Genomic DNA, 72,089 nt, shown 5'->3' with positions numbered 1-72,089 from the left:
CCAAATTGTAAATGATGTACTGGAAAGCAGGATTGGTATTTTGCCAAGGTTTTCTTTAGAAAAAACCCAACCCGGGTGTTCTTTTTGGGGATTTTTCAGGTAACGTTTAAAAATGAAATACATTTTCCTCTAGTAGTAATGTATCATTAACATTCAATTTGTATGGCTTTATACCACATCCCAACTATATCTGGAGCAGGCAAACGAAAACAAGTCTTTACGCAGTGGTCAGAAGTAGCGCACTACTTGTAGTGTCGCTATTGTAGCTAGCTACAAAATTTGTAGCTGTAGCAAAGCTACAAAATTCCTCTAGTTGTAGTGAAAATTTTGCTACATCTACATTTTTTTTTAGCATTTTGAGGTGAATTTTGAATGTGGGAACAGGATCAGAAAAAATCGACAATAACCTTTACTTTTGCAGGAGGTTCATAAAGACAGTATATTACTTGGAGATAGATATTATCTACATTATAAATATCTTGATATTGCAGATTCTAGATATCTGCATAATTTATTTCATTAGTATCTGAATAATTCAGATATCCAGATAACTAATTGACATATATGAATATGTTCCAACTAACAGCTACTTTTTTTAAGCTGCATCACTATTTTGGGGAGAAACATGCCTCGTTTGTTGCACTGCTGAAAAAAAAAGTGCCTCGTTTGCGTCACCCCCAGAACAAATCCTGTGGATACCCATAGTGTAAGACACACCAAAATGTCATTAATTGATGTGTAAAACACAACTTGCAGTGCAAAAATGAGCTGACTGACTGACACTGCACTGACAAAGGAATAGTGCCAGCAATAAATGGCTCAGTACATTAACAGCATTGATCATTGTCAGTATATAGGATCTCACCAGCAAGAAATTATTGTTACAAGAACGATAGCGTTTCTGAAATTACAATTATTTTCAAGATAATATTTGTTCTCAAATTTTAAAATTACAATATATTTAGAATACTTGGGTTTATATGACAGTTTCCTCAATATATTTTATAATATTGTAAAAAGTATGTATGAGTTATTGACTTTCCTGAAGAAACTACAATTTTCTTTAGTTAATTCATAGTTTTCAAATTTATGTATTTTTCCCACTTTTACAAATCCTGACATCATCATCATCATCCTTCACAGTTTCCTGCCTCTGGCTGGGTCGGCATAGAAGTCAAGACTATTCATTTTTTCCTGGACTTCCACCACTTCTCTCTTTCCACGGTGTTCCAATCTTGTCCTCTTCTCCTAACACTCTCCACTATCTGATCTTTCCACAGACATCTTGGCCTTACTTCCACTCCTTGTGCATGGTAAGCTCTTACTGGTAGTCTTTCTGCATCCATCCTCTTCATGTGTCTGAACCATCTCATCTGTGCCTGATCTATCATGTCCTGAAGCTTCACCACACCCACTGTCTGTTGGATCTCCTCATTCCTTATTCTACCCCCTCTAGTCTTCCTCAATACTCTCCTTAAAAATTTCATCTCCACTGCCTGCATCTTTCTTTTGTCTCTCTCTGTCATTGTCCAAGTCCCTGCTCCGTATGTAATTATTGGCACATAGTATGTTTTATATATTACCTTCTTGCATTTCATATTAATCTTGGAATGCTTTGATATAGTCTACCACCAACCATTTGTCCTCTTCTGTTTCTATTCTTCTACTTCCACTTCTCTCAATCATGACAATGAGGATGAATGGTTTATTTAATTATTCTTTTCTATAGTCGCTTTTTGCCACTTTCGGCTAATTGTGAGAATGAAGAAGATTGATGAGCAGTGTGGGGAATGGAGGAGCAGGAGCATTCCATTCTCCCAACGTGGCATCTTTCCTAGTTTTTGTTCTCAGTCCATTTTATGCATAGACAAGCTGATCGAGACTGGATCCGAACCACTATGTGCCTCCACTGGGTATCGAACCTGGGACCCTTTTGTAATCAAAGAGCCCCAGGTACTTTTCATTCAAAATGCTGCCTTCATATCAGTCTATTAAAAAATTAAATATTTATTCTCAAGAAAAATATGTTGATGTGAACATAAATCCTACCAAATTCTATTTGTGTATAGTTGTAATTATTAATTTGGGTAACACCTTAATTGCAATATTCATATATCAAATTTGAACTGATATGCCACTTGCATAGGTACATTATTCTCAAAAAAAAAAAAAAAAAAGATTGATTGATTTGATGTTTTAAGTCCACTTTATGCACAGTAAGGCTAATCGGGACTGGACCTACAGTTTAAAGTGGGATCCGAACCACTATGTGCCTCCACCAGGTATCGAGCCTGGGACACCTTGATTACAAGGCGAGGACACTAAACTATAATAAAAATAAGTAACTGAAGTAACACTGCTATCAAAATTATCGAATGACTGGAATCATGATAATAAAAAAACAGAATCTATTTATCAGTATTAGGGGATTTTTTAATATTCATATGGTTGTTTTTAAGTTTTTTATGCTGAAGTAGCGAAGTAGCAAGTAGCGAACACGAGTAGTGTCGCGATCTAGTTTTTGGCAAATGTAGCTGTAGCTGTAGCAAAGCTACATTTTGGAAGAGTAGCTGTAGCAAAGCTATTTTTAAAATGTAGCATTCTGATCACTGTCTTTAAGCAAGTAGTGATGCGAAACGGCTCCACCAGTGAACACGTGAGAGGAAACTGGATTGTTTGGAGCAGGAGGGGGAGGGGTGAGCAACTACACTTACCCAGGGTGGCTACAAACAAGCAGAAATGAAATTCTCTGACTTTTCCAGGTTTTCCAGGACAAAATTTACATTTTTCCCTAACAATTACAAACTAAACTAAAGCGATGTTTTTGCAAATGGAAATAATAAACTCATACAGATCAAGGTATGGATTTGTTAAGTACCAATATTATCTTCTATGAAATTGACTTAATTTCTTTATGATTTGAATTCAAACTGCAAAATAGTGAATTCGGAAAAATTATTACAATTCACAAGCTAAGGATGGATTATGGAATTTTATCATACGCAGTTAAGTTTAAAATAAAATACTTAATTATTTTTTAAGTTATGACTAAATGAGATTAGAGTGAAAAGTGATTGATTAAGAAATAAATTTTGTAATTTATCAATCTCCTTCGCCATTCTCTGTATTATATGTTGATATTTCCACTGAGGTTTGGAACCCTCTGCTTGCAAGAACAATGAGTGCGTACCAGTGGCATCTCGTGGCCTCAAATTTGGCCGGGGCTTATTTTTTAAAGAATTTAAAATATAATGACAATTCACATGAATTACAAAAAATAGGTATTTTTTTCTTCTAGACTACAAAACTGGACTTACTTTTTTGAAAGAATTTAAAATGTAATGACAAATTACATGAATTACAAAAAAACGGGTATTTATCTTCTTTTAAACTACAAAACTGGACTTATTTTTTTAAAGAATTTAAAATATAATGACAATTCACATGATTACAAAAGAAACAGGTATTGTTGTGAAACATACCTTTCTACGAACGTTGACTCCTGTTCTTCTGCTCAGCAAATTTTGTTATTAATTTTTCGTTGAAGCCCTCTATGTTTGAAATGTATTCTATCTCTATTGTAAGCAAGTGCCAAGGCATTCGGTCTGTCTTGTCCCATTGCATTTCTTAAGCAGGTTTTAATACGCTTCAATGTGCTGAAACATCGTTCAGATTCAGCTGTTGCACTGGAGTTATTAAAACTATGTTTGCCATTTTTACTGTTTCTGAAAAGGTATCCTCTAAATAATTTTAAATAAAAAATGAATGCAATCTACTGATAGAGTTTATGTTTTTCAACTCTTCACTACAATAAAGAACACGAAGTTCCCTCTTTAGTTTTCCCTCTTCTATGAAGGGATAATAAATCTGGGAAGATGCCTGTGTTTAAAGATTGTTCTCTTTCATTATGTCCTCGTAGAGCAAGTTCATGTCGACCACAGAATTTTAAGCAATCGATAATTCTATTTAATATATGCCTCTTTTTCCAGACAAATTCATGGACAGCCTATGTCCTTCATCAATTTGTGTTCCAACATCAACCCTGCCAAACTCACGCAAACATAGCGAATGAAAGCCACCAAAATACTACAGAACAATACGTGAGATCGGATGCGACGCAACGGAGCTAGCCCCGAATCAGCACTCAAATCCATTGCACTCTCCCCTCCTCTCTCTGCTAGCATGTGACCTTCGCTGTTGCGTAGGTGGGTGTAGGCCATGCCTTCCTTTGCGACGTGCCCCGGAAAACGATAATTGACATCAATGCAGCTAGGAGCGCTGTCGTATCCATTGCAACAGATGATGAATTTACGTGGGTAAAAATCGCCTTTTAAAAGACTGTGTGATAGTTATGCGTTATGGTGATTGATAATTACGTGAATACGTCCGTTTTTCTTTAGGGGCTAAGCCCCAGAAGCCCCAAGGGACGAGATGCCACTGGTGCGTACTCATTTTTCGATGCATAAAGCTACTTCTCTTTTCTCTGTAAAGCAAACAACTTAACTCTTGCATATAAGGGAAACAACTGAATTGTATAAAAGAAAGTGTCATATTTCCTTACATTATGAATGGGATTTCTGCTTCAGTACAGTATATCCAAGTGAAGTACTGTGAAACTGACAACATGCAGTTATATCATTATTGCTGACGAAAAGGGTATGTAGGTATTAGAAATTTAACGCAAGCAATTTATAGAATTGCATTGTGTAGGTACCTGACTTAACTAACCAAACATTAAAACAGGAACACACTGAAAGTTCATATACGAGGGGCATCCTGAAAAAAAGCTCCAATGGAGCCTGTACGCAGCACTAGTGGTCGGAGAGTGACAGGAAGAAGTGGCATGTAGCTGTAATCTGGTACAGTCGCAATGCAGTTGTTTCAGGACAGTTCTAGATTAAAGACAGACGATTCACAGAAGGCCAATCGAATGTGCACAAGCCCATACAGCTGAGTACAGGAGGGCCCTTTGCATCACCTCAGGTGACAGATCTTGGACCACTCCCTGTACAGCCATGGCCTTGCATGTGCCGACTTTCATATCTTTTTCATATCTTTATTCAACTGGAGAGGTTTTTGGCAGGACAATGATTTGACAGGTACACTGCGGTAGAGATAGTTCCAGTCTTTGCTGTCAGGCACATATGCCATGGGCATACAAAATTTAGTGCCATGCTATGACAAATGCCAGAACAACGGTGGTGATTATGCCGAAAATTAGGTTAGGACTCACTGTTACTAATGCAATAAATTACTACTGATATATTCTTGTTTTATTTGTGCCTAATTGGTAGGGACCGTTAATTTTTTTTTTCAAATTGGTGTTTTTTTTTTACTATTCGATGTTATTTTTCCCGAAAGTCACATTTTTAATTTAGCGCATATTCTGGCAAATACCTGAAATTATACCTTCATGGTGTTTTTAAACTACCGTTTCAAATTGTAAGTCACATGGCCTACGCCTCTTCATGAGAGTTTGATACCATGGAAGTTATTTTGGGAAAGTTTATTTACCATTCCCCGTATTTCATTTTAAGGTAAGGGTTTTAGATAATGGAATTTTACCCGTATATACTGAAGGGTGCATAATGACCATAAGGGGATACGTACCCAAAAAATTTAAATCAATCAATCTCACGTGACATATACCGATATATTATGGCACCACAAATTGGCATTATTTTTTTTTACTTGTTAGTGTTACGTTTTCCAAAAATTGTGTTTTTGTTTTAGAACATTTTTCTGCCAAATATACCAAAACTTAATACTTCCATTGTGCTTTTAAACTATTATTTTAAATTGTAGGTCACATGGTCTACGTATTTTCATGACAGTTTGATGTTACAACAGCTTCTGAGGAAGTAAAAATAAAGTGCTCCCCTGTGCTTAGCACCAAGCCATGAATGCATCTAGGGGGTTTGGATTTAGAGCCCCACACTTTCCTGATCATGGCCGAAGATGGGGGTGATTTGATCAGCACACGCTCCTGGCTACCTCCCCCCCCCAAAAAAAAAGTTTCCTCCAGGTACCCACTTGATACAACGCTGGGTGGGCGCAGGAGCAGTTTGAACAGGTGGAAAAGATCCCGGTTCTCCCCCACAGGGGATCGACCCTGGGTATCTCGTATGGTTGTCAGACATCCTAATGACTGAGCTTTATTATTTATCGCTCGACAAATGCCGATGGAGCGCACTGAGCTCGGTAATTCAAAACACATCTCGCGTAGGGTTACCAGATCGCTGTAAGGGAAATGTAGGACATGTTGTCCCAAAATGTAGGACGCAACACATTCTCAATAAATAATACATATTTCTATAGAACAGGTTAGGAAGTAGTTGAAAAATGACACTTTTCAGTTTTTAAAAAAAATATTTCCCAACGAATGTTTAAATGCAAAATTTCAAAACTTGCAATCATACTAATGAATGCACCTCTTACTGCTTGATTTAAGTGGTACTTCTCAGAGGAGACAATTTTTATCAAAATTTCAGGTTTTGTCAAACTATATATTGATGTTAGAGTGGACAGTCAAACTCATTGAAATTATAGGGACTGTAATTTAAAATGGTTTCATCTTGGGTAGGTTTTAGTTCAATAACAGGGTGTCTAGAAAAATAATAAAAGGTAAAAAAGGTAAAGTGCTCCCCTGTGCTTAGCACCATGCCATGAAGGCAGGCGTATAGGGGGTGTGGGGGTAATGCCCCACACTATCTTGATCCGGTTGTGAGTGGGGGTGATGTGATCAACATCATGCCCCTGACTGCCTTTCCACCCAGGGTTTCCCCCAGGTACCCATGTCATTCGACGCTGGGTGGGCACGTTAGAAAAGTTCCCAGATTTGAACGCGTTACCGACTGAGCCACCGCACAATAATACATCCAGAAATCTTGACTTTTTCTGAACTTTTCTAGATCCTACTTAGGTAAAGTTGGAAATTAGTAGTTAAGAAAATAAATATTTATTTAATGAAAATCCCTACCAAAGGGCAACTTAAGATGAAAACTGAAGCTGAATTTAAGAAGAAAATTACATCTGCTATTTCGTATTAATGCATCCTGAACTCTGTTTGGCAGACAAGCGAGGCTTTGGCGTCTGAACTCACAGCCAGTATAATCTTATGTGGGGCTTGTGTCAGTTGTTCCTATATGTTTATGACTATCCATTCATCCATCTTATCTTACCATCATTCATCCTCATCTTCACGATTAGCCAATGGGACAGAAAAAAGTGAAGTAAAATAAACTAAATCAACCAATCAATAGCAAAAATTCTTGACCACAAGAATAATTTATTGCCTTTTTAGTGACTTCTTGACCTACTTGTTGATTTTTTACTTTTTCTTGACTTCCAGGACTTTCTTGACTGGCAGACACCCTAAATAACTTTGTTCTCTATACCCCTGCTTTACAATCAAATTATATTGAATATTGAATAAGAATGAGCAACACCTTGTTATATCAGTATAAACCCTAAGGCATGAAATTATGCTCAGGCATTGAACAGTGACGTTATCAGAAAGTGGTCCCAAGACTTTGTTCATTAATTGCTTCCGTTTTCCCGTTTGTTTAATAGCAGAACAAACTTTATTCTTTTTGCAAAATAAATCTCACTATTGAGTTTGGAAGCGCAGTCCATGGACTTGTAATTTGCATGACTTTTTTCTGTTACATATTTTCCTAATTAATATTATGTGACGCTCAAAATGTAGGACATTTATGATTTTTTCAAATTCCTAATGGACGCCGGACATAAGGCTAAAATGTAGGGCATGTCCGGGAAAATCCGGACGTCTGGTAACCCTAATCCCACGCGACAAATACTGAAGATGCGGCTCCCGTGTGACGGTAGATATGCACTCGATCTCCTGTTAGAATCCTGCCACTTTGCTCTGTGATGCAAATTGTTTTGATAGAAGTTGAAAAAATCGTGGGAAATACATGATTTAATGTGGCCGTCGGAATTATTCCATGTATAACAAGCATTATACTTTACTCTTAAATAAAATGTTGGAAATCTTGCACGTTCTATGTACACAGATATGGCACATTTTTTTTTCTTTAAGCCTAGAAAAGACAAGAATGTTGGATTTCACGGAATTTTTCATTGTATTAGGGCATTTCTTACAAAAATCGCTAAAAACGCCAACAATTCGCAATTTATGCCAAATTCACGTTATTTAGATATTTCGAATGGGCGAAAAATGTCCAGACATCACTGCACATTCATAAACACAACTTCGAAGCAATTAACATTTTTCACGGTTTTCGCGTTTGCGAAAAAGCAAGGTCCCTACCAATTGGAAACTACGGTATTTAGTATTATAGGGACTACCTGGTTAGGTTAGGTCAAAACCCCTCGCAAACATGATTTTGTCGATCCTGAAACTAGGGCTAATACTCCTAATCTAACCTAACCAGATAGTCCGTATAATAATAAAGAACCAAAATTACTTTCTGAGCACCCCTTGTATAAATCAGTAGATGAAAAATGAAAATTTAGCAGGGCTGGCAGAGAAAAGTGAATTCTTGAAGAAAGTGATATGCTTTTATGATTGAATGATTCAAGTAAACATGATATTAAAATATTTACGTATTTATTATTAGTATTTTATTTCATAATATTGGACATTAACTTTACTCAGTGAGAGATAATGGCCCTCTCACTAGTTTAAACAGACAGGACAGAGAGTGGCGTTAATTTCATTGGAATACTAGTGTTGCAGTAAATTTGAGGTTGGGAGCATGTATTTGCCACCAATGCAGATTTAGAATTCACATTTTCGTGACATTATTCAATATATGTCCAGCTTTGCTGGATTCTTCTTGATATCTAAGAATAGTGCAATGTCATTGTAAACGTATGTTAACTTGTGCGAAACCAGTAATACGTCAGGATGATGAAAGAAAACCTTCGTAAGCACTGCTACATTAAATAAGGCGAAGTGAGCCAGAAGAGTAATAACATTCCAGCAGCATATTTGCAATCTAATGCTCTTGTTCATGCATTCAATTTTTGTTGGATGTTGCAGTTCAAAGACATGCAATAAAAATCAATTCCATACGAGTGCCATGCATGCAATTTCTGTCGCATGTTATAGTGAGATACTTTGTCGGGTGGCGATATTCAACAAAAATCGTATATATCAATGGAGCCTATTTGTTTCCATGTTCCTTTAGTTTGTCCAACAAAATGCCTTACTACGACGTCCGTCAACTATCAGACGGCACCACCCGCTCCCATCCCTTCCATCTGTTGACAGTTCTGTCCCCTTACTACTCTCATATGAACAAGAAAAAATGATAATTCAATGCATTTTCCAGATAATATTTAGAGGCTTAACACATTTTTCTGGCCCTCCGAAAATTTCTCTCTCTCTCTCTCTCCTCCTGCCATCACTGGTTTCTGGCACCATGGTTGTGTTGTGCATAAAAGGGGCCTAAAAGTTCAGGCCGAAAATTAGCAACAAGATTTCCTGTTCCCGTGTAGAGTTCCATAACGATATCTTAAAAAAGAAATTATTTAAAAAATCAACCGAGACAAAATTCCCTGACTTTTCCCGGTTTTCCAGGCCTGTCGCCACCCTGCTTACCAGCCTTCACAGTAGTGTGTACTGCTTCGCTCTGCCCACTTGATTTCCTCCCCTTCTCTGTTATATGCAGCTTTGCTCCAGAGATAATTGGGACAGGGTATAGTTGACTGAATCAAAAACCATTTAACATTTTTGTTAACATATTTTGTTGTGAAATATTTGTCCAATGGTTTGATTCTACTCATCCAGGAGGGTGTATAAGTTAATGCTGTTGCTTCGTGATCAGTTTTCAGGGTTGCATTCCCTGAGAAGACACCTTACTTTGGGGAGGCACATACTTTGGTGTATCCAACAATCAGACTACCAGGGGTGGGGTGGATGAGTAAAGAAAGACAAGTCATCTATTTAGTGACCATGATAACATGTTTCTGCAGCTAGGAAACTTGACAGATTGCAATGGTGTTACACGTGAGTGAAATTGAAAAATGTGTTTCAAGATGGTGAATGAGAAACTGAATTTCCTCATGTTGAACGCACGCTCTATACCATGCTCTCTTTTTCCACAAAACTGTCTACAATGCATTTTCAGAGTATAGAGAACTAAACTCAGTCATTGTAGATATTCCGTCGATCCGCAATTTTGCAGTAAAATTTTTAAAATTATATTTCATAGTTTAGGAGAGGGGTGGTGGTAAAATCACAAACATACATTTTGCCATAAATGTAAAGCTTTTGAGTTGCAATTTTTAGAGTTACGGTAAAAATTTACTATCCTTCGGACACCTATAACTTCTTCGTTTCGTCAATTTTTGACATTCGTGCTTACCTATCTGCTTCGCGGAACATTCCTTAAGGTGTATTGACGTTTTTTTTTCTTTTTTGATCAAAGTAATTGCAATTATTCACATTATGAGTACTTCTTTCTCGTAGTCTTGTCCCTTGCCTGAGCAATATGGCGCATACACCTTCCCACAAAATCGCGCGTCGTGCTTGTGTTTTGTTGATTTTCATTCGTTATACAGTGTTTCAACCTTTGGAACCCAAGAAATACCCGTGAACAAAGCTCACCTGAACCATTTTTTTTTTTCCGCATTGTTTTACGAAGAAAATTGTAATGTTTCGTGGTGCTATCCGTGAATGGTTTTTGGGGCTATCCGTCCTGGAATCGGTGGGCTCCGCTCCTGGGGTAATTGACCTACCGCACCCTACCCTCGCTCCACTCCGACTTTCTCTATAGAGCAGGGCATGAAATTTCAAGTTTGAAGTCAGTCGCCAGTATTTTATATTGATAAATAATAAAAATATGAGCAATTATTAAATAGAACATACCTTAGGAACTAATGTTTGTGTAGCGCTGTCGTTCTGCACTGAACTACCACTTATCAATCGCAGCTGCTGGGTCAAACTCTGACAAGGGGGGTCCATTTACAGAAACTCTGAGCAAATCATCTAGTGTCTCAGTCTTCAGAGAGTTTCTGTAAGTAGTCTTAAGTCTGTTGTGACAGCTGAAACCTCTCTCACACGAAGCTGTGCTCACTGGTAGAACAGCACAAAACGTCAAAATCTGGAGCAAATTGGAGAATCTTGCTGAACACTTCTCACTGTGAATCTTCTCTAGCGTCTGATTCAAAGTCAGAGAAGGAAACAAAAGTCTGTATTCTGCCCACTCTGCTAACAAAACATCCATCTTCTCATTATAAAGGGTCGGGTTCAAGTACATGTAGAGCTTCTTTATTTCTTCTATCCCAAACTGAAGAATATTTTCTTTGGGAGGCCAACCCAAGGTGTCGAAAACATGCAGAGATGCAATCACATCTGTTGATATAGATTGCAATCTTTCTGTGATGTACACCTTCGCATTGTTAATTAAGTTTCCTCTCACAGTCTGAAACTCTTGCTCTCCATTTTGAATTTTTGTGAGCTACACATCCCTGATCTGCCCTGAAATGGATACATGGTCCAAGAAATCTTGTTCGCTTGGTCCAACGTTAGATTCTAGGTCAGCCAAAACTGAAATACAGTGTTCAATTCTTATTTTCAGAGATTACAAATAGCTTTCATTTGCACAGTCAATCCGATTTGTGCCCGACCATATTTGCTGCACCATCAGTACCCAAGCCTACAATGTAACACTTGTTTCTGTATTTATTTGGACCTATTGCCTCATCTAAATAATCAGTTACGGCAGTGAAGTAACCAGCAGAAGTAGAGTTCGGGAGCTCTATTACTCCTAAAATGTACTCTTTGATGTGACCATCATTTGCATCCACGTATAGAAAATACACATTTGCATGATCGACTGATGATCTATCTGTGGATCCATCAATCAGAAGGCTGATGTATGTACTTTTCTTTATTTTCTCCACTAGATCTAACTTCAAAGTTTCAGCTATGAAATGAATAAATTCTCTGCATTGCTTTTCATTGCCATACTTAGGTAGAACACTCACACTTAATTTTCCTGCCAAACACAGTAGATCTACAAAGTCTTTAAATGGTTTCTCATGTTTAGCTACATAGTATGCTACATTAAATAAATTTGTAAGATGAGAAAACATCTGGTGATCCATTTTTTTAATGCATTTTGCCATCTGTGTTTCTGTCGGGCATTCTTTTGCCTTTGCACTGGCAACATTTTCACTGTGGACTTTACTTTGACTATGCTTTAAAAAGGACTCCTTTCTAAAAGGTAAAGAAAACCCATTGACCCATTTTTTATCAACGTTACTTGTAGGCACCTGTTTACAATATTTGCAAGATGCGAGATTTGTTGCTTCGTCATACAACAACCACTCAAAATGGTTTAACCACTCTTTATTAAATTTCCTTTTAACTGGAAATGACACTGAATCGCTATCACATTTCCTTTTACCACTTTTAGCACAGCTGGGAGATGAGGTAAGCTGAACACTGCTACTAGCTGATTTTGATACATCACCCGTAACGAAAAAGGATCGTATGTTTGTTTGCTTCTTCTCCATAGCAGTAATTGAACTAAATAAAACTAATTCTCTGGAACCACTTCACTCACAGGCAACTACCACCGAACCAAAAAGAACGAGGTAAACAGAACAAACGTTACTACCACGTCAACTAACGCTCACGAGTGCATTTATTGCATTCTTTGGTCAACAAGACTGGACACTGAAGCGCACGAGAGCAGTTCACAATGGTGAAAACTGAGTTTTTTCCGCGCACAAGCAAGGAGCCACGGTCTGCTCCACTCTACCCCTCAAGTCCGCGTGGTACACGATGCATATTCTGTTCGCCACATCTCACTCACCCCTCTTGCTGCCAAAATCTCAACGCGTATCTCCGTTGACAGTCGAAACATTGCCACATCTTTTCACGCTTCTTGGGTGTCAGCAGCCAGCCCTCCTCTGGCTATGGTCACTGCATTGCCCAGCAACATGTTGGGGGAGGGATGAAGACAGGCCCGTAGCGAGGAGTAGGTGAGGAGGCTGGCTACAGAAAGAGGGCACCATAGAATGTTTTTTTTTTATGGCAGCAAAAGCATCAACATCAATGTATAAAGTATGTATTTCACACACAACACACACATAATCTTATTCAAATCACAGAACTTTGCGTTTTAGAGCAGTGCAGGCTGGCACTGGAACAAGATAACTTTAAATTGTCGCAGTCATTTGTTTCAAGGGAATAATATTGTTTTTGTTTTAAAAAATGTGCCCTGCCCTGCGGAATAATTTACTTAACATCCTTCTGGAAAAGAATCGGAAAAAAAGTACCTGCAGAAGGCGAAAATCCGCGATAATAAACAATTAAAGAAAGTCGCTATGCTACATTCTCTTTCACTTATAATAAACACAAGTACGTTAAAATAATAATATTTTTGAAAATTATTCTTGAAATCGATGTAATTAAACATATTTTGGCTGACACATTTTAAAAAAGTAACATCCGTGAATTACTTTTTCAGTGTATAATAATAATGTACGTATTTAATAATTTTATTTCTGTTCAGTAGACTTTTCATAGTCTTTGTTCTTGGGCGACGTTAATAAACGTTTGTGTTATTTTTATGCAACCTCGATGATATGGATGTGCGGTGATATAAAGTTATGAAGGGACACCCAGGCCGGAACCCAGAAACTCTGGCGTCGTAGCACACTGTACTAATGACTTCACCAAGAAGGTCGGTGGAAGGTAGCATTTTGAGCAAAGAAGAAATTAAGTTATAGCTAAATATTATATATATATATATTTCATATAAGATATGATGGTGGCACCGAGGCACACAGTGCTTCGGATCCCACTTTAAACTGTAGGTGCAGTCCCGATTAACCTACTGTGCACTTAAAATGCCAAATCAATATCAATCAATTTAATATATGAACCAGCGTGTAGTGCATCTCCACTTAGTGTTGCCCACGAGACGAGACTTTGGCCTGTCTCGTCTCGTGGAAATGCTGTCTCATCTCGAAAATATTCGTTTGTCTCATGACACATGGTCAATCTCGTCTTGTCTCGAATTTTTAAAAGCCTGTCCCATCTCGTCCCATGGGCAACACTATCTCCACTGCATATCGAATTAGGGATCCAGTTTACAAGGGGATTATATTCTGTACTCTTCACAGTTACAAATGTTAACCCACTGAGAAACCAGCCGGCAACGTGGCGGATTGGTTGGCATATCGCGCTACAATGCCACGGGTTCCAGGTTCGAATCCTGACATGGGCATGGATGTTCGTGAGTGTCCATTCAATTCCATCATATCAGCACTCATCCCCATCTTCGCAAATTAGCCAAAAGTGGCACAAAAAGCGAAGTAAAATGAAGCAAATCAATTAATCAAACCAATGAGAAACCAAAGTTTTCTATTTTGGAATCTCTCTCATTGAACTGGGCCTCCTCCAGGACGTAGTGATAACGTCACTCTGAAATCAAGGGGAGCAGAATTCCTTACCCAGTGGTGGTACAATGTAGTTTGAATCCCACTTTAATCTGTAGGTTCAACCCCGATTAGACTTTTTGGCCATAAAGTGAACTTTATAAAAACAATATTTCGTTGAACTTGATATTGGTTTACATTTTTTACATGTAAGTTTGAATATGTATAATAATAATAATAATTATAATTAATAGACGTAATGAAAGCCAAAATGAACATTTTGCTACGCTTGGAAAAAAAAACCGAAAGAAAAAAGCAGTCGAACGAACCAGGGAAGAACGCCCGGCTCCCTTCTCTGTTTAAGTAGGGGGGAGAGTGGATGGTCGGACGCTTGGCAACTCTTTAACTAGCCTTTCTTTGTCCGTGCGTTCTGCACTCCAAGATTTATAGTTGTGGTTTTGCCTCCGATGGGGGACATGGAGGTCCGATTAGATGGTGTCGGCGTTGATTGGACACAGGGTTTTCAATCGGCTCGCTTTCCAAAACCATGTACGAACCTTGGATTGAGATGTTTGCGCATGTTTGACACACATTTGAAACAACAAAATTTTAGTCGCCAGCCCCAAACTTTTGGTCGCCAATGGCGACCTGGCGACCGGAAATTTCGCACCCTGCTATAGAGTCTCTGTTAAAGGCATGTTAGAAATTGGCCGGAGTCACCTGCCCCCAAATGAGCCCCAAACTTTGAAATTTGAAGAGATCTGTTTGCAGGATACGGAAAACTTATCTCAATTTCACCATGCATCCACGACATGTCATATTAGGCAAATACCCACAGCCCATTCCTTCTAACGAGTAGCTTACATTCACTCCCACATTTTGGACATTCCTTTCCTTGCGATCCAGTGTTCAATTAAATAAAAAAATCCACTGGATCTTCCACACCCGTTACTAATTTCATCATGCATCCACGACATGTCATATGTCTCTAACTTTCGTTGCAAACACAGACAGTTCGAAACACTGGATACCCAATGAACATGAACAAAACACAATCACGATGCGTGATGATGTACGAAGGTGTACATGCCATGTTCGACAATGCTACAGGAACTTATTACGGTAAGTAGTTTCTTCTGTAAAAATAAATAAATGTGTCCGAAGGATAGTAAACTAGTACCGATGGAAATGTAAGCAACAGCTTTCTTGCATCGGACGGACATTATTATAGAAAAATACATGATTTAGTGGCCAAATACATTGAAAAATACGAGAAAACACTTCTACGACCTTTCGAAATTACACAGAAACTAAATTCCGTTAAGTACTTTCTCCTGTAAATTTGAAGAAATCAGTTTCCCGGCTTTGATAGTTTTACCGAAATTGCAAAATAATTGCGAACCATTGACGCAAACCCCACGAACCATTGACGTGTGGTTAGGTTAGGCAAACACAGTTAAAATTTGGTGTCGCGGTAGTATCAGGAATATATATTTCCTTGTGAAACAAAAAAATTCGCGAAAATCGACGTTTCATTCCAAAAACTAACGCCTTATTTTCGCTTATTTTGCAATTTCTAGACGTTTCTGACAACTTTTAACTTCAGATTCGTTATTAGGAGACCTCAATTAATGAGTATGCCAAATATGAAGAAAAGCGGAGAGGGGTCCGGTCATTAAATTGTTCCAAATAAACCTTACCTATTACTTAGTCAATGTATAAAACATAGCTTGATTCACATTAATTACAAAATGTGTCCTGTCTTTTTTAAAAAATTCAAACCACGGGACATGAAAACAATAACGGTGTTTTGCACATTTTTTTCTCATAATCCTTTCGGATCCACAAGATTTTTACATTCCCTGTGAGTATTGATGGGAATAATCGAATTATTTGTATAATCGAATTTCAATTGATTCTTGGGTTTTTGGCGAAATGAATGATTTTGTGACTTTGTCGGGAAATAACGAATTTGTTCCGTCCCGACCAAAAAAATTCAGTCCCGCACACCCCTAGAAATCAAGTCTCAGGCGGCACAATCAACGCCATTGGGAATCTGAGGGATACGTGCAGCTTGTCGTGTCGCTTCGGTTCGAAAAATGTAATTGATCACTCAGGATTCACTTTTAAGTGGCACGGAGATTACACACCAAACCGACAAGCAACAGCCCCTTTATTTTTATTTTATTTTTTTAAAAAAAAGAGACTTAGACACAGAAACCAGATCGAGATAAGTCAATCTGTTAACAGAAAACGTGAAGTCAGAGATTCATTCAACTGTCAACAGATGACAATTTAAGGTCTAGTGATGAAGGAAACAGTAGTTTTGTTGATCAGCAAAGTGCTGTGAGTCAGATTCTTTTTTCTAAAACAAAAAGTGACTTACACCACTGTAACTTTAACCCGTCCAATTCACCTTGCATACGAGTATAACTACAACAGACCGAGGCGACACGATGCATGGTACCGAGAAAACAACAGTCCAGTCCAAGCGACACGTGCAATTTCTCCTGGTGAATTGGTTCAAAGGAAACTTTCAGACTACAGCGACACGTGTCTCTTGGATACCAGCATTAAAAAATAAACAACACCTTCCGAATTAAAGAGGTACGTCAAATTGTAGGTGTCGCTTGTCGCTCGGAATGAGTCGTTTTATCAATACCGTGCATTGAGTTGCCACCGCCTGTTATTTGCGCAAGCGTGACTGGTGAATGGTTTGCTTGAGATTCAATGCTTCTGCGAAATCCCGATATCGCTTGTCGCTTCAGTCTGAAAACTCCCTTGTGGTTTGAATTAAATTCGTGCAAGTGAATGTGGCATGCCATATCATAGGTTTTACCTAAATCCCTCAGGTGGAAAGGCGACGTTGAAAGCACATATATTTACTAGCATTTGTTATGTGTCATTTCATTACTTCTGCAGATTTGTTGGCAAAGATTCACTTAAGCATATTATATAATATAATAATATCACTAGTTTTATAGAATTATCCTTTCCTCACTTTTCCATTTACAAAATAATTGAATATATCTATACTTTCGTACATTTTGAGTTCGTCGTGCGTGTACATGAGATACTTGTATGTAGTATCATACAGGGTCAGGGTTGGCAAAATTTGTGTTTTTGGTAAATTTCTCGTATCGGACAAACGGATTTCGTCAAATTTACAGGAGAAATTACTTACCGAATGCAGTTTCTTTATAGTTGTGGAAGTTCGGGGAAGTGTTTTCTCGCATCATTCATTCAATTTTGCCGGTTAATCATCTTTTTTTCGATATAAATGTGTGACCGTTGCACGAGAGCTCTTGCATCCATTTACTTCCAGGTGGATGTAGCCTGTGCGTGATGACGTAATCCGGGCCAGTGTTTCCAAACATACGATTATGTAACTGGTCACACGTTTAAATACGTATGATCAGTTGAACGTGATCAACGTTTTGAAAATGACGTGTGCAGGATTCGCGGAGGTGGCCGCGGTGGCTCAGTCGGTAACGCGTCTGACTACCATACTCAAGGTCCCGGGTTCGATCCCCGGCCGGTTCAAATCCGGGAACTTTTCTAACGATGGAAGCGGCCCCGGCGCCTACCCAGCGTCGAATAACAATGGGTACCTGGGGGAAACCCTGGGGGGTAATGGCGGTCAGGGGCGTGATGCTGATCACATCATCCCCACTCACGACCGGATCAAGAAAGTGTGGGGCGTTACCCCCACACCCCCTATACGCCTTCATGGCGTGGTGCTATGCACAGGGGAGCGCTTTACCTTTTACCTTTGCAGGATTCGCGGATGCTAAATTGAACGAAAGGAGTGCTAATGGAACCGAACCTAACAGGCCTAACCTAACCTAGTAGGCATACCTCGTCCCTGTGATGGTCCGTGGGGCTGTCGTGAGTTTTTGGGCTAACGTCAATGGTTTTTGGGGCTACCCGTGCATGGTTTGTGGGAAATAAGGAACAACAGTAAGTACTCGTTAATGTAGTTAACGTAACATTCTGCATTGCGGAACATTTCTTTAGGTGAAATAATGAATTTGTAACGAAAATAATGTATATTTCTTACATTAACGAGTACTTACTGTTGTTCTTTATTTCCCTCAAACCATCCACGGGTAGCCCCAAAAACCATTGACGTTAGCCTAAAAATTCACGATAGCCCCACGGACCATCACGGGGACGAGGTATGCCTACTAGGTTAGGTTAGGCCTGTTAGGTTAGGTTCCATTAGCACTCCTTTCGTCCAATTAAGCATATACGGACAACATCGGCTTCTAGCAGCAGCAATAGCGTGTATTGTGCTCTTGTGCAGAAAGCAAATGGCGGCAGCAGCAATAGCTCGTCGGAAATAGATTTTCGTAGAAAACCACATGCATTCGCATTAAAATGGATCAAAACTTCATTCCCGAACACGTTTCCCACATTCGGACAACATCGACTTCTAGCAGCAGCAATAGCGTGTATTGTGCTCTCGTGCAGAAAGCAAATAGCGGCAGCAGCAATAGCTCGTCGGAAATAGATTTTCGTAGAAAACCACTTGCATTCGCATTAAAATGGATCAAAACTACATTCCCGAACACATTTCCGACATTCCTCCTCACCGGTAAATAATGAGCAATTGTGCCGATCGCGGATCACTCAATTTCGCTTATCTTGCACTTTCTACGCGTGGTGGGGTTGAAACATTGCATATGGACTACGGTGGTGAAACTGTGACGGCCATTTCCCGTGTTACGGAAGGGAAGAAGCAACCAAGAAAACTTACTCGATATGTCGCAAATATAGCTATTTTTGGTGAAATTAGCGAAATGTCACCTTCAGCAATGTTTGTCAATGCAGAATACGTAAGTACGAATATTGAAATGAAAAGAAGTAGGAAATTTCAGCTGTTTGTCCGATACGAGAAATTTACCGTGTTTTTTTAAAAAAGAACAAAACAAACTGTTTTTTTTGTTTAAAACATGTTTTTTTTGTTTTAAACATAGTTTTAAACATGAGTTAAAAAAACATGTTTTAAACATGTGTTTTAAACAAAAGAAAGTCAACCTTTTCACAGTAAATTATAGTTAAAGTCGTTAAAGAAAAAAATAGGGATGTGCGGGATCCCGAAGAGTCGGGACCGGGATCTGGAAAAAAAACAACGATTTTTCCGGTTCCCGAGCAGTTAGTTTTTGTACCAGAAGTGCAAAAACAAGCACATAAGATGAAAAATACATGTAGAATTCGAGATTTTCATAGCTTCGGGAAATTTCGATCATTTCCCGTCCCGAAAATTTCCCGACTTTGTCGGGAAATGGCGACTATTTCCCGTCCCGAATGTCGGGATTTAAAAAAATTCCCGTCCAGACCAAACTAATTCTGTCTCGCACACCCCCTAGAAAAAATACTCATTTTTATGAAACTACATTACTGAAGTACAGTGGCTGCAAGAACAGTTTGTATCCCTTTGGATATAATGTTTACCATACTTCAGGGAAGGGTTGTGCGGGACAGAATTTTGTGGGTCGGGACGGGAAATTCTTTAAATCCCGACATTCGAGACAGGAAAAATTCTCAATTTCACGACAAAGTCGGGAAATTTTAGGGACGGGATATGTTCGAAATTTCCCGAAGCTCTTAAAATCTCGAATTCTACACGTAATTTTCATCTTAAGTGTTTGTTTTTGCACTTCTGGTAAAAAAACTAACAATTTCCGATACTTTCCAGACATACATTTACAGAAGAAAATGTCGAGAATTGACGAATTTTTTTAAATGACCATTCTGTATTTCCCTACTGCTTGGGATCCCGAAAAGTCGGGATCGAGACGGGATTCCCCCTCCCCCCGATCCCGGTACGGACTTTTCGGGATCCCGCACACCTCTACTGCAGGGACAAAAGTAGGGGGTGATAGCCCCCTTTTTCCGCCACTGCTGAAGTAGGTTAGGATTCATATTCATCTAAATTTCAAGAAACTAAATATTATAGAATTACTATCTTCGTAGTTGAAAAATAAGGGTGAAATATTTCCTGCTGCCTGAACAGTTTATATAGGAGAAAACAACCTGCAGTGTCATATTAGATTCTCCAGATCAATTTATCTATCCAAAGTACAAAACTGTGTTACCAAAAGTAAGCGTCTGCGCTTCATTCAGTTATACAAACCAATGAATCATATCGCAAGAGAAAAAAAATTCACGTCATGATCAAAATCACGCATTGTGTATTCAGATACTTCCACCAGTCTCAAACTTACAGGACGATACGAAACAAAAGCCCGACCCTGTGGCCGAGTGGTTAGCACATCGCACTGCGACGCCAAGGGTCCCGGGTTCGAATCCCGGTCGGGCTTGGTTGTTTGTGAATGTCCATTCATCAATTTCATCATTTCATTACTCATCCCCATCTTCGCAAATTAGCTAAGAGGCACAAAACGCGAAGTAAAATAAACTAAATCAAATCAAAAGATACGAAACAAAGAACTGAGAAGTTTCGATTTCTACAGTAAAGCACGGGCCCTTCTTGTCGCACAACAGTGTTGCTACCTTGTGCATACATAGCTAGCCTGCCTAACCTAACAACGTAGGCATTTAGCCAAAATTAAAGGCAGTGTCTGCTGCCACGTTCTTTTTCTGCTGTAACCCAAAAGAGACATGCGCGTGGCAGCAGACTGTTTTATCGTGATTTCATCATACTATGTATGCAATTACGTCCGTAACACATACTGTGAAGTTTTAGCGATTAATTACACAAAAATGTTTTAAGATTAGGTCCCTTAGCATTCTTCTAATAAACCTAAATGCTCTCGTAGTTAGGTTAGGTTCTGTTAGCATTAAAATAATATAACTAAATGCTTTCTAAGAAAAAGGTTCTAAATTATCTGTACATTGATTCCCACTAGTCATATACTTGCATTTTTATCGTCTTCATCTGTTCTTAAGATTTGTAACATCCTCTTAGCAGACGAATTACGTGGCAGGAGCAAATTTGACGCTTATTCTTACTGCTGACACGCGCGTGGCAGCAGACTCAGCCAAAATTAAAAAGCTCTCTCCCGTGATGTCAGAACATAAGGTTGCTCCAGTGTTGTGCGATAAGTGAGACCCGTAATGCACGGATTAATTGACACTGATTCAATGAAAAGACAGGGTTGCCAAACAAAAGAAATATCACACACTATAAAATATCAAGTACCAAAATGTGTTTTAAACACTTCTAAAAAAAACATGTTTAAAACACATTGTTTTAAACGTTTAAAACATTTGTAAAAAAACAAAGCCGTGTGTTTTAAACGTTTAAAACAAAGTGTTTTAAACACTTTTGTTTTAAACATGCCAACCCTGTACAGGGTGTCCCACGAACGGTGCAACTGGGAATTAAGAGTGGCGTTACTTTGTAACCGAAACCTGTACATACATAAGTCATACACCAAATGTTAGCCCTGTCCAAGTAGATATTTTTAAACATAGAAACAACAAACGGGGTGCAGTGTTGCCAAATGTAAGTGAAAGTGTAAATTTATTTTTCCACAAAGCATGGAAAATTGCATGTCAAATATTCGTACGGAAATTTGGACGTCAATTTTCACCTTGGGTAGGTGGACTATTTCGCCATGTATAGTTCAGAGAAGAAAACAGATCGTTTTCGATTATAGCCAATCCTGAAATGCCTCGTAAAGGCGTACCGGTCCAAATGGATGTTTTTAAAAATATATGAGGTACAGTGGCAACACTGTTGATGTTTGAAGGCAACAAAAGGTGTATTTAGTGATGGTCTATGACATGGAAATACTGGAAACAGGAAAAAAAGAAAATGAAAATTATGGTGAAAAAAGTGTTACTTACCTACTCCTGGTAACCATGCAATGCGCGTAACAGGCAGTGTAGCTTTACAAAAGATGTTGAAAATGACAACCATTTTCCCTGAGGCATTCATCAACACGTTTTATCATGTTGGAAACAACTTTATGCAAGGTTGATTGGTTTATATTGTTAATGGCTGTGCAAATGTTTATTTTTAGATCATCAAATGTTCTTGGGTTATTAATGTAAACTGTTTGTTTCAAATAACCCCACAGAAAAAAATCTGGAGACGTCAGATCCGGGGAGCGACTGGGCCATAAGTTTTTGCTTATAATGTGATCGCCAAAAAACTCTGCCAACATGTCTAAAGTTTCATTAGACGTGTGACATGTTGCGGAGTCTTGTTAAAACCAACAATCACGTTCATCACGTTCCAACAGAGAAATAAACTGTTTGATAAGGTCACGATAAACTATTCCGTCAACTGTTGTGTTGAAAAAGAATGGACCGATTATTTTTCTCCGCGAAATCGCGCACCACACACCGATCTTTTGTGGATGAAGTGATTGTTCATGTAACAAATGGGGATTGTTACTTGACCAGTGTCGAGAATTTTGACTGTTGACATATCCATTTAAGTGGAACCATGCTTCATCCGTGAAAAAAAAAACTTATCCAAAATATCCACACCATTGTCTCTAATAAAATTTCTAAACCACTGGCAGTATCTTACACGTGCACCTTTGTCTGCTTCCTTCAGTTCTTGCACAGCCTGTACCTTATATGCACGTAGGTGCAATTGTTTTAACGCTCGGTGAGTTGTTGTTTTTGATACACCTGACTGTGCAGCAAGTTTACGAACAGATTTCCTGGGAGATTGTGATATTCTCTGCTCCACATCCTGCAGCACACCTTGTGTTAAAACTGGTGGTTGTCTGTGGTAGGGTTTGTCATTCACTGATCCTGTTTTACGAAATCTGGAAACAAGTCGATATATCGTCGAATTTTCTGGGACACTATTATTCGGATATTTCTCGCGAAACACAGTTTTTACACTAGCGTACGATTTTGAACAAAAATAATGTTCCATAATGAACACCCTCTCTTCCAAAGAGTACTTCATTTCACAAAACAATTCTAATCTTCCCCTACGAACAATGCGAAATGCACGGCTCAAACAGTTCTGAGTACACAACTAACTGATTCTTTTGTTCTCGTTCGGTGGGCGCTCTTATCGCATTGCATGGTTGCCAGGAGTAGGTAAGTAACACTTTTTTCACCATAATTTTCATTTTCTTTTTTTCCTGTTTCCAGTATTTCCATGTCATAGACCATCACTAAACACACCTTTTGTTGCCTTCAAACATCAATAGTGTTGCCACTGTACCTCATATTTTTTTTAAAACACCCATTTGAACCGGTACGCCTTTACGAGGCATTTCATGATTGGCTATACGCGAAAACGATCGGTTTTCTTCTCTGAACTATAATGATGATGATGAATTCGTGTTTTAAGTCCACTTTATGCACAGTAAGGCTAATCGGGACTGGACCTACAGTTTAAAGTGGGATCCGAACCACTTGTGCCTCCACCGGGTATCGAACCCGGGACCCCTTGATTACAAGGCGGCGACGCTATCTCTGAACTATAGATGGCGAAATAGTCCACCTACCCAAGGTGAAAATTGACGTCCAAATTTCCGTACGAATGTTTGACATGCAATTTTCCATGCTTTGTGGAAAAAATAAATTTACACTTTCACTTACATTTGGCAACACTGCACCCCGTTTGTTGTTTCTATGTTTAAAAATATCTACTTGGACAGGGCTAACATTTGGTGTACGACTTATGTATGTACAGGTTTCGGTTACAAAGTAACGCCACTCTTAATTCTCAGTTGCGGCGTTCGTGGGACACCCTGTAGAAGACTTCCTTTAATTGCTTCGTGCTGATGTGTGAGAAGACTGCGGAAGCTGTGACAGACAATTTTTAACACTTGCGAGTGCTTAGGCCTGAATATGAACATGAACAATTTGGTGGGTTTGTGCTTTTATAAGAGCTGCAAACATAGGAGAACAAGACACATTAGTAGTGTTCAGGCTCGAATCAGAGAGAAATATTCGAGAACTGTCTGTGTCCAGTTCGCAGCCCACAGTTTGAATCTCGCGTTGTAGAGTGGATTGTCCATCTCGTGTATGTGTAACAGCTTCGTAAAAGCACTTCTGGTACACAGATGGTTTGATCCTGATCAGAAGAAATTGACAAACACACATACTGAGATGGTTCCTGCACACAAAGCTATAGCATGGAGATAGAGGAGTCGAGTGGTAAAAAATATCCCGATTTCACGTTCTGATTAAAATGAGAGCCTTAAACTGTGGCGACGATTTAGGGGATAGTTGCTCCCCATTTTCTTGCCTCCACACTATGTCCTTGTCTACCAAGAGAAAGTAAACTTTCCTTGCAAACGCACCCCGTTTTAGAACCAAATTTCCACCACTGGCCTTAAACATACAATACCCCTTAAAAAATTGTGTTCACTCACCTCCCCGAAAGGAATTCCTGGATACCTGCCTGGGTGTAAGCTATTTTTCGTTCCTAAAGGATCCGATTACATGCAAGATGTCAAGATGTGGGTTTCAAAGTGAAGATTTTAGATCCTGTTAACACCAAAACAGCGACAGTGTACTCATCCCATTTTCTGGATAACGATTATGAACGGAACTTAAAAGCAGAACTGCTGAGTATTATTACCTACAGACCGCAGCTTAATAGAAATGATGTACCATGTTTAAATTTGCGTAGTTGTGTGGTGAATTGTAGTAGTGTTCAACAGCCAAATTACATAATTGATCGGAGTGGACGTGCCAATAAACGTCAGATTCGAAAGAGAGCAGTGGAAAGACTTGAAGAGTTGCCTCCTCGCAAAAGAATTTGCATGGCACATAATTCAGAGCCTTTGAGTACTGGAAATATACCCAATATAACCCAATCTCCAACAAGATAAGTGTGTTAGAAATTCTGAAAAAGAAATTAAAATGTTCTGAAGAACAAATAAAGAAACTGCAGACACTACAGGATGAAAGTGCTAAAAAAGCAACTTTTGGATTATAAAACATGAAGTTGTAATTTCTCGGCCCCAGTGATTTATCCAACAACTTTGCCCTAACACCCCACACAATGTTTTAAAAAGGACAACTTTGTGGTCATTTCGGCTCTAAGTATAACTTTTCACCCCCATAAACACGAATTTACACCACTCAAATAGAAAATTCTGAAGAAACCTCTGCCCCACCTCCGAGCCGGCTTTCCCGCTTTTCATTACATGTAATTCTATTGATAGTTAACTTTCAGCGACACAGTTTACTACGTAGATATAGTCTGCTCTATACATATACATTTACTTATACACACACGCCAGAACATTCATTCGATTTTTAAAACAAATTTATTTCCGAAAACACGGAAGAAGTGTGAATTCCTATGCCGTTGCTGGTGCTCGTCTTTGACATGTCCCGTGGATGACGTCATCCGTGGAGGTTTACGAATGGTTCCGAACTTTTCCGAACGCCAGACTGCACCCAGTGTTGCCACATGAAGGGAAATTTCCCTTTTTGAAGGGAAATTTGGAGCTAATTTTAAGTGAAAAGGGAAATTCGATGAAAAATAGCGAATTTTCAGGGAAATTTTGAGACAGACTAAACATTAATTATATTAAACATTATAAAAGATTCCAGTTTGGAAAATGAGAACTTATTATTTTTTATTTTGTCGTATACTTTGTTCTGAGAGGAAGGGTGGAATTTGGGTTGCCACACATCTGGCTACGGTTTGGGGCCGGAGGTCTTTGGCCTTATAGGAGTGGGAGTCCGAGGGTATTGTTTATTTAAGCTTTCCCCGGTTCTCTGAATTTTGCCTCAAACAGTACACGTGCAAACCATAAAGTAATCTTTGTCGCAAACCTATCTTTACTTCAAATAGACACTGTGTGGGTTATTCGTCGTGTGCGAGTGTTTGGTGGAAGGCTGTGCCCGTCTTGGATGACGGGAGAACAAGGGAAGCAAAGGAAACTATCTGCAACTCCAGAATATATTAGAAAACGTCGTGGAGAACGGAAGATGAAAAAACACCGCGGAAACAAGTTTAAAAATTCCGTGCAGAGTGGCAAGAAGTGACCAACAATGGATTAAATTTTAATAAAAAACTTGCTGTCTTTTAGAAGTTTCCACCTAATATGTGATATTTACCAGAATAGAACATTTGATCAGGTATGTACTATATATCTTTTTTGATAAAACGCGTATATCCATGCGCCGAACTTAACATTTTTATGGGGAGGCAAAAAAGTGATTTTCCACACAAACTCTTCATATGTGCGCCTTACTAGAACAGCATTTTGTGTAGAACATTTTTAATTTTCTTCTTCCCTAAATCCAATCTCTGTTTGTTTGTTTTGCTTTTTACTGATGAAAATCTTCAGTTGCCAACTATAACATAGTTTTAGGTTTCATCTCAAAACAAAAAAATTAGCTTGGTTTAGAAATAAAATCTAAATCTTCCAAAAAACATTTACAAGTTATTGTTTATTGATTTGGTTTATTTTTCTTCGCTTTTCTGCCACTTTTGGCTGATTGCAAAGATGGGGATAAGTATTGATATGATGAAATTTATGAATGGACACTCACAAACAGCCATGCCCAGACCGGGATTCGAACCCGGTACTCCTGGCGTCGAAGCATTTACAAGTTAAATTGATTAACATTTTATACATACATACGAACATGGGTCAACGATAATATTTAATTATTATTAATAATAATAATAATAATTTTTAGATGAAGGGAAAAAATGGGCGGAAAAGGGAAATTTTACCCCTTGGAAAGGGAAATTGTGCTTACAGATTGTGGCAACACTGACTGCACCTCCCTGGCTAAAACTGCCAGTTGCACATAACACGTTGTCCATAGTTCCCAATAGTCAAAAAATCGTTGTGCATCGGCTGCTGATTTGATAAGTTACTGTATTATCAGGAAAGGTATGTTTTGTTTATTTTATTATTAATATATCATAGTGTCTTTAATGCGTTCTTAATTAAACAAATAGGCATTCGCTCCACTTTTCTAGTGTCATTTTTCGTATAATTTTCACTTTATTTGCACAGCTCCTTTCAATACTCTGCCGCCATGTTTGTAAAATTTTAAAATTTTAGTACAATTACCACAAAAAGAAACTTTAACGACATTTTAAGCTTTTATTATTGCTCAATAGTGTGTGCCTAGTAAAAGTGTACAACAATGAATACTTAATGCGTATTAAAGCATTTGAAGTTTCAAAATATAAAGTGATTGTGCATGACAATTCACACCGGCCCTTGTCTAATGCGTAAAATTGTAATAAAAGTTGTTGGTCATTAGTTTATTTATCATTTTTAGGAGTGTTTATATGTCGTGTTACTCAATCTATCACCCGAAATTCGTACTTTGTGAGACATCGAGTACATTTATGGCGATATGCGCCCAAATTTACATATAATATAATGACGACAGTGATTTTTGATGTGGATGTCAATGTCCTAGCAGTTGTAATGTAGTAGCTATAACGCACTATTAGTATCCGTTTATTTAGCCTTTTTACAAACTATAAAGTTTCCCTTTAAAGCAATTTCTCTAAATTTGTGTGCATGAAATTGTATAATGTTACAGTGCAAGGCTCATTCACTTTATGTATGTTGGTCTTTGGTTTTTTAATAAGCTTACTACTGTATGGTAACAACACTAGCTCTACTATTTCTTAAGAAAAAAGACAGTCCCACTGTTATTGTTGTGATCCTGAAAGCTAGATAGGTCTCACTGCAGAACATGGGCTGCTTTTTTCCTCTAAATAGACGAACAAAATTTATATCTACTGAAAGTACGTACCTTCTACTTCCTTTTACGATTACTATTATATTATTGCGTGTAAAAAATGTTTTTCCTGCTACTAAAAGCAATGCATTTCTACATTTGTTCGCATCCATATTGTTTACGCGCTCAAGACGCACGGTTTCTTTCGTTATTTCAGACGAGGAATGCTTACAAGGTTAAGATAGGCCTGTTAGATTGGGTTCCAATAGCATAAATACAATGAAAAATGTTTTTCGTGCTACTAAAAGCAATGCATTTCTCCATTCGATTGTGTCTATATTGTTTACGCACAGTTCCTTTCATTATTTCTTCGAGGAATGCCTACAAGGTTAGGCCTGTTAGGTTAGGTTTCATTAGCATAAATACAGTGACTAATTATTATTTAGGCTAAGTGAACTAAACCTAGCTACCTAACAACATAGGCATTTTTTGCTTTCACTAGATTTCTGCAGGAATATGCCTTTTCCTTCGTTGCTATGATTTCAATACAGCCCAACGTTAACACGTTTTTCTGTTTTTTTTAAAGAAAAAATTTCCGCACCTTAAAACTTTCTTTTCCCAATTACTAACTACAAAACGCTACCAAAAAATTATGAACCGCGTTCCTCCTAAGCAGCCCATATTCTGCAGTCTTACCGCTAGATATGGGAACAGAGTTCCATACCAGAAACATTTTTAGATTTTGTATATAAATAAACAGAAATATCGAACAAAGACAATATTAAGTTCACTATGTATAATGTTTGTTATGTTTACTTATTATGTGACAAATCAATCAGAGCATTTCCAGTTATAACTTGTGTTGACAGACCAACACAAAATATTTAATTTATTGAAGATGTGTAATAAAATGTAAATTATATTGTTTTCTTTGCATAGGGTTGTGTATCATAACTATAATTCTAAAAAAAAACCAATATAGGTTTGCTCATTTTAAAAAAAACATAAAAAATATGTTGCTAAGTGTGTTATCATTTACCATTTTGTTCTTAAATCTACAAGACCACCTCTTCCTACAGATATATAATGTGTTACATTTTGCATACATTTTCTTGCACTTAAAAATATTTTTCTGTAACAATTGTTTGAAAGAAAAAATATATGTTGTAATAAAAGTTACTGAAAACATTTTCAATACATAATGTTCAAGTAATTAATGAAAGACGACACCTAAATTTTTTTCTTGGGAGTGAGAAATCATCACTAACTGTGAGATGTGAAGCTGTGTTATTGTAGAGAATGTCCACATTATGCATATAAATTGTTCAATGCTAATTTCAAGAGTGTAAGCAAGTTCCAACATAATTCAACATGACTACAGGTAAAATTCAGCAACATAAAAAACATGACATCTGTATCAGTTGGAATTTGAAAGAGTTGGTTACAACACATGCGCACAAGAGACGTGGTGTGATTATACCGCGTTTGGTAGAACCTGTCCCGCTTCCCGCGCTAGGGAGCGCTCGACAGTTTCGGTGCCAATGAGAAACGAGGAAAAAAATCGTCTGCTGGGCAGTGAGGAGCGAATGGAAGCCAGAAGAGAGGCGCTTACGTAGACGCTGTTGCGACGTTGCGTATTTTAATTGGCTGCCTGGGTTTGACTTTCCCCAGCACCGAGAAAAGCCAGGGAGCATCTAGCGCGGGAAGCGGGACAGGTTGTAACAAACGCGGTATAGAGTCTGCTTAAAATACAAGTGCATAGAAAACGATGAGCTGTGCCTATTGTCCATATTATTGAACAGCAAATGTGCAATGGGCTACGCCCATCGTTCGCCTGTAAAGGATTAATCAAAATATATTGAGAATGCTCAGCATACCAGTTTCCAAGTTGCATGTTGCTGATAGTTAAAATTTGGTAACTTGGCAACTTCAGAATCATCGTGCATTGACCACTCAATATGGTGTGTGTAACCATGGCAGCATCTTACTAATAGTGTAACATGTGGGAAGGGCAGCAATTTTTGTCTGTGGTCTAGGGATGGCAACACTTTAAATTCAGCCCTGTTTTCTGCATACACTGGACTTGTGATACTGAAGCTTTTGTTCTGAAATTCCACAATTCCACCACATGATGTGGTGACTTGACATCTGGATTCCACATAGCCACTCATAGTAAGTACATAAAAGGAACCAATCACAAGCTGAAAAAACATAAGTTTCAAAGGATCGGTCGATTATAGGCAAGAACTATCTGTACGCACCAAGTCATTGATTACTTGCTTATGTTTGGAATCACACCATTTTCAGATTAACCTGTAGCGGACCTCTCTTTCCTGCAAGCCTATTGGGATGGTAGATTTTCAACTGCATGCTTTCAAGAATTTGTACATGTTCTTTACTTGTGGCTTGTAATGATAGTAGAGTAAGATGGGACAAGACTGTGCAGTTTTTGTTCATTATGTTTTATTGAAGTTATGAATATATAGTAACATACGAAAAAAGTAACACAGAATGCACTTTGCCAACATACAGTAAATTTCGGAAAGCTCAGTAAACAACATTTCAGCATTAAACAAATGAAAAGCACGACCACGCAAACACACAGTTTGCAGGGCAGAGTAAGACTGCGATCAAGTTAGGGTAAGAATGCAGATTGTATTAACACTTTCTAAACAGAAGCACATTCGTATGAGTGTTCTATAAAAAGGAACAGAAATCACTAAAGAAAGTTTCTCTTTCATATGAGAAGCATTTGTTGTGCCATCCTCACACGTGGCACAGTGAATCAAGTCCTCGATTGGGGGTTCGCTAACACAAATCACAAATGAAGGTTCCTGCTTCATATGAAGGTGCAGTTTTTGTTCCACCATTCATCACATGTGGCACACCAAATCCAATGCTCGACTGGGAGTTTGCTGTACTTCTCATCGCAAACAGAGCAACTGTATTCTTTCTTTTGACATTGCCACTTGATATGTGTTCCTCAGCAAGGATGTTCGCTTTCATCATCTTACCAAGAGCAGATGGCAGTACACCGTCAAGTAGTCCTGCTTTCATTCTCTTCCTTGGAAAGATGAATGCAGGAGGAATGAAACTTCTTGTCGTACTCATATGACATACAGCAGTGATAGTTTGTCCACGTTCTCCACTAACAACTTTCTTAACCGATCCTTTCCCTTTAACACTTTTCACCTTTGAAGGTTTCGGAGGAACTGTGCTGGCACCAGATTCATCCATATTGAAAATTATATGTCTCCAATAATTACTGCAGATTTGTAAAATATCTGTTCACCTGGAATTTATTGTGCAGTCTTGCCCTATGCTGCAATCGGGAACACAGCATGTGATGCTCTCGAGCAATTGCACAATGCATTGAAAATTAATACACAGGTGGACTATGCATTAACACAGCTGCCTCTATGAATCAACATCGTTATATTATCTACATTTATATTTACATTTAAAGAAAACTTAGTATTAAAATAAATAGTAAACACTTTAAAATTCTTCTTGCTTTCCTCTCTCAGCACAATGAACTACCAACATGTATTCACTAACATCCACAGCTAGCTTCTATCTCAAGCAAAGTGATGGTGGAGCAGTGGTGCCAACCATGTATGATTTTACACCTGAAAAATTGGGTCACAGTGTTACCCAACATGCAGTCTTACCCTTTTCTACTCTAGTAGGTCATACCAGACTAACTCAACACACAGATTCAAATTACCCTTTCCAGGTTGTGATGAAATTTAGTAGGGATGGCACAGATCAATTGGTAGTGGCTGATATGGGCATATTGGTTTATCAATAAAATTACCAATAATTTTACCTATCTGATGTATCTATAAATATATCATAATTTAAGACAATATTTTACAAATTTGTAAATTTTTATTTTTATCTTTTATATAAACAAATAATCCCCATGCCTTACTTGTTAAAATAAGTGTAAATTGCATTGCAGTCATCTGGTAACACACATTTATTAAGGATCTCGATGGACTATTCAAGTTCTTCAATGGCCACTTGGAATTTTATATCAGATTGGTGGAATAGTAGTTATCAGTAGGGCTAGGATTTTTATGACTTAGCATATATTTTTTGGTAAGGGTGATGTGTTCCCCAAACATAGAGAAATTCATATTATGAAAAATGTAATAAAATTAAGGAGCTTTTTGAGGGCACGTTTTGGCATATTTGGCCATTGCTACATGATAGAGCATATTTTGATGGATTTTCGGTTATATTCAGCACATTTTTTGCATTTTCAAGAAATATACAGTTATTTTCGAAGTGGATTCATTGTTACTCCCATGTTTACTCGAGAGTTTCTTTTCTTTGGACTGCAGCAAAATCTTTTTCATTTTTATTTGAAAATTTAGATAAAGTATTCATTGTGCATTGCAACTCAGAGCCCATAAAGTGAACTAAAAATAGCATGTATGTGAAAATATTTCAGCATTGAGATATCGATGTTTGAAACAGTCCAGTTATAAGGGCATATTTTTCAAATTATAGTGCATATTTTGTAAAATTTTAGGTCATAAGAACATATTTTACTTTGCATATTTTGATGATTTTTAGGTCATAAAAATCCTAGCCCTAGTTATCAGTATCGGTACAAGGTAATTTATTGACAAGGGCCAAAATTTCATATCAGCACATCCTGAAAATTTAGTATGCTGAATCGCAGCATAGATAGTAGGAAGACATACAAATTTTAGATTCACATGTCAACTGATTTTGAAGTTACAAACTCTTGAAGTTTTTTGTTTTTTCAGGAAAACTGGGCGAAAGGAGGGTTATGACCTCACCAACCCCCCATGGGCATGCCACTAGTCAAGTGATTTTGAAGTTGAGCAATCATTGTTTATTAAAGTTGCATTTAAAGTTTATGTAATTGAGCTTTAGCTCTGGGAAGAACTCAATTCATATGGGCAATTCATGTGATATGTACATTGTCACTTTGTAATCAAAAGGTCTCTGGTTCAATACCCAGTAGAGGCACATTGCACAGTGATTCAAATACCACTTCAAACTGTAGATCCAGTCCCAATTAGCTAATCTGTGCATAAAGTGGACTTAAACAACAATTCTATGTGATCTTCAATGCTATAAGGACTGCCATTAAAAAAAATTACAAAATCAAAATTGTTGATCTTTTGAGAAGCTGTTTTTTTTTTGCATTTTACTGATACATTAATTCCATAATGTGACTCATTTGTCTTAGTTTTCAGTTTTTCAATTTTTCATAATGATGCAAAATTAGATGAGTGTGTGTTAGATTTAACTAAGAACTAAAAGTGTAACTAAAGAAGAGGAGTTGCATTCATAGTTCTGCAAAAAGTTTATATATTTTTTTCTGCTTGATACATTGTGGAACACCTGGTACATTGAAAAGGTCTCATTAACTTTTTCAGAAAAATTTATAGTCACTCACGTATGATAATGATGATTTTTCATCTCAGATTTGTGACAGCTTATTTTTAATAAATAAACCTTGTACCAGAGTGTTGGTTTAACCTCTCATAGATTAAATATAACACTGTCCTATCATCTAAAAATTTGTGAAAACTGGAAATTAAAACAACTTAATCACAATGGATACCTAATACATAAGTAAAATGTGTAAAATATAATTGTCAATGAAAACAAAATAACTGTCATAACAAATCATCTCATCATGTGCCCAAGATAAAAGCTCTGATTTTTCTGAGATTTTTTATTTAAAAATTGGGTTTTCAAAAAAATATTTTATAATTGATTCAGAAAATGTATTTTCCTTATTATAAACCCTATCACGTAAAATGGGTCTAAAGTGAGAATCATAGAACTTAAGACCTTCTGTAAACAAAAGCACGTGTACCCTAACAGTGTTGCAAACGTATGAAGAAAAAAAATAATCCACATAGCCTACAAGGTGTAAAAACATTTCATTTGTATACAGATGCGGAATAAGCAGTGTATCACTGAGTGATGACCTGTTGAAAGTTATTGAATGTATGTTAAAAAAAAAGTTAAAAAAATGTACATCTTGCCTGGTGGCCGACTTTCAGACTCATCACCGAAGTTCCCTGGCTCGAATCCCGGCATGTGTGTTATTCATGAGTGTCCCTTCATCAATTTCATCTGACGATCACTCATTCTCATCATCGGGATTAGCCAGAAGGGGAAGAAAAGCAACACTAAATTAAAAAAATCAAATACAAAATGTACATCTTATCCCCCAGGAGTAAGACGGTTCTGTACCAAAGGATTAATTTTCTCTCATATTTTACTAAAAAAAACCTTGCTAGAAGAATGTGACACATGAGATAAATTACGTTTTGAAACTGGGGTTTCTTCATTAAATTTATTTGATGTTGGAAAGTGTTATGATTTATTAATATAGATAATGAAAGTAAGCTAATACATATGATTTGATTGACTAAATTAATAATTATGCAGCAAAGACACCAAGGGAAACTAAAACGGCAACTTAGAGAAGCATAAAAGTTGGGAAAGAAGACTGTAGAATACAGAAATATTTTGAGGCAGTCACATTTTATTGTATGCTACATATCAAATGAAATGCATATTTGGGGGTGAATTTTTAAATATTGTCACATTTTTCTTCTCTCTTGTTGTGAGGTGTTCACAACCTCCCTCACCCTACGACCTGCCCTCCTTCACCCGCAAAAGTATTCCAGAGTGTGAGGATGTCACCATCCGGATGGTGAACACCTCTGTATTATAGATCGACTCCTGCATCCCACCCCCTTCCCCATCCCCAGAGGATCGTCACTGACAATGTGAAATCACACTATCATATGGTGACAATTGACATACCACTTCCGTTTCTGTACTTGACTTAGTGAGAAGTTTTGTAGTTGGCAACAGCCTAATAACGGATTTCTTCCGCATCATGTAGTCCGTTCTATGAAAGTACACTAATGGAAGAAAAACGTGTAAATTACATTGGATTATACATTTTAAAATATGTTTTCATTAAAGGTTTCTGTTTATAATAATAATACGTGATTATTGTATAAATTACAATCGATCACGTGAACAGCAAGAAAATAGCGCCAGTTTCGAACATGGCGACTTCCATGCGTGCAGGAAGGTCTCCCGTGTTTTCAGAGTAGTCTTTCGGAAATACAGCCGTTTGAAAAGTGGCAAGAAGCAGGTTGTTCTTAACGTTTATGTGACGTTGTGTCGGTGCTATCCTAAGCAAGCAGTGAAGTTGGTGTCCAAGTGTAATTGTGTGTTTGCGTCTTTGTATTTTCGGTGTGGTGAAAGGAAAACTACCGGTCAAGTTGCGAGTCCCGCAAACAAAAAACACGTTGTTGCTCGTATAAACAAGTACACCGATTTTGAGATAAATGCAATACAACGCGAGGTGCTTTCGTATTCTTTCAATCAAAGAGCCGTCCTGTCCACTGTGGAGAAGATGTTGATAGTGATGATTGATGACGATCTCCCCAATTTTACCAGTCAACGTTAAATAGCCTCTTGTGCCACGTTGAGTTCCTTTTCGGGAAGCAAATTTGACAGACTGTACTGTGACAGGATGATGTCTAGCGCAGAAAATGCCTCAAGTTCAAAAAGGAAGTACTGAATCAAGGTAAGAAAATACGTTACTTGCATGAGAAGTGCGTAAATAATGTGCTTATTATCGTCTTGTTTTCTAGTGCACGAGAAACCGAGAGAAAGATAAACAATCTCTTTTTATTCCCCGGCTTATCTTTGTTTAGCTTCTACTAAAACTGGCGGTATATTTGTTGCACAAAGAAGAAAACAATACTCCACATGTCAACAATGTTGGGCAATAATTTGGTGGAAATAAAACCAAAAGGCTTGAATTACTGAAACGAATATCTCTCTCTCTCTCTCTCTCTCTCTCTCTGTCTCTCTCTCTCTTTCTCTCTTGTATAACTTTGGCGCTGTCATACTGAGAGATGAGGGGGGAAGGGGGATCTGTTAACCCAGTGTCAGATAAATTGAACTTTTGGCATAGAAAAATATGTTCATTCTTGAACAAGAACACATATTTAATCACTTGTAGAAAATTTATTATACTTCAATGTGTAGATTATCAGTTAAAATAAGAGTACGTTTTTCCATGTTATGTAAAATTAAAGGTTGCGAGTGAGCAGCATATGATGGCCGCACCATTCACGAACAGCTGGTGCGGAGTGATACGTTACTCGAAGTGAGACGGTTGTTTACAGAAGGTCGGAAGGTTCGTGATTCTTACTTTAGCATTAAGTGGCCATAGTGCAGGAGCAAGAAGTGGAAGGCAACTCCCCTCACACACCCCTAATCCCAGCCATAGTTTATTTATTTTTGTGACAAATCATGTGTTATTTCTACAAATAAAGAAAAACAACTTATGGTTTATTCTTTACTTCCAGGGCCATCAGATCACCAACAGAATGCCGTACAACCTAAGATCCAACAAGGTACAGTGCAGATTAAGTATATAAATTTATAGAACATTTGATCTAGAGTTGCAAAAAGGCTGGCTTTTTTGAATGGGCTTTTTTTTTCTCGATAAAAAGCCGTCCTTTTTGGGAAAAACCGAAAATTATGGCTTTTTTGGCTTTTTACCAATTACAGCTAACTTATTTCATTTGAAGTCACTGTTAAGAGTTTACAGGTTTGTAGTGACATATTTTACAACTAGATAAAATATTTACATGATGTAGCAGCCAACAGATATTGGCCAATCCCAGTAACACATATTGCATAGTGGTTCATATACAATTTTAACCCTAGCTACCAAGGGGGAAGGGAGGGACTTGCAGGCTGACCACATTTAGTTTTTAGATTTTTTAACAAATAAATTACATTGTTCTCTAGGGTGTTCTCAATATTTCTGTATTACGTTTGTTCATAGAAACAGAAATGCAATGTAAATAGGAGGCAAAATGCACTTGGTGGGCTTATCAGGCTTCGTCTTTGAATGCATCTCATTCGAGATACTCTTGCCAGTGTCAGTGTACAATTGGTTGACAATGGTGGTAATTATTCTAATTATTATATTTAATAAACAACTGCACTTTTACAGACAAAAAAATCCTTAATAAAAAGGATATTATGGATTTTTATTTTTAGTGATTAATAAAATATATTTCAGACACTCATGCAATAATTGGTTATTGTTTTTTATTAATGATAGTAAATTTTGTAATTATTATAATTAATAAATAACTGCACATATATAATCAGCAAAGGAAGAAGTGATTCAATAACAAAATGGTTATTTGAATTTTAGTGATCAAGAAAAGTGTGGGCCTGTGAGCCACCCCCCGGTATGTAAGTTTCTTGTACAGCATGGGTAAGCTAGGGTTAAAACTAAACCGAGTGCTTTAGTCCTTGTCCTTGCGTGGTCCGAGGTTTGCTCTTTGTTTACAAAACAGAACATTTCCGAGAGGTGGCGTTGTAATCAAACAGAACATTTCCAAGAGGTGGCATTGCAATCCAACAAAACATTTCCGAGAGGTGATGTTGGGATACAATCAGTACACAATCTAATCATGCTGTGGGAGTCACGTCGGTTGTGCTGGTCCGCATAGTGAAAATGGAACCTTACAACAACAAAGAGTATGCGGATATGCATTTTGTGTATGGTTTGACTAACGGCAATGCACGGGGGGCTGCACACTTGTACCAAGAAAAATACCCTACTCGAAGGCACCCCGAGAGTCACACATTTACTAGGGTACATCAGTGCCTCAAAGAACATGGGAGCTTCGAACATGGAAAGAGAGCAGGTAGACTTGCACGCATTATGCCTGAAGTTGAGGACATGGTGTTGGAAGCAGTAGAACACTATCCAGGAACCTCGACGAGGAGAATTGCCGCACAAGTGCCAGTAAGCCGCAGTAGTGTATGGAGAATTTTACATCGCAATTCACTCTACCCTTACCACCTCCAACGAGTTCAGTGTCTCAGTGATACAGATTGTGTTCCTAGAGTGACGTTTTGTTAGTGGATGCAACAACAGGTTGCACTCAACCCTCATTTTGCAAGTAACATTTTATTTAGAGATGAAGCGGGGCTCACATGTGATGGTATTTTTAATTTTCATAATTCTCATGTTTGGAGTGTACTAAACCCACATGCTGTTCATGAGGCACCACATCAGCAAAGTTTCTCATTGAATGTGTACTAGGTGATCATCTCATTGGACCACACATTCTTCCAAGAAGAATCAATGGACCGAGGTACCTTTGGTTTTTGCAGCATGATCTTCCAGGATTGCTTGAGGATGTTCCCCTTGATGCATGTCAGAGTATGTGGTACATGCATGATGGAGCACTGGCACATTTTGCTGCTGCTGTGAGACGACATCTAACACGCAGATATCATTAAAGATGGATAGGTCAAGGCGGGCATGTACCGTGGCCTCCAAGGTCAACAGATCTAAATCCTTTGGATTTTTGTGTCTGCGGTCACCTCAAAAGTGTAGCGTACAACACTCCTGTTGACACAGTTGAAGAACTGGAATTTACCAACTAGGACGACATTTACAAACAATGAAATCAGAGGCAGCTTGTAATCACACATTCACGATTATCTCGAAAACGGCTTGTTTGCAGACCCATGTTTACTGACACTTTTTTTCCTCCTACTATTGTGTACTTTCACCTGTGTTAGTTTGCGCTATTACTTTTGAGAGACCCTGTATATCCTGTTTAACAGAGCCTTGAGATGGAAGCAAACATTGGCTCTTGGAAACCAACCCTTAGAAGTAAATGCAACCTTTCGAACTGAAGCAACATAAGCTGCAAGTGTCACTTGTCACTTGGCCTGTACAGGTTTTTCAGAGAACTTTCAGTGTCACTTGGAAGGAGACCCTCAGTTATCCAATCAACCTATCGAACCGAAGTGTGACAACAAGCTAAACATGTCACTTGCATGTTCATCGGACTAGACTGTTTTCTCAATGGCATGAACCTTGGTCTCTTGTTCTTACATACACGGTAAATGTTTTGGTTTATATTGAAGGAGACTGTCTCACTTGTCATCTGTGACTTCAGTCTGAAAGCTCCTTCAATGACACGCATCATATCACCTCGGTGTTGTCTGTGCATGTGTGGTGGATGCTTGCTTGCAGACTGAAGAGATCCTTGTCACTTGTCACTTCAATGTGGCACCCATCACTATTATGTGTTGTTTTGGTCTGAATGTTCTCTATACTTAACATGATTGTTAGCTACTTCATCAGACATTAAGATTTAATTTAGCCTGTAAATCACAGAGAACAAATTGCAAGTACTGTTGTTGGAAAAAGGTCAGCTTTTTTTAGAAGGTTCCTTTTACATATAATCATGAATGGGCCTCTGGAGTGGAATAAAGTAATGCTGTTGCCTTGTAATAAGAAAGGGCTGAGGTTCAATCCTTAGTGGTAAGAGTGCTTCGAATCTCATTTCAAACTGTAGGTTGAGTCCAGATTTCTTAAATTTTTGTCATTTGCGGCCAGTCTTATTTGCATCTGCTTCAGTTTTAGTGCCAGTGTTTTTCAACCACTGGGATTGTCGATTAATTTCAATCTAACTTTATATTTGAAAGCAAGTCTATACATAATTGAACTATAGTTGATATATTAATATTAATTAAGGGTGCTCGGAGGAGGCACATAGTGGTTCGGATCCCACTTTAAGCTGTAGGTCCAGTCCTGATTAGCCTTACTATGCATAAAGTGGACTTAAAACACCAAATCAATCAATCAATCAATCAAATAATTAAGGGTGCATATTAATTTCCATATAAACTTTAGAGATCAGAAATGAATTTATGAGTGAAATTGTTAGAATCAGGGCATCGACTCATAAGAAATAAATTTATTGGGCTATGGTCTTGCAAAGGATTAGAATTTTGCAACAAGCAGCCAAAATACATCACAAGTTGCTACATGACCAGGTTTAGCAGCCATTTAACCAAATTACACATGATGTACTGGAAAGACAAAATACAAATACTATATCTATTTTACTCAACACAAAATTTAATATAAAGAGATTTGATACTAGATTTTCAAAAGGTAAAGCAGTATTTTCTTTTTTGCTTCATGTACGTGTTCGTATCACAAATTCAAACATTGAAAATCCTATCATACTAATCATACTATTAGGTTCTTTAAAAACACATACAATACTACTGTAGTTATGTGAATATGCTTGTACTACATAGACATATTTAATAAGCCTACCAAAATATGAAGATAACACTTAGAAAGAACCGCCCATTCAAAAAAGCCAGCTTGTTTGAACAAACTCTTTATGTCTAGCTATGAATTTCATATTGTAAATTGTACTTAGTCTGGCCATAAATACTGTTACACACTATTTTGTGAATACATTTTTTATGGTTTCAGATTTTTAAATGCTCTTTTAGTATGTTACACTTACATATATTACACACAAATAGCACCAATCAGTTTTCAAAATATTCACTTTTTGCCGTCACACAGGCTCGAAGTCTCCCTGGCCAGGCATCTATTGCAGCATGGATGTTGATAGGAAAGTCCACCTCTGCTGCTATCAAGGAGCACTTTTAACTTTCAATTATAGGGTGCATCTTCTTGCAGACAGTCCCCCCCAGTTCTGAGCACAGTTTGTAGTCCAAGGTACTGAGATCATGGCTATCAGATGACCAATCAAAAGTGGAGATGAAATCGAGTACACTGGTTTCCAGTCATCGTCGCGTCAACCTTGCCTTATGAGCTGGGGCAAAATAATTCTTGAACATCCAGGATTCATTGTGAAACATTGTTTGGTTCAACAGTGTCACGAGAGGGTCCAGGACACATTTGCACAGCTTTTAAGCCCTTTTCTAAAAAATGAGGCCTGGTGGAACTCTCATAGATCACCCCCCACCAAACCATGACTGAGGAGGGCTGGTGGCATCTCTGGTTTTTGGGAACTCTCTCACAAATTCTCGAGAATTTGAAGCATACATCCTTTCATTTTGGCGGTTAAAACTTTATTCAGTGGTGAACAATTTCTTATCAGTGAAGGGAATTCTGCAATGCTGATTGGCAATGTACCGCTGCAGGAGCCATCTCGATTTTAGTTCCCTCCGCTTCTTCACTTGTGGCATCAGGAAATGTCCAGTACTCCACCAGTAAGCTCCAATTCCAAGGTCTTCATTAAGTACCCTGAACATTGATTGTTGTGAAATGTTCAGCTCCTGTGCCATTATCACTTGCTTCCGGAAGGGATTTCGGTGGATGCGAGCCACCACTGCTTTAACAGCTGCAGCTGTTCATACGGTGTGAAGTCGACCAACTCTTGGGCGATCTTTCATGCTACCAATCTCAGTGAATCTCTGGATTGTCTGATATACAAACCTTTTGCTGATCTTTAGGATTTTTAGGGGCTGGAAAATATCAGTGAGCAAGTACGGCTACTCTGTTTTCATATTCGCCCCACTCCATGCTAAGCACAAGAAGATACACGCTTGCTCTTTCACAGCTGAACACACAATGGTTAGATGAGAATGTGTTAGATTTAACTAAGAACTAAAAGTGCAATTATAGATGAGGAGGTGCATTGATAGTTCTCCAAGAAGTTTAGATTTTTGATCTTCTTGACACATTTTACAACACCTGGAACATTGTAAACGAAGTTTCATCTTGTGCATTTGAGTTTGCATATGAGAGAACACATGTTGGTTAAATTTCTTCTTGCTGCTGATGGAAATCGAACATATGACAGACCTGTGATTTTATTACAGATCCAGAGCACCAACCAACTTCTCCATGGCACCCTCCAGAATTCTGTACTAACTTTTGCTCCACTTATTTTTTGGAATCCATGGTTAGCACCACATGGCTTCAACTGTAAAAATATAATTGAAGCACTCACATATGTGCTTGCTTCAAATGTTAAATTTATTTACATGATACTTTTCTTCTCTTTTTCTTTTCAGGTCATGAAACATGTAGGAACTGGCAAGAACCCTGTAGCCAGGAAGAAGAAGAGGCAGGAAGCGTTGGCGAGTATATTTGCATATTATAACCTGTAGGATAAAATTAGTCAACTGAATAGATACCTATTAATTAGGCTCTATTGCAAATATATATACACTCCTCACATAAAATTTGGAATATTCTTATATTAGGCACAACAAATTTAGAATATTATTATGTTTGGCAATAGGTAATAGGCATATGTCGGTGAAAAGACGAGAACATCCACCAGACAGATACCATGTGTGTTGTGTGTGTGTATATATATATATACACATATACATTGGAAAATCTAAAATCAAATGTGCGGTTCCAGATGAAAATTGCCATAATCAGTGCTAATACATGCTATAGTACATTTCTAAAGTTGCCAAAATGAAAAGAAGAGAAAAGGACAAATTCATATTTTTAAGAAATTCAATAAAGGACTGAACTGAACTGAATGTGAAACTTCTCACCCTAAGATGTTTTACCCTTAACCGTGCAACCAGTGTATATCAGACACTATTGCTTATATTTTTGTCACATACTCCAAATGATACATCCTGCGAACATGATATTTTTTTACTTTGTTTGTTTCTCTTTTTTCCTCATTTCACAATATTTGACTTTGTTTGATAAAGAAGGTCAGACTTAAAAAAATATTTTCCATTTCACTCACGTAAATGGGCAAGTAGTGTCTGTCGGACACAGTGTACAATTGATATGTAAAGAAGTCTACTTGAATATGTATTAACAAATGTTTAATAAAAATAAAGTATTTAATAAGACATCACATAAAAATACTATTAACGCTAAAATAGAAAAAATGAAAAATATATGAACAAATAAACTCTTTGATTACACTACCTTCTGGCATAACATGTTTCATATACGAGGTGCATCCAGAAAATAAGTTTCCCTATTTTTTTCCCGTGCAAGTAAACATAATGAGCTGTGTAAATTGCGCATGCGCAGCAGAGCTAAGACGTTTCAATCATATGCCAGGTGGACAGATCCCGCCCAGCGCCAGTCGCGAGGCAGCAGTGGTCCGAAGTGGAAGCTCGTATTCCTTCTCCCGCCGCATGCCAGTAGTGAGGCAGCAGTTGTCCGAAATGGAAGCTCGTATTCCTTCTCCCGCCACATGCGAGGTTCGGTCGGTGATAAAGTTCCTGAATGCACAAAGCATTGCGCCAATTGACATTCATCGTCAGCTCTGTGAGGTCTATGGGCCGAACATTATGAGTAAGCAGATGGTGCGTCGCTGGTGTCGGCAGTTTTCGGAAGGTCGTCAAAGTGTCCATGATGAAGAGCACAGTGGGCGTCCATCCCTCATCACTGATGATCTGGTTGAGCTGGTGTGGCAGCGCATTGTAGAGAACCGTCGCTTCACGATTACAGAGTTGAGTAGCCTTTTTCCGCAGATATCGCGATCCGTGTTGCATGAGATTGTCACGCAACGCCTGCTGTTCAAAAAATTGTGTGCCAGGTGGGTGCCGAAAAACCTGACACCCGAACACAAAATGAAACGTTCTGGAGCAGCACTGACATTCCTGCAACGGTACCATGATGACGGCGATGATTTCCTCGACAGGATCGTCACGGGCGATGAGACGTGGATTTCGCACTTCACCCCGGAAACCAAGCAGCAGTCAATGCATTGGCGGCATAGTAGATCTCTGGTCAAGAAGAAATTCAAACAGATGCTGTCGGTACGGAAAGTGATGTGCACCGTGTTTTGGGACAAGGAAGGGCATTTTGCTCATTGACTTGCTCCCCAGAGGTGAAACAGTGAACGCTGACCATTACTGTGAAACACTAAGGAAATTGCGACGTGCCATTCAAAACAAGAGGCGTGGCATGCTTACTGCAGGTGTTGTGCTCATCCATGACAATGCTCGTCCACATACGGCTCGGCGCACAGCAGCAGTTTTGACGGAATTTGGCTGGGAGTTGTTTGATCATCCACCTTACAGTCCTGATCTGGCTCCCATCGATTTTCACGTTTTCTTGCACCTCAAGAAATTCCTGTCCTTCGGTGAGCGTTTTGGCAACGACAAAGAGCTGAAGACGTCTGTCACAAGCTGGTTCCATTCACAGGCGGCAGAGTTCTACGACAGTGGGATCCAAAAGTTGATACCACGATACGACAAGTGTCTCAATTCTGGTGGTTGCTATGTTGAAAAATAGCTGAACCTTTGCTGTACCTGTTGCCAATAAATCTTTTCCTGAAACTGTGTTGTTGTTTTTTTTAAAAAAATAGGGAAACTTACTTTCTGAATGCGCCTCGTAACATTTGTAGAAGTAGCCCTTACTCTTGTAAAGATTATAGAAGCTGTTCAAATTGTCTTAAATATAATTTTAATTTCTCCTAAATGGGGTGGAAGAAGTATAATTATCTGAAAAGTTAGTTTCCCTACTTTTTTCTCACTTTTGGGATTAACCTCATGTTTATTTGAAACGCCTCTAAAAATTTTACAGCAGAGAATGCGTTATACAAGCAGTGGCATTTCAGTCATGGAACCCATTGGAGTCATCAGTGTAGAACCACAGGCCAATATTAATGTTAGGTTAAGTGAAGGTATTAATAATTGTCAATTTATGCAATTTTAATTGCATAAATCAATGGGTACCTATTACTAGGTAGAGAATTGTGTGTGAAAGCAGTGTCATAAAACAACAATTCAAAGAAACTTATGATTATAATTCAGGATGGAGGTTGTCACGGAAGCCTCCTTTACTTCATAGGTTGAAAGTTAAAGTAAAATACAAGGAGGGTAAGGGTGGCTGGAACCCCTATTTAAGGTGAAAATCAAAATTTATACCTTAAATAACAGAAATGTGTCAAGTGCTCTCGGTGAGTGTGAATGTTCAAACATCTTTTGGCGATATTTAAATTTTCAGTGCACCTCTGAATAACATCTACAATTAGAACAGAGATTGTGGTGCAATATCCCTGTTAACAATGAATCCTCCTTTGCCTCTCCTTGACAACTTGTGCCAACATATCTATGAATCCTACTTCCCCAGATCATAACCAGCAGATTGTGAGTAATGTCATTTATTTATTGATTGATTTCTATCAGAAATAATGATCAGGCAATGAAGCTTAACATGTTTGTATTATGTTTATCACTTGATGCAGAGTATGTGACAGAACCACGATATTATTTGCATGTTTTCATGGCAGTAATAGTGTGATTGTTAAAAACCACTTTTAAAATTTGTTATGATCTTACCCCCATAAATTGTATCTTTTTTATCAAAAGGAAGGTAGCTTCAGGAAAACATTTTAATTTTTACTATTTATTGTAAATATTATTTGAGATGCTTATATTTTAAACCATAATGTATAACTTTCTTCTACTACCTATCACTTCAAATTGTTATGTTACAGATTCCTCTTACCTCCACACCATCGGCTGAAGCATCTGCCACAACATCTGCTCAGACAACCTCTCCCAGCCATGCTGACTCCTTGGTGACAACTTGTGCCAACATATGTATGAATCCTACTTCCCCAGATCATAAACAGCAGATTGTGAGTAATGTCATTTATTTATTGATTGATTTCTATCAGAAATAATGTTCAGGCAATGAAGCTTAACATGTTTGTATTATTTTTATCACTTGATGCAGAGTATGTGACAGAACCACGATATTATTTGCATGTTTTCATGGCAGTAATAGGGTGGTTGTTAGAAACCACTTTTAAAATTTGTCATGATCTTACCCCCTTAAATTGTACCTTTTTTATCAAAAGGAAAGTAGCTTCAGGAAAACATTTTAATTTTTACTATTTATTGTAAATATTATTTGAGATGCTTATATTTTAAACCATAATGTATAACTTTCTTCTACTACCTATCACTTCAAATTGTTATGTTACAGATTCCTGTTACTTCCACACCATCGGCTGAAGCATCTGCCGCAACATCTGCTCAGACAACCTCTCCCAGCCATGCTGACTCCTTGGTGACAACTTGTGCCAACATATGTATGAATCCTACTTCCCCAGATCATAACCAGCAGATTGTGAGTAATGCCATTTATTTATTGATTGATTTCTATCAGAAATAATGTTCAGGCAATGAAGCTTAACATGTTTGTATTATTTTTATCACTTGATGCAGAGTATGTGACAGAACCACGATATTATTTGCATGTTTTCATGGCAGTAATAGGGTGGTTGTTAGAAACCACTTTTAAAATTTGTTATGATCTTACCCCCATAAATTGTATCTTTTTTATCAAAAGGAAGGTAGCTTCAGGAAAACATTTTAATTTTTACTATTTATTGTAAATATTATTTGAGATGCTTATATTTTAAACCATAATGTATAACTTTCTTCTACTACCTATCACTTCAAATTGTTATGTTACAGATTCCTCTTACCTCCACACCATCGGCTGAAGCATCTGCCGCAACATCTGCTCAGACAACCTCTCCCAGCCATGCTGACTCCTTGGTGACAACTTGTGCCAACATATGTATGAATCCTACTTCCCCAGATCATAAACAGCAGATTGTGAGTAATGTCATTTATTTATTGATTGATTTCTATCAGAAATAATGTTCAGGCAATGAAGCTTAACATGTTTGTATTATTTTTATCACTTGATGCAGAGTATGTGACAGAACCATGATATTATTTGCATGTTTTCATGGCAGTAATAGGGTGGTTGTTAGAAACCACTTTTAAAATTTGTCATGATCTTACCCCCTTAAATTGTACCTTTTTTATCAAAAGGAAAGTAGCTTCAGGAAAACATTTTAATTTTTACTATTTATTGTAAATATTATTTGAGATGCTTATATTTTAAACCATAATGTATAACTTTCTTCTACTACCTATCACTTCAAATTGTTATGTTACAGATTCCTGTTACTTCCACACCATCGGCTGAAGCATCTGCCGCAACATCTGCTCAGACAACCTCTCCCAGCCATGCTGACTCCTTGGTGACAACTTGTGCCAACATATGTATGAATCCTACTTCCCCAGATCATAACCAGCAGATTGTGAGTAATGCCATTTATTTATTGATTGATTTCTATCAGAAATAATGTTCAGGCAATGAAGCTTAACATGTTTGTATTATTTTTATCACTTGATGCAGAGTATGTGACAGAACCACGATATTATTTGCATGTTTTCATGGCAGTAATAGGGTGGTTGTTAGAAACCACTTTTAAAATTTGTTATGATCTTACCCCCATAAATTGTATCTTTTTATCAAAAGGAAGGTAGCTTCAGGAAAACATTTTAATTTTTACTATTTATTGTAAATATTATTTGAGATGCTTATATTTTAAACCATAATGTATAACTTTCTTCTACTACCTATCACTTCAAATTGTTATGTTACAGATTCCTGTTACTTCCACACCATCGGCTGAAGCATCTGCCGCAACATCTGCTCAGACAACCTCTCCCAGCCATGCTGACTCCTTGGTGACAACTTGTGCCAACATATGTATGAATCCTACTTCCCCAGATCATAACCAGCAGATTGTGAGTAATGTCATTTATTTATTGATTGATTTCTATCAGAAATAATGATCAGGCAATGAAGCTTAACATGTTTGTATTATGTTTATCACTTGATGCAGAGTATGTGACAGAACCACGATATTTGCATGTTTTCATGGCAGTAATAGGGTGGTTGTTAGAAACCACTTTTAAAATTTATACAATTGTCAGGATAATCACATCGATGATTCTGCGGATTTGCTGACTTTTGGTTTACTTGCCTCTTTCTTTCCTGACCAGAACCATCAGAATATAAAGAACGGTTTGATTGATATAACTTGTTAGTATTACTAGTTCTCACTCGATTATTTCTAGAACGTTTGTGTCTTTGTGAAGCAATGCGATTGTGTTCATCATCAGAAACATCACACGCTGAAGAATCAGATGATTTAGGAGAGGTTAGGTTTCGTGCAGGAATACCAGGTTGACAGTTACTATTCACATGAGAACTGTAAACTTGTACAGGATTACTTGTTTCAACATTAGTCGAAATATTAGATGTTAACTTAGTAATATTTTCCTCACATGCTTCCACGCGCTTAGTTATTTCATCCTTGCTCACAACGACTTCAAGTCTTTGAACTTGCCGAGACAACCCTGAAACATTGTTCTGGCATTCTGTAATCTGATCATTCAACCCAGCAAGTTTATGAGAATTCTCTGTACAAGTAGTGTTGACTTCCTCGATTTTCTCTGTTAGTCCTTGCACTTCTCTTTCCATTTCCTGATGTAATGAACGTGTTGCTAATTTGCAGGACTCGGCAACTTCAGCTAATTCCTTTTGTAACAATGTACTCAATTCGTGGAAGTCAAGCTTGAGTAGTTGCTGTGAATTTTGAATTTCCTGTTGAGATTCCCTGATTTTTGTAAACTCAAGCTGTTGAGACTCTTGAGTTTGCCTCATAGAATCTTGAGTTTGCCTCATTTTTGTAAACTCAAGCTGTTGAGACTCTTGAGTCTGCCTCATTTTTGTAAACTCAAGCTGTTGAGACTCTTGAGTTTGCTTCATAGAATCTTGAGTTTCCCTAATTTTTGTAAATTCCATCTGTTGTGACTCGCTGATTTTTCTTAACTCTGCCAGCAGATCAAACATTTGAAAAGGAACATTACTTTGCCCCGTTGATGTCTCTGCCAACACAGAAGGACGAATGTCAATTTCTTGAACATTTTATTAACTTCTTTTCCATTGCACAAAAGCTTCAATATTGAATGGATCATAAGATGGATCACAATCTGTACAGAAATAATTTTCATTTAACTGGTATAACTCCCAATGCTTATCGGACAAACCCAAACATTGTAAATGATACCAATGGCCACAATTTTCACAAGCTACCAACCTTTCCTTATCGGGATCTTTACAGCACTTCACCATATTCATGGCACCATTCTTATTTTGTGATTCATCAGGTTCATCACCACAATTGATAGATCTAGCTGTAAGACTTGTTTTGGATCTCAGATTATAAGGATTACTTGATGCGTACATAATATAACTTTATGTACAAACTAGATTCACGAGAACAATGGTGTAAGTTAACACGCAAAACACATCACTCAAGATCGTGCTGATAACGTTCCACAATACTGGACCACCAAAGTGTGGGGCGTTACCCCCACACCCCCTATACGCCTTCATGGCGTGGTGCTATGCACAGGGGAACACTTTACCTTTTTTTTTACCTTACCCCCTTAAATTGTACCTTTTTTATCAAAAGGAAAGTAGCTTCAGGAAACATTTTAATTTTTACTATTTATTGTAAATATTATTTGAGATTCTTATATTTTAAACCATAATGTATAACTTTCTTCTACTACCTATCACTTCAAATTGTTATGTTACAGATTCCTCTTACCTCCACACCATCGGCTGAAGCATCTGCCGCAACATCTGCTCAGACAACCTCTCCCAGCCATGCTGACTCCTTGGTGACAACTTGTGCCAACATATGTATGAATCCTACTTCCCCAGATCATAAACAGCAGATTGTGAGTAATGTCATTTATTTATTGATTGATTTCTATCAGAAATAATGTTCAGGCAATGAAGCTTAACATGTTTGTATTATTTTTATCACTTGATGCAGAGTATGTGACAGAACCACGATATTATTTGCATGTTTTCATGGCAGTAATAGGGTGGTTGTTAGAAACCACTTTTAAAATTTGTCATGATCTTACCCCCTTAAATTGTACCTTTTTTATCAAAAGGAAAGTAGCTTCAGGAAAACATTTTAATTTTTACTATTTATTGTAAATATTATTTGAGATGCTTATATTTTAAACCATAATGTATAACTTTCTTCTACTACCTATCACTTCAAATTGTTATGTTACAGATTCCTGTTACTTCCACACCATCGGCTGAAGCATCTGCCGCAACATCTGCTCAGACAACCTCTCCCAGCCATGCTGACTCCTTGGTGACAACTTGTGCCAACATATGTATGAATCCTACTTCCCCAGATCATAAACAGCAGATTGTGAGTAATGTCATTTATTTATTGATTGATTTCTATCAGAAATAATGATCAGGCAATGAAGCTTAACATGTTTGTATTATGTTTATCACTTGATGCAGAGTATGTGACAGAACCACGATATTATTTGCATGTTTTCATGGCAGTAATAGGGTGGTTGTTAGAAACCACTTTTAAAATTTGTTATGATCTTACCTCCTTAAATTGTACCTTTTTTATCAAAAGGAAAGTAGCTTCAGGAAAACATTTTAATTTTTACTATTTATTGTAAATATTATTTGAGATGCTTATATTTTAAACCATAATGTATAACTTTCTTCTACTACCTATCACTTGAAATTGTTATGTTACAGTTCGAAGAAACAGAAGTTGAGCAAATTACACTATCATCAAGTGATTCAGCCCTGTTCGAAGAAACACAAGTTGAGCAAATTACACTATCATCAAGTGCATCAGCCCTGTCACTGATGGCATCTAATATGTTGTCGCCAGATTCATCCCTGATGTCCCTTGAGGCTTCTGGGGGTTTATACACCCCAGAATGAAATTCCACCACTAAAGACACTAGGGTGACCCTGCTCACAGTAAGTAACGTCATTTATTTATTTATATGAGTTGCTAATGATCATACTGTGATGCATAATATGTTTCTATAAGATTAGGGCTGAGCTGACGCCCATGTATTGGAATATATCGGTCAGATTTTATTTATCTATACTAACCTATACTCTTCCAGCATTTTGGTCTTTCAGAGGTTCTACAAAAATGCCACAGAACACTTTTGCAGAGTCTAATCTTCCTGCAAATTATTAAATATTCAAAGCTTTGATTTATTTTGCACCAGGGTAAATAAAAATCATCATTTTTATTTAAAAAAATTATTTTTGTTGATTTTTTTATTTAAATGGATGTGGTTTATGGAAAAATACATGTAGATATGTCTTTTTTATAGAAAGGCATTTTCTAGTAAACACCTCTGTAAAATATTTGAACAGTTTGATTAAAGCAAATTAAATTTCTTATGTAAATATACATTTTCCTGTTTCTGATACCACATATATGAACCTGCTATGGAAATATTTGTTGACTGTGCTAATGAAACTACCGGTATAATATGTACATAATTTCAGTAACTTTTCTGCCAATGAAAATAAAACATTCTGGATGTACTCTATAATTGTAACTTGAAATATTTGTTAGTCTTTGTAGCTGAATTTTGGCAATTTGTTAAATGAGAGTTTCCAAAATATCAGCTACCATGTTTATTTACAGTTTAATGATAATGACACTATTTACACTTTAACATGGTTAGTATTTTGTATATTTTTCTACACAAAATGTTTGCTAGTTTTGCCTATAAAAATTATTTAAATTAAATCAAGAGAATTTAAGTGTGTTTACAGTTTACACATTAAATTTTCTTGTGTATGAGCTTTATCCCATCAGTACATATAGTTTGTTTCCTATCTTTTCCTTTTTTAGAGCCTAATAAACACTATTTAATGATTACGAGATTAGAATACTTTCACCAAGAGTGAATCTCATATCTACAAAATTCTTACGTACATTATTCTATAAATTATTTATTTAACCCTTTCGAGGTGGATGACAAAATATTCGTCATGCATGGAAATTCCTAGAGACCTGCACAAGACCCGGAAAGAACCCATCTGGGAAGAGGCACGCTTACAATAGTATGCAACACACACGTCAAGCCCAGGTGTTTGACATCGCGCAAGCGATCTTCACATCACAGTTGTGCACAGGCATCGATGCCTGCCAGGCTTTTCTATTACCCGGGTCTTAAGAAGACCCGTGAGTCTCGCTGTAGTTCTTGCAAGTAGACGCGAGCACTGCTGTCAGTGTTGCCAACAGCCATTATATTTCACTACGCATGGAAATATTTGAATTTCTGCTAGGCGCAGTTGCCTTGAGGTTGTATAACCATTGGCGTAGCAAGGGGTGGGTGAAGTGGGCGACCACCCTGGGCCTTGCCCATGTAGGGGCCTCGCGTCCCATGAGGTTGATACGAGAAACGTAATAAATGGAAGTGAGAAAGATAGAAGGCTAATTTTTGTGGGCAATAAAATTAAAACTTTTTCATCTGGCTTTATATTCTAGTTTAACGTTATAATTTGAATGAATACGTCAAATCAGAGGCGGGCGGGAGCTCTAAGCCTAAGGGGCCTCAAAAAGTCAAAATAATTCTCATTTGTGAAACATTAACGCAAAAATTGCTTGGACAACTTTATCCAATTATTATTTTCTTGAATAGAAAACGCTTTGTCTTGGCTTTTCTTCTGTCTCGTGACCTTGCATAGCCTACACGATTTTAATATGTTCATAATAAAGCACCTCAAACTGCCATGGAGCAAAGTATGGGGCATTTAAATGCTTCCGGTGTTTTAAACTGAAGGAGGGTATGGATAATATTAGCAGGTCTTCCTTCGTTCCTACAACTTCAGATGCAGCTATTGCCCTCTGTTACGGCCACAAAGATGATTTATCTTCATAATATCCTGATAAAGTTTTACGTTTCATGAATGTGCTTAAATCTGAAATCAAGTGCTTTGGCAAAGTTTCTTCTCCTTTATAGCTCTACACTATCTTCCAGTGTTATCTGTATCCTGTACCGCATTCTGTTTGTTTCCTACTCTTCAAGTAACAACCATGAAAAAAAAAACTATATTTCTCAAAATTGAAACTTAGGAAAAACTTCTGGAAGGTAGTGTCGAATGGTATGATTCAGCCAAAATTTCGCGGACTCAGTAATCTTACTCTTGAACGAGAAAGGGCTTTCTGTTAAGCAAAGTGGTTTGATTTAAATCAAGATTTAAATTGGGGAATTCTATTTTAAAAAATCAGTTATTGAAATCACTTTAAATAAAATTACAGAATAATGTGCACAAGAAATTTGTAGATATCAGAATCACTTTTTTGTGAAAGTATATTAATCTCGTATTCATTTAATGTGTTTATTATGCTCTAAGAAAGGAAATAAAGGAAACAAAATATATGTACTGATGGGATGAAGCTCATACGAAAATAAATTTAATATGTCATCTGAAAAAAAAACAACTTAAATTTCCCTTGATTTAAAATTCAATAATTTTTATAAGCAAAAATAGCACATTTTTTAAATAGAATAATATACAAAATACTAATCAATTATTTTTCTTCCGTTTATTATGTGAATAATTTTCGCCTTATTTAAGTAATATTGAACTCACGCATGTTTCAACATTGCTGAGGAGAAAAGTGTGAGAAAAAAGTATTTCATGCTGAGTTAGGATATTGCCTTTCGGTTAACATTTCTTGTGCATGATTGACTGCTGAAGTGGACAGGTTGATTTCGAACACAAAGAAGATATTTCTGAAATCTCCCTCTCGAACCCGAAAATTTCAGGAAGTTGCGATTGAGCTTAGTTTACCTCAGCAACCAGTCTTGACGAGATGGGAAACCTGGATATCAGCAGCTATATATTATGCTAACAACCTTGAAAAAATCAGTGAGATGATCGATGCTCTTCCACAAAATGAAGCGGCTTCAATTCGTGAAGTGAAAAAAAAAAAAAACCTGTGCTATTCAAATTTATTTTTGCACATTATGGTGCATTGCCAGAGACAATTACAATTATAGCATCCATGAAAGAGTTCGAGGAATCTATGCAGCAGATGATGGAAGTGCCAGGAGAAAAGGGGTCAGCTGTTGCGGAAAAGTGCAAACGGGCAGTGAGTGCAAATGAGAGGACCTGAAACAATTGAAAACAATATGTGATATTCTAAAAGGTGAAAATGCTGTTACTGAAATGAGTCCAGCTACATTAGCTTGTTTTATGTATGCTCCAATAACTTCTGTTGAAGTAGAAAGATCATTTTCTATTATGAAAAAAAATCTCTCTGACAGACGACTATCAATGAATGTTGAGAACTTAAAAAAGCACCTTGTAGTTATGTGCAATGAAGACGGAGAAAATTGAAATGCTCTTCCCAATTTAGATTTTAACATTTTACCAGAAATCAGAGATAAAAGTAAGCGACTTCCAAATGTGCCTTTTTTCAGTTTATTTTGCCTTTTTTTTCATTTTTAGTGCCCATTTTCCACATTATAAATGCCTTTTTGCCTGCCTATTTTAACGAAAATAAATGCCTGAACTTCCGGGCTCTAATTATTATCATCTAAGCCCTAAAATTCAAAGTAAACTGGTACAATTAATGTGCAACAAAGTCAAAATTGATAATTAAAAAAGTCAAATTAGCTGTACCAATTGATTACACCAAAGATTTCACAATTATGGTGCAAATGACTATAGTTTTAAGATTTGTTGATGTTGAAACCGATTGTGTCGAAGACCTTGAAGGTAGATACTTTGGGTCCCTAGACAGGATTGTGGTTTAGCGCAGCCCCTTCCCCCCGCTCTATCAAGCACAGACATTTTATGTGCATCCTTCGATATTTTCTACTTAAGCCATGGTTTGTGACATTTACATCCTACAAGTTTTGAAATGAGGAGACAAAGAACAACTCAATAAATAATATATAGGTTATATTTAAAGGTTCTTATTTAAGGATATTTCAGTTGTCTTATCCTATCTGTCTAAAGAACATCTTAAAAAACGTACTATTACTACTGCCTTAGATAATGAAAATTCCAGCAGCGTGTTAATGTAGCTCTGCGAAGTGTAAATTTCTCTGTCGCGTACTATTAAATATAATTCTCGTCAGAAATTAATTATTATTATAGGCTATTATATAAATATAATAATTTGCTGATGTTTCCTTGATGACTGTATATCGATTCACATTGATATTTCAAACTTGAAGAACAGATGAAGCTTTGCATTCTAATCTCGCTCAGGGCCTCGCGATATGTTGCTACGCCACTGTACCTAAGATTTTTGTAACTTCTCAAATTAGTTTCATTATTATGTCAAACCAACTACCACATATTTTCGAAATTTGTTTCGAAGGTCTTCAAATAGGTTTTTGTATCTTGTTCATTTTATGTCACTTTTCTGGTCTTGAAATCGTAAATCTTCTCTCGGTTTCATTTTTACGTTGTTCATTTGTTGAAATGTGTAAATAGCATTGCCTGCTATTTGCACCCGTATGAAGATACAAGCTAACAATAATTATATTTTGCATCGTATTACTATCAATGAGGTCTGTAGAACTAGATAACTAGCAACAACATTTTTTTTTGTACTGGGTACAGAGTCTGAAGAAAACCTTGCTAGAAGGTTGAAAGGTTACGTTTAGTTTATGTTTTAAAATAAAATAAATTTCTGCGTTGGTCAGCATATTGAGTTTTTCATATCATGGAAACAACATGAGGAACGACGATTTGTTGAAAGAGATGACAATATTCAAAAACCTTTTATAATTGAAATTCGGATTTCATGTTCCATTTTATGGAACATCGTGCCTTAGTGTTCAGGGGGAGGGGGGATCTTGAGCAACTAATTCGGATATTAAATTGGCAAAATTACACCAGAGAGAAAATCTGTTTGATTGATTGATTCATTTATTTGGTCAATTTATGCACAATAAGGCTAATCGGGACTGGACCTATAGTTTAAAGTGGGATCCAAACCACTATGTGCCTCCACCGGGTATCGAACCCGGGACCCCTTGATTACAAGGCGACGACACTACTACTGCGCCATAGCGGAGCACCCCCCAAAAAAGTATAATGTATAACAACCACCAGTAACACAAAGTTCCAAAATATTTACGATAGCACTTTTTGCCAAACTTATAGTTCGTACTCCTTTACAGGTGTCAGCAGTGGCGGCAATTAGGGGCGGGCCGAGAGAGTGCAGTTGCCTCCCTCCCGACGTTTTGACACTTTTGCACCACGCTAACTTCATGTATCAAGGGAAATTAAACTGTCGTTGCCCCCCCCCCCCCACATTTGTACCTTAACCCCTTAGTTTTGGAACCCAATCTCTGCCATTGGGTGTAAGCGATACAAATGTTTTCTACCAAGGAATAAAAGTGATGAACATTTTAAGTGCTCCTAGATCAGTTTAGAATCTAAAAGTTTGCAACAGTGACTGCGTGTTTCATGTATCTGGGGACTGTGCAAAACCGGAATGAGCATTTGCTGAAGATAAGCAAGCTTCGTCTTGCAAGGCCTTCCAGTTACCCGTGGGCTTTCGATGCCTGATGGGTCAAAACCCAGGTATATAGTTTTGCTCGCACGCCTGACCAGCCAGGCGGGCCTAGTAAGCGATTCTGGCTGTTGTGCAGCCCTCTGGAAATTCCCCAAGGACGGGGCTTATTTTAAGCAAAATGTAACATGTTGGAAAATGTTTTTTTAATAAAGTTGTAATAACACGATAAATGCTAATGAGGGCTCGTTTTATTCAGAATTTCCAAGGCTTTTGTTCAGTAAGGTCAACATGTCGATGTGTACCCATTTTTGGAAGCAACAGACAGGAATTTCAATTTTTTAAAATTTTTTATTCAAAGTTTGGTTAGGTCCCATCGATCTGGGCAAACCACCACTTGTCGCTGATTGCCCCAAGTTATGTAATGGCGAATACATAGTATCAAAACGATAATACAAATAGTAAATTAAAAAAAGAAGAAGAAGAAAACTCAAGGTCAAGGAGTATGTTTATCACAACTGATTGTAAACTCCATCAGAAATTTGCCCATCGATCCGAACTGTCCAGAGAAAGGAAGAACATATGCCCCCCCCCCCCCCAATGTCTATCCCCCTCTTCACTTCTTCCCACTGCACTGCACTTGCCTCACCACTATCTTCATTCTTCTATAATTCTTCTTCAGCTTCCCCCCCTTCCTCTTCTGGTTCTTCTCGATCATCTTCTGGCAACACCCAGATGTTAAGCTTCTGTTTCATCCCCCGTGTCAAACCCCTCCTGCAACAAGTCACGAATTTCCTTTGGCCGAAGACATGGCATCACAAAAGACTCTTTCTTCTCATGACAAGGTTTCAAAAGCACTCACATTCATAGCCCGAAAACAAGAGAATGATTTGTGCAGCCAAACTCTTTGCCTGCAAGTGTCTATTACATTTCACCATGCCTCTCCCCTCCTCCTGAAGACCAAAGCCACCTGTGTGCCACAGATGCTGCGAAAAGCAAGTGGATAACACAGGACAAACAAGGCTCTAATCCCTTTCTTCCTTCCAGAGCCAAATTTACTGCGTAGAAATGACGCTTGTTTAGAACTTGAAAGACTGAGCCCTTTAACTTATAAAGCCTTGAAAAACACGTGAGCTTATGTTGTGTCTTTTAACAATCTGCTGGCGACATGGCAATGACATCAGAGTCTACCCGGCGATGACGGCAGATGTGAGGTGGATGCTTGGAGATTAAAGCCAAAAAGATTCTGTGTTCTTTTTTATTCGGTTTCCTGTTTATTGAACAGATAGGGTCCAATAATGCGAGAAGTTAATCCACACCACACTGTCACTTTCGGCTTGCCCTGCATTTTTTCAATTTTCTCTTTGGGATCAATTTCTGACCAATAATGGCTATTATGACGATTAACGAATTATCAAATGTTGATGCAATTTTGGCTCTCTCTTCAATGCTCAATCGTACTGCCATCTCTATCTTCAAGGGCACTTCAAAGGCTTCAGAGGATGTGGAAAAAATATGCAACAAATGGCATACTTTAGTCTATAAAACAAGATAACTTTCATTGAAATATGTACATAACTTCAATAGAAATACAAAATTAAAAATAGGGAGTTACTTTCTGCCCACCCTGTATATATAAATTGGAAATACTTCGGTGAATTTTCCATCGATCGCGAGAAGAGCGATATTATTGGGTATAGATAATTCAACATTCGATAACCTGACAAAATCACTATAAACATAGAAATACTGATCTACAATATTCAATATTATTGTTGATTTGCAAAATATTTAGTAAAAAGTTTCTCCTTCGCTCCAATGATAATAGTGAACAAGAATAACATCATTTGCATACATCAAACAAGCAGGGCCAGGCGATTATCCGGGGTGCCAAACCGAGGATCCTCCTTGATTACAGGCAAATCCTATTTGTTTCTTTGAGTTTATTTTTTAGGTCCACTTTATGCACAGAAAAGCAAATAGAGACGACCTACAGCTTAAAGTGGGATCCGAACCACTATGTGCCTCCACTGTGTCCATGGCAATTTGTTTTAACAAGAGTTGGGTTTATTATTGACAAGAATTAATTGATGTTACTACTGAATAACTTAATAAGTATATTGCAAAATCATTTAGGAATTTAAGGTAAGAGATTTTTGTTGTTTTGATGTCATGATGAAGGTATTAATTTAACACATGCCTACAATAAACATGTTCTTCAACAGTATTAAAGTATTTTTAAAATATGGCTATTATTTTTCGTCATTAAAACCGTAAATATATAACATGGCTATGATTTATATTGGAGAAAGGTGGAAAGTAGGGGTCTCAAAATTCCACCTTGCATCCTTACATCCTTTCAAACGTGTGTGTGTCATGCCATGCTAAAGAGGCTAGTGTTTATGGGGTGAATTTTTGCTGTTTTCTGTCAGGGTTGTCTCCCCTAGCCTTCGAAGATCCTCTTCACCCTTTTTATTCAACCCCAGAAGGGAGGATTGCCTCTTACGCCTTCTGCGCCATACCAAAGAACTCCTCCACCACATCAGCCGTTGAGGTCTTCGCCTTAACCCTGGCAAGGGGCCCTTACAAGTTACTACCATCCGGAGCCAGATGGACCAAGAGTTTTTAATTTTTTACTCCTCTTGGTTTTCCGCCTCCTCCGCCGTTGACATGGTCATTCATCTTCTTCCTCCTTTGGAGCCGTTAGGTTGCTTCTTAGTCTGGCTCTTCCTTGCCAGCCTTCCCGGCATGGGTGACCCTACCAGTAGCAATGCTACCACCGGTTTAGCCTCACAAATCATTAGAGCACACAAGCCCCACCACCAACTACAAGGTAATGCAACCACCAGGTGGGGGAAGTTTGTGATGACTGTCATTTTAATACTCTGATTATCTTATCCATAATTTAAAGCAAAACTCTGATACATTTTATATAACTATTCTTAACAATATTTTATTGGCAGAATCTGTACGAATATTTTCCGAACTCTTGCAAGGCTGCAAGTTGAATGGAATAAATAGACTTGCATCCAGTGCCATGTAATAGCAAAGGTAGGGTGTAACGGCGATGACATGAATCTGTCATTTGTAGTCCCACTTTACGTCATCCCATTACATTATGTGAAAATTTCCCACCAGGAAATTTCGCATTCATAAAATTCCCGAGAGGTTCTTTTCCTCATTGCTATTTATACCGATAGGTTTCTCCACAGTCACCTTTCACTCTTCCTTCTTCGCAAGCAACGGAGAAATTGGCAACACAGTTCGTCACGTTTCACTCAAGGTTCAACGTCGTATGAGTATTTCCTTCTCAACTGGGTCAAGCTTTTATATTATATTGTGTGCAACCTTTTATAATCGTAAGTTGGGACATTGTGAACTTTGGGCATGTATTATAAAAGTTACGTGTTGCTAGTATGAACTAAAATTGATTATTGCAACAAAGAATCATGCCGTGAAATATTAGTAAGAAAATTGTGCATTTGATCAATTTCGAGAACCAACTAACTTTCATTTTTAAAACTTGCGATCGACATTTTTTGCTGAAATTGCCACGCCCAGTTATTTTAATCTTGTGGTACCATTTTAAAAATAATTTGCATGACCAGTATTTTATTTAATATAATTAAGTGAGAAGTATTTGGTGTCAATTGAACTTAAGATTTGAACTTTTGGCATTGAACCTTGAACATTTGATCCGATATGCTCGCTGGAGTTCCGCACGAGCATGTGTCTACAAGGAAGTAATGACAGAAAATATTTTACGTAACTGCGATGCTTGAATTTGACTATCTATTTGACGAGTAGAACATTACAAGCAGTCAGGCTAATATGCTACAAGAACTTTTCAAAGGTATGTAAGAATACATGTGTTTATGGTAAAATTGAACTTAAGCAACAAACTCAAAAATTCATACGTGCCTATTCACTGCAAAAAAGAGGTTTTGGAACGGTACATATTTTTTTACTATTCATGGGAATTCTTTTGATACTCGTGCTCCTTTATGACTGCTAAAATTATGAACTTTAATATACCGGTGATTTGCAGAAGTGACTTAATATTAATAAAAGATGTGATAACTGTTGGTGCATTTCTGAACATACTATGTGAGTAACTAAATATTGTTAGTGAAACATAGAAATGTACTTGTTGCGTGTACTTCGTAATAGTGTTGAAGTATGTTACCAGAGCAAGCCAATTGTAACCAATCCACATTTAACCTTGATTGCAATTCAGTGAATAACCATTCAACTCGAAAAATTGTAAAGAAAGATTTATTGCAACGACAATAAAATGAGACATATAAATTCCCAATAGCTTATCTACTGATTCCCAAGCATCTACTAATTCTCTTAAAAACAGGCAGAAACTTAATTTTTAAGTAATTACAATTTTTTACATATTTGATAATTTATTGAAATTCATGTGTTAAATACTAAATGCTGAAAACATTAAAATGAAGTAAATTTTATCGTGCAATATTGCCGAAGGTAAAAAGGCGTGTTTTTAATTGAATTGTAATTTTCATTATAATGTATTCTGGCTAAAATAGCAAAAATGAGAAAATTTGTCTGTACGAACATGAACTAGAATTTTATTGTGAAAGGAGTTATTGAAACTAGGAAATCATTGAATGAATGTTGAAATACTAATTTCAGAAAATAAACGTATATATATTAATTAAATATGATACTTTTTCATTGGTGTGAGGCACGATTGGCAAGGGTAAAAATTATAATAGTTTGTTGTATAACTTACCGATTTTTTGAAGGGCAAAAAGGGGTGCGAATATATGCATGTATGTTCAAACTGTTGTTATTGTGGGAATTATTCCGTATATAGGCGAACCCCGTAACAAGTTGTAATTGTAATTGTGGTTCCTCGATTTTATCTTTGTCCACGTTAACTATCCCTCCACGCATATTGGTCTATGTATCTTGCTTCCATTTTTAGGGACATTGAGGAATGGTGTTACAAAGGTTAGGATGCAGTATGTTGATAACAGTTGCATGGAAACATTTCTAGAAATTTAGGTCATGTTGTATTGAGTTAGAATGTTAACTATGATTGTTTAAGCAGAGTGAGCAGTCCTCCAGTTTGTTTTGCATCTCACTTGCAGTATAAGAGAATGCATATGGCATTGTTGTCTTCCACAGCCTGAAGATTGATGGTTGAAGGGCAATTCAGATGGTGCAGCAATTTTTTAAGAGGAGGAAGGGGGGCAAACATAGTTTTCCATCGTGAGAAGTGGCCTTTTAGGCTAGAAATTTTTGTAGAGTCATCATGTTATTGATATAAAAATGATTAAGAAGTAGTATTAATAATATAATAATTATTATGAAATATTATTATATCCTCCTTTTGATTACTGGGTAATTTTTCAATTTCAAATCTTTGCAGTTCTTTTGGCATTTTTAAGAAGTTTTAAAACTTCTCAACTACATTTTAGTCATATTTACTTTTCAAAAAAATTGTACCACCAAAATTCCACATATTTTTTAAGTTCTAGTGAGAGAGAGAAAGAGAGAAATCACTCTTAAGTTGGATTGCATGTAACCATCAAGATAAAATCTAAAATATACAATAATAATTTAGGGTTTTTTATTAACTTCATTAGTTTAAATTATCAGACACCCAGTTGTGTTGAATTATTCAAGTCCCATCAGGTGTACCGTGACTCTCTTGTGATTTATGAAAAAATTAAGCTTACATTTTTATATCTAGTAACTGCATAGGTATTTTTTAAAGACTAATAGCTCCCCTTAAAATAAAATAATCTTGTAGTCTTACTTATGAATGTAACATTTGAAATCGAGGGGATTTCACTTGCTGAGTGGTCAAGATATGGCTATGAAGACAGTGGCCCCAGTTTCGAATCCTGGTTGGGCATTGTTTGTCCCATCATTATTTCATCAACTTAAAATGTGGGTAAAATCGAGGAAAATTTTATATTATTTTGCTACATTGGGACCATCAAGATTGAATGTATAATGTGGGAAAATGTAAAATCGAGGAACGTGAAATCTGTACATGGAAAATTGGAAAACTGAAAAGGAGGATTGAATGACACCTTGTTTTATGAGGTATCATTAAATTGCCACTCAAAGACTGCAGATAGGTATGGAGGACGTTAACCCTCCATAACTTGCACAGCGGCACTGAGTGCAGTCTTTTTCAAAATTTTGAATTATTTTCCTTACCTGGGCAATAATGGTCAGGAAAGCACTAGGTAACCTATATACACTATTCCCATGAAAACATAGAGGCATTAGCACCTTTGTTCTTGCATTCTTCAGTTGCTTATATGGCTATAAAGTGACCTGTCTCCTACCTTAAATCATAGCATGCCAGCCATGGATAAGAAGAATAAAACAACGGAATGTTGTTCAGAATGCAAATTATTTGTATGCAGAAACCATTGCAGTACCCATACAAAATGTTAGATTTGTCAAAATAAGGATGTGAAAAGTGTCAACATTCGATTCCATTTATTTCAGTCAGTATGTCTTTTGTTACATATATCTTGTAAAAGTAGGAGATTTGAACATTTTAAAAATATTTTGTAAATTTCTTAGAGTTGTGTTTTACACATTTGATTGCCTTTCCTGTGAGTCAGTAAATTTTGCCTAAAAAATTTGGAACAAATATTTCCTTTCTAAACCCATATAAGTTGTACTATTTCAATTCATTTTGAAAAACATGTTAAAAAGTTTTGGAAAATACGATAAAACTTTTGTGAATAGTGAGTTTTTTTTTAGTTCCTTCATTATGTTGCAAAGTTTTAATTATTTTTAGAATAATAAATTGATGCATTTGCTTTAAGAGTAAGCTTGTATTTCTATGAAATACTTTCTCTCATTTTTTAGTTTATTTCCTAATAAAAATGTCCAAAATGGACAATTTTGCATTCATATTCAGGATATTCGTAAATGATTGTCGGGGTTACAAACAAGCACTGTATTTTACATAATAAAGATAGATACATGCGAGTTTTTGCAAAATGTTAGAAAACTCACCAAGTTTTTATGTCAAAGTCACAAATGTTCCATGTGCTTGCCTCGTGATATTCTGCAGATATCTAAGTGATGGTCCATTTCCTGCCACACTCGGGATAGCATATCACGTGTAACACTGTTGATGGAATTCGTTATGCGTGTTTTCAGTTCCTCAATGGTAGTGGGTAATGGAGGATAGTAAACGGTATCTTTTACATATCCCCAGAGAAAAAAATCGCAAGGACAAAGGTCAGGAGAATGAGGCGGCCATGATAAAAGGTTTTCATCCTCATCACTCCCACACCCAAGTCATTGTTGTGGTAATTTTCTGTTGAGCAATGATCGCACTTCACAGTGGAAGTGAGGTGGGGTTCCATCCAATTGCATGATGAAGGTGTTAGAAGAATATTATTCCACTTGAGGAAATATCCACTCATTCAACATATCCAGGAATGTCAATCCTGTAACCATTTTCTCCATGAAGAAGAATGGACCGTAAACCTTTTCTTGTGACACAGCACCAAAAACATTCACTTTAGGTGAGTCCCGAACCAACTCAACAAACTGATGAGGATTTTCTGTTCCCCATATCCGCACATTGTGTGTGTTTATTATTCCACTTAGGTGGAATGTCACCTCGTCAGTGGAAACGAAATTCTCGATGAAATTGTCATTGTCAGCCATGAGATTTTGCATATCGCTGGCAAATGTTCCCTGTACACGACAGTCGTTACGTGTTAGCTTTTGATGCAGACTTAGGTGGTATGGTTTCATGTTTAGCCATTTTTGTAGAACACTCCATAATGTTGTCTTTGGAATGTTTAGTTTCTTGGATCCAGCAGGAATCGATTTCTTCGGGCTCCTTAGATAGGTTTCACGAACTCGCTCCACATCATATTCCAACACTGATGGTCGACCACTGCTTTTGCCTTTGCAAATGCAGCCTTTTTCTTTGAACTGTGTATACCACCTTCTAATCGAATTGGCTGATGGTGCATTTTTCTGATATCGCACACGAAAATGTTGTTGAACAACTGTAACGGACCTTGTTGCGTGATATTCAAGGACACAGAATGCCTTCTCACTAGTAATATCCACCATTTTGGAAAACTGCCACCTAGTGGCAGAGTCAAGAAACAGAGGTCTATGAAACAAATAAGGAACAAAACTTGTTGAGTTTCCCAAGAATATCGTGCATTTGTGTTCTCCATGTCATTCTCCCAGATCGATTACAACAATGAGGAAACCCTGACAATCATTTACGAAAACCCGGTATATTTCGACCGATCTTCAGTAAGTTCTAGTGTAATTCATATCAATGTGCATCAATAATTCATGTAAATAAAGTTGGTTTTGATAGGATAGCACTGAGTGCCATGCGCGGGACATTTGTGCTACTGCGAGGATGCAGATGATGAAGGGTTATAACAAGCAACAGTTCTTGGTACACTCACATAAAGTGGCACACTTTATAAGGTTGAACAGTTATAAAATGTGTCACTTTATCTGAACAGGAGTGTACCAGTTTTGCCACTTCGGCACTACAAATGTTCAAAATAGGCTATTTTGTCTGCTGTATGCTTTTAACCCAACACAACATTTGATCACATCTGTCACATTGCTTTCTGTTGTGAAATGCCTCATGCCAGAGTTGCAAGGAACTCGTCCAGTAACCCAATGATATGAGAAATAGCGGGAAAACAAGTATCCCTTCATTTCTTTACACCTCAATTTCCACCATTTCTTTCAGATAAGGGTACCAAGACTAGATGTTTATCTCCATGTCCCACTATACATTTTTGTGGTGCATGATCACCATTTTAATGACACCCTGTATAAGTAAAATGAAAACGTGCCATCGAATTTCAATTCCTTACTGTTCCTTAAGACATGCTATTGAGACCATATGAATTTTAATAATTCATTATTTCTCTTTCAGTGTCCACTGTTGACTTATCCTAGGAAGACTAGAAAGAGATTCAAAAATAATGCAAGAGAGATGAGGAGTGTGTTTGCCTTGTTACATATTTTCTAGATTGTTCTTATTTTGAACCAAAGGTGCATACTGTTACTTAACTCAGATTCCTTGGAATTTATGCACGTTACATGCATTTGATTTATTTATTATATCTGAGAAGTTTAAAATTTTTCAGGATTATAAATGTGCTGTGTTCGTATCTAATAAGACAAACTATTTGAAATAGTATAAAAGGTATGAAGACTAAATTTATCTAGAATGAGATATTTCTACAATGTTGTGATTTCTGCTAATGTGGTTTATAACCAACAATAACAAACTGTTTTTTTATCTACAGTTCCTAGAAATGTATGCAAGCTACATGCATTTAATTGTACCTGAGTAGTTTTTAAAATGCTTTAGTGGATTCTTCAGAAAATGATACACTACTTTCTAATGAACCAGTATTGTATTTTGTCATATATTTTAGGATAGAAATTTATCCTAAAAAAATTTAGTGAGCTATATCTGTCAAAGAGATGACTTCACTTCTTCTTCTTCATATTACAATGTCAGACATTATTAAAATTACTTAATTTATGTTTCCAAAAATATTAATGTTTGTGCTCATATGATGAATAAGTTGTTGGGTGCTTGACGAAAGTGTTTTTGTAAATTGGTTTTGGATTAAAAGTGTGTTGTAATTGTATTTCATAAAATTTGATGTGCACCATTGCTCATTCATGTTAGGTTGGAATGTTATGTTCCTTTCCTTTTTGTTCTGATTTTATTGTTATTATTGTTATCTTGTTCAGAGTGTAAACCCATAAAATAATATAATACTGTAGGTATGAGGACTGAGTTTTAATAGATATTTCCTAAACTGACATTATTTAGAACCAAAATTCCATACTGTTACTTGATTCAAATTTCTTGAAATGTGTGCATGTTACATGCATTTGATTGATTTATTTTACCTGAGTAGATTTAAAATATTTTAGGATTAAAAGTGTGTTGTGTTTGTATTTTATACGATCTTCCAGTTTCTTTCTTCATCATTATTATATTATTGTAAAAATGGAACTACTTAAAATAATATAAAAGCCATGAACACTAAATTTATCTTAAGTGAGATTTTTCTACAATGTTGTGATTTCTGCTAATGTGGTTCAGAATCAAAGGTGCTTACTGTTAGTTCCTAGAAATCTATGCAAGCTAGATGCATGTTTGTCTATTTGTACCTGAATAGTTTTTAAAACATTTTAGTTGGTTCTGCAGAAAATGGTACACTATTTTATACACTATTTTCTAATGAGCCATTGTTGTATTTTATCACATGGTGTTAGAAGAGAAATTTATCCTAAAAAAAAAAAAATAGTGAGCTATAATTCTGTTTTAGAGGTATACCATTCTTAAAGGGATGACTTCATTTCTTTGATTCTACAGTGTCAGACATTATTAAATTACTAAATTTATATTTTCAAAAATATTAATATATGTTGCTCACATGAATGAGAATTTTCTTGTTTGAAGGTGTTTTTGTATATTACTTTTGGAATAAAATACTCAGGACTAAAATTGTGCTGCCTTCTATTTGAAAAAAAGAAACCCTTAAAAGCCCATGTTTGTTCTCTGATAGGCTTATCAGAACTGGACATGCAGTTTACAGTGGAATTTGTTTCACTACAGAGTGCCTTTGCTGGGAAATAACAGAATGAATAACAGAATGTGCCTTCCATTATCTGATATTACATGGCTATTCTTGCTTGCATGAGACACACATATACCAAAAATTCTTGTAGGCATTGATGTTGAAGTGAAGTTGAAGTGTTTGAAGCAAACAGACGTGTTTTTGGTTGTCTCCAGAGTGAAGTGAAGCAGAACAAGATGAGAAATTCCGTGGGGCAGTGGCGACAGGCGATCAGTCTCTTTGGCGCAGCTTGGTGCCCAATGCCCAAACGTCCAAATGGAAAAGGGAAGTGTTTTTCCGAGAACTATGTACAATGCTTATAATGTGGTTCTGCTAACTTTGCTGATTATAGGCGGCATTGAGCCAAATCCAGGTCCCCGTAACAATGTTGATTGCTCAAGCAAAATTATGGAACTGAAGCAGGTTATGCTTGAAGTGAAAAGTTCAAATGATGTTATTATGTGTCAGGTGAAGCAGCTGTCCATCACTGTGAACAAACTCGTTGGAAGGATTGACATGATTGAGGCCAAAACAAGCAAGATTAAGTGTGACGTCGGTGAGCTTCAATCGTATGTTTGGACTCTTGAGGATCATCTGGATGATCTCAACAACCGACAAGGCAACAAAACCTTGTTTTCCATGCCGTGCATGGCATGGGATGAATCGGCTAGCACAGTGCAACAATTAGTCGAAGAAAGACTTCATCTTTCCCTACCAATGGATGCAATCCAGAGGACTCATCATACCGGAAGCACACGTTCTGGAAAACCTCATCCCATTGTGTGCAAATTCCTCCACGATACAGAGAAAGAGAAGAATTCTTCGAAATAGCAGCAAATTGAAAGGCTCAAATATTTACATTGAGCAAGACTATTCATTTTCAGATAAGCAACAACGACAGACTTAAGAAGCATCTCTTCGAAGCCAGAGAGCAAGAGTGTAGAGCTCATCTGCAATATAAATATCGATGGCAGAAAATACACAATTTGGGACTTGGAAGATAACCAACTTTCGAGAATGCATAGAGACACGAGAACCTTCAAACTGCATCCAGTTTCCAGAAACAGGCTTTCCCTCCACCTCCCAGCAATGAAAATGTGACGTCTCAGGGAGCACAAATGACAATGTCTGCATTCCAGCCATCTTCATGCAGTGATCCGTTTCCCCCTCCACCTCCAATGGGACAAGGAAAGATGACAACAACTGGATATCTCAAATAGGTCACCAGTTTCTCCCTTCCTCCACTCAGCGGTATCCCAAGCACCAGTGAAGCAACCAAGGAAGGAGGGCGTGAGGTGAGGCCAGATGCAAACAAGTAAGTGGTAATGGTCATGTGACCATCAATTCTGTCAATAAAGGAACTGCAACTCTGTTTCCTACCAAAATGTGAGGGGCTTAAGAACTAAACTCAAATACATTTTACCGGAATGTATTAAGGAATGATTTTGAGGCAATCATGGCTACGGAAACATGGTTCAATCCATCATTCAGTAACAGCGAGGTAATTGATGATAGATATAGTTTGTTTCGATCGGATCACGATTGAGAATCTTCTGACAAAGGCTTGGGGGGACGGGTACTTCTGGCTGTAAACAGGGCGTTTCAAGCTATCAAAATAGAAACTCCAGTAATTGACCCTCTGATAAATTACCTATTAGTAAAAATTTGCGAAATAAATATGTATATATTTGTGTAGTCTATTTCCACCCAAATACAAATCGATCTGCATACAGTTCCTTCTATCAAACTTTACAATCACTTTTTGAGCAGGGGTCTTCCCTAATTATTGCAGGGATTTTAATTTCCCTCAGATAACAGGGACGCATCACAATCTCATATTCTCAAACGAAGCTTGCATAGAATTGAGTCATTTCATGTCACTCCACCTACTAAACAGCTTCAATTACATAAAAATTATAACGAACGAACGTTAGATTTGGTTTTAAGTAACGTTAATAGCATAACAGTCACAAGGGAATCCGATCCTCTCGTACCAGAAGACATTCATCACCCAGCCTTAAATATTGACATTTCCATGACTAGATTTAAATCTATCATGAAAAATTCAATTCAAGCAGAATATAACTGTAACTTTAGGAATGCAGATTTCTTAAAAATGTATAATCTTATGAGACCTGTAAATTGGAATGATCTGAAGAAATACACTAATATTAATGCCACTATTGATAAGTTCTATGAAATGGTGTATGACATATTTAACAAATGCGTACCTTCAACGAAAACGCAACCAATGAAATTTCCGAGCTTGTTCTCATGGGAAATTATAAAGAATATCCGGGAAAAAACATATCACAGGCAAAAATGTAGTTTAAAATTAACCCGTACATGCTGATATTGCACAAATATGGGTCATGCTGTACCTGAGCCAATGGTGGCATGGCAGAATTGTCATAGGCGACTCTGGGAATATACTGCATCTCAGTTAATGTGTGGAGACTGATGTTTGTGTCTGTTACACGTGGTTTAACCATTAGCGGATGGAGATTCACATACATATCTAGAATCTCTGGACAGTACTTTTTAAACATGCTGCGATACACAAAAAAATTGTAGCTTGAGAACTAAGAGATGGAATTGGTTTTGCTTTCTTTCTTAAAGACAGCACTTTTAACGGAGATAAAATTTATGTATTATGGCTCCCAATAATGGGTTTTAAAGGAAGAAAAAAATTGATTGATTGATTGATTTGGTGTTTTAATCCACTTTATGCACAGTAAGGCTAATCGGGACTGGACCTACAGTTTAAAGTGGGATCCAAACCACTTGTGCCTTCACCGGGTATCGAACCCGGGACCCCTTGATTACAAGGTGACCACGCTACCACTGTGCCATCGGGGAGGCCAAGAAGAAGAAAATTGAATCTTTTAAAAAAATTATTGGCATACAGCATGCACCTTAGGCACAACTGCTTGTAAATGAGTATGTTCCATGTCACAGAGCTCTAAAAATTTGCACCTACAGTGTACATTCATGATCAACTCACTAAAATTGTCAAATTTGGAGGTCAAATTGAAAAGTGTACATTTCTGTGTGATTGACTTCTAATATGATGAGATGGCCAGCCATCAACAAAAATATTTTTTTTTAAATAGAAGGATGCAAACTTCTATGTGAGGAAAGATTTTCAAGTACCTTGAACAACTCAAGGCTGCGGTGGCTCAGTCGGTAATGCATCTGACTACCATGCTCAAGGTCCCAGGTTCGATCCCCAGCAGGTTCAAATCCGGGAACTTTTCTAACATTGGAAGCGGCCCCGGCAGCCACCCAGGGTCGAATGACATGGGTACCTGGAGGAAACCCTGGGGGGGGTAAAGGCAGTCAGGGGCATGATGCTGATCACATCACCCCCACTCATGACCGGATCGAGAAAGTGTGGGGCGTTACCCCCACACCCCCTATACGCCTTCATGGCATGGTGCTAAGCACAGGGGAGCACTTTACCGTTACCTTTTTACCTTGAACAACTCAATATACTCTAGAAAGCATCGTGTCTAAAGATATCCATTTGGTGGTTACATGGAAAGGGTAATTCACTCCAATAAGTAGCAATAAGCTATTACACAGGTGGTGAAATTGATCGCAAACAAAAACTGCAGAGAGAAATTAACCATAAGCTTATTAGAGTGAATTATCCAGAAAGCATGGCAACACACAACAATACACTCAAATCACAGAATATTCAGCTGCATATTTCAGAAATTTTCAGCACATATGGGTGAAAAGTAGCAAAATTCATGAGAAGCCCTTAAACGTGTGCAAAAGACAAATTTTGCATCATTTTGTGACTTGCAATGTGTAAAGAATACATTTAGCATATCATTTTATCTACTCATAATCATCTTCTGGTATCAAGATTTTTCAGCATCATCGCAATTGCAATAAGTCAACTCTACATTCTGAGTTTTTGAGATATTAAATTTTATTTACAGCAGTGAATAATTTCAAATTTCACACTAGAATCAGCCCAAGCACTGAGGTTACACAGCTGAAAAGAGTGTCAGTGTATAAAGGTAGGCTTCATTACACCTAAGCTGTCATATTCATAAACAAAATTTTCAAATGTGCACACACAAAAATACGGAGAATAAATTCTCATGTTTTGCAGAATGACATGACTCTCAACCTTAGGAAATGTCAACATAATGAAAGTTAACGAAACAAGAATGAAAAATTTGAAATTAAAAAGAAAATATATTTGGCTGGTGTAATGGTCACCACCATAAACCAAAGTGAATGAAAATATCTCATATGAAACACTGTTATTAAGCACTTTGTAAGGAATTTTGCATTTTATTTCCACATTAAAAATTCAATAAATGGTAATAGTTTGGCAAGGAAGTGCACGTTTATTGACAAAGGTAAGGTAAAGTACTCCATGCACATAGCACCATGCCACATTTAGGGGATGTGAGGGTAGGGTCCCACACATTCTCGATCTCAGCTATTTTGGAGGTGATGTGATGATCACCATGCTCTGGCTATTGATTTCAGGCTGGGTGAGCCCCAGAGCCACTTTATGTGGGGATGCCCACCCCAGTGTCTCCTGTGTGGAAGTCAGATGTCCTACTGACTAGACCACTCTAGCAACACATTTAGTGTGTTATCTTAATGCAAGAAGCTAATTTGATTTGGTATTTTTCTTACTTTATTTTGCTGTTCTGCTTATTTACTAATGATGATGAACAGGCTGAATTCTGATTAAATGAAATTGATGAAGGGACACTCACAAAGGAACACCATAAACTATGGTGACAAGATCATGAGTAAACCAATCAACATGAACGGCTACCAAAGTGGCACAAAAAGTCCATGCTTAGTCACAATAATCTAAGAATGCTATGGTACATAAAGGGATATCAGTACTTACTTATGGATGGTCAATCTCCTATCAGCGTGTACTGAGCTAGTATCCAGGGGTGTCAGAAACACAAACTGGAAACGAAATCTATCTCTGGCTTGGCTGATGAGAAGATCCATGCTTACTCTTCGATTAACCTTATCCTGCAAAGATAAATTGGAATTTATTTTTTAAATCATTTAATTACATATTAGGGATATATAATTGAATTAAACTCATACAAACAATTCAAGATTCTCTAACTTCATACTAGTTTGTATGGGAGTGCACTCAAGAGAAACTGCATACTTGAAGTCATTATAATTCAGTACAAAAAAAACAAGCACAATATTTAGCTGAACCCCAGTTTTATGTTTTTAGGACCACAAAACAAAAACACAAAAAATTAAGGAAACAAAATGCAGAAAGAGGCTATGCTCACGTTCAAAACTAGCAGAATTTCAAAAACAGTTTCTAATAGAAGTAATATTATATAATCCTAAGAGCAAAAAGTCAAGA

At 37.3% G+C, this 72,089-nt stretch overlaps 2 protein-coding genes across 3 annotated transcripts in view; one reads left to right on the top strand and one right to left on the bottom strand.

Annotated features, from left to right (window-relative positions):
- Positions 1-12,859, bottom strand: part of LOC145980696 (coiled-coil domain-containing protein 77-like) — an 81,464-nt gene extending 68,605 nt beyond the window's left edge. The window contains exon 1 of the mRNA XM_083113761.1: positions 12,813-12,859. The gene's annotated coding sequence lies outside the window, so the exon portion shown is untranslated. The remainder of the gene's footprint in view (positions 1-12,812) is intronic.
- Positions 12,860-27,077: 14,218 nt separating this feature from the next.
- LOC145980681 (uncharacterized) lies at positions 27,078-66,468 on the top strand. Of its 2 annotated transcripts, XM_083113742.1 has the most exons (10): positions 27,078-27,194; positions 36,399-36,446; positions 41,923-41,988; positions 45,339-45,482; positions 45,833-45,976; positions 46,327-46,470; positions 46,821-46,964; positions 47,314-47,457; positions 50,309-50,539; positions 65,005-66,468. In XM_083113742.1, the coding sequence occupies exons 2-9, from the start codon at positions 36,420-36,422 to the stop codon at positions 50,498-50,500; spliced, it is 1,005 nt and encodes a 334-aa protein (XP_082969868.1). In that variant the 5' UTR covers positions 27,078-27,194; positions 36,399-36,419; the 3' UTR covers positions 50,501-50,539; positions 65,005-66,468. The 2 variants fall into 2 exon arrangements, with proteins under 2 accessions (XP_082969868.1, XP_082969875.1); XM_083113749.1 differs by lacking the exons at positions 27,078-27,194; positions 36,399-36,446; positions 41,923-41,988 and adding an exon at positions 44,941-44,988.
- The last annotated feature ends 5,621 nt before the right edge of the window (positions 66,469-72,089 follow it).

Source organism: Lepisma saccharinum, chromosome 2 (genome assembly GCF_977018435.1).
Source record: "Lepisma saccharinum chromosome 2, izLepSacc3.1, whole genome shotgun sequence".
Taxonomy (NCBI): Eukaryota; Metazoa; Arthropoda; class Insecta; order Zygentoma; family Lepismatidae; genus Lepisma; species Lepisma saccharinum.
This window is presented reverse-complemented; position numbering and strand designations above follow the sequence as displayed.

What these genes read in the sequence shown, in the direction of transcription:
- LOC145980681 (XM_083113742.1), top strand. Translation starts at nt 36,420, where the DNA reads ATGCCGTACAACCTAAGATCCAACAAG. An exon ending in CAGATCATAAACAGCAGATT is followed by an intron (nt 45,483 to 45,832) that starts GTGAGTAATGTC and finishes GTTATGTTACAG; the next exon opens with ATTCCTGTTACTTCCACACC. An exon ending in CAGATCATAACCAGCAGATT is followed by an intron (nt 47,458 to 50,308) that starts GTGAGTAATGTC and finishes GTTATGTTACAG; the next exon opens with TTCGAAGAAACAGAAGTTGA.